The sequence below is a fragment of the Drosophila biarmipes genome, chromosome 3R, assembly GCF_025231255.1.
Source record: "Drosophila biarmipes strain raj3 chromosome 3R, RU_DBia_V1.1, whole genome shotgun sequence".
Lineage (NCBI taxonomy): Eukaryota > Metazoa > Arthropoda > Insecta > Diptera > Drosophilidae > Drosophila > Drosophila biarmipes.
Window position 1 is genome coordinate 30,557,115 of NC_066616.1, and position 70,140 is coordinate 30,627,254.

General features: G+C 44.1%; 7 protein-coding genes across 9 annotated transcripts in view; 3 read left to right on the forward strand and 4 right to left on the reverse strand.

Annotated features, from left to right (window-relative positions):
* Window positions 1–9,651: 9,651 nt before the first annotated feature.
* LOC108025393 (uncharacterized) lies at window positions 9,652–14,217 on the reverse strand. The gene has a single exon (XM_017095869.3). It carries the CDS (start codon window positions 13,759–13,761, stop codon window positions 11,332–11,334), a length of 2,430 nt encoding a protein of 809 aa, XP_016951358.1. The 5' UTR covers window positions 13,762–14,217; the 3' UTR covers window positions 9,652–11,331.
* Window positions 14,218–15,061: 844 nt separating this feature from the next.
* Window positions 15,062–47,135, reverse strand: LOC122818980 (uncharacterized). 2 transcript variants are annotated; one of them, XM_050888751.1, is made up of 3 exons: window positions 31,081–31,203; window positions 30,399–30,504; window positions 15,062–15,265 (listed from the first exon to the last, which is right to left on the reverse strand). In XM_050888751.1, exons 1-3 carry the CDS (start codon window positions 31,189–31,191, stop codon window positions 15,165–15,167), a joined length of 318 nt encoding a protein of 105 aa, XP_050744708.1. In that variant the 5' UTR covers window positions 31,192–31,203; the 3' UTR covers window positions 15,062–15,164. The 2 variants fall into 2 exon arrangements, 1 of the variants encoding a protein (XP_050744708.1); XR_006368438.2 differs by lacking the exons at window positions 15,062–15,265; window positions 31,081–31,203 and adding an exon at window positions 46,712–47,135 and having other exon boundaries at window positions 30,405–30,504.
* A 6,885-nt stretch (window positions 47,136–54,020) lies between these two features.
* LOC108025146 (seminase) lies at window positions 54,021–55,003 on the forward strand. Its single transcript, XM_017095422.3, has one exon. It carries the CDS (start codon window positions 54,022–54,024, stop codon window positions 54,976–54,978), a length of 957 nt encoding a protein of 318 aa, XP_016950911.1. The 5' UTR covers window position 54,021; the 3' UTR covers window positions 54,979–55,003.
* A 321-nt stretch (window positions 55,004–55,324) lies between these two features.
* Window positions 55,325–56,360, forward strand: LOC108025150 (seminase). Its single transcript, XM_017095425.3, has one exon. It carries the CDS (start codon window positions 55,368–55,370, stop codon window positions 56,259–56,261), a length of 894 nt encoding a protein of 297 aa, XP_016950914.1. The 5' UTR covers window positions 55,325–55,367; the 3' UTR covers window positions 56,262–56,360.
* Window positions 56,361–56,612: 252 nt separating this feature from the next.
* On the forward strand, window positions 56,613–58,186 carry LOC108025354 (protein HGH1 homolog). The gene is made up of 5 exons (XM_017095813.3): window positions 56,613–56,774; window positions 56,889–57,076; window positions 57,135–57,638; window positions 57,694–57,911; window positions 57,973–58,186. Exons 1-5 carry the CDS (start codon window positions 56,690–56,692, stop codon window positions 58,085–58,087), a joined length of 1,110 nt encoding a protein of 369 aa, XP_016951302.1. The 5' UTR covers window positions 56,613–56,689; the 3' UTR covers window positions 58,088–58,186.
* Window positions 58,187–59,170: 984 nt separating this feature from the next.
* LOC108025355 (uncharacterized) lies at window positions 59,171–60,724 on the reverse strand. Its single transcript, XM_017095814.3, has 2 exons — window positions 59,736–60,724; window positions 59,171–59,678 (listed from the first exon to the last, which is right to left on the reverse strand). The coding sequence occupies exons 1-2, from the start codon at window positions 59,740–59,742 to the stop codon at window positions 59,239–59,241; spliced, it is 447 nt and encodes a 148-aa protein (XP_016951303.1). The 5' UTR covers window positions 59,743–60,724; the 3' UTR covers window positions 59,171–59,238.
* The window catches only part of LOC108025356 (uncharacterized), a 16,331-nt gene continuing 6,381 nt past the window's right edge, over window positions 60,191–70,140 (reverse strand). For both annotated transcript variants that reach the window (XM_044094580.2, XM_017095816.3), the window contains 4 exons: window positions 61,722–61,894; window positions 61,423–61,599; window positions 61,251–61,365; window positions 60,191–60,929 (listed from right to left, as the gene is read on the reverse strand). In XM_044094580.2, the coding sequence (XP_043950515.1) occupies window positions 60,785–60,929; window positions 61,251–61,365; window positions 61,423–61,599; window positions 61,722–61,794 (510 nt within the window). In that variant the 5' untranslated portion in view covers window positions 61,795–61,894 and the 3' untranslated portion in view covers window positions 60,191–60,784. The remainder of the gene's footprint in view (window positions 60,930–61,250; window positions 61,366–61,422; window positions 61,600–61,721; window positions 61,895–70,140) is intronic.

A 70,140-nucleotide genomic window follows, 5' to 3' on the forward strand; every position in this document is an offset into this window, starting at 1 on the left:
GAAATATTATTAAATAATACTAAAATAAAATTAAAAACATTTGGAGAGTCTAGCCCCTAAGTATTCTTTAAGAAACAAAAATATAAAAGCTGTCATCAATCTAAAAGAAAGTTATGATTTGGATTAAAAACAAATGAATTCTACCCACTGCAGTAGCAATTCACATCAGCGCGTTTTCCAAATGTTGGCCATTCAGCACACTACAACATTTTATTGGTAGTACCTATACTCTTCAAATGGTATGGTACTCTTGAAATACTTAATTAATACAAGTAATTGGACAGAATCAATGATGAATTAATAATACTTTCTCCAGTATCCGCTTTCGAGTAAAATATATCATTTTAATAGCAACTGTACGAATTGGTATAAAAAATATAAATAAAATCCTTTTTTTTTAATTCTAATAAATGGTAGAAAACCATACAAATTATAAAAAAAATTTAATTTCCATTAAAAAGTCTTCAACTTAAAATCTTCCATTAGAGTGTGTCCAAACTCGTTCTTCGAAAAATCCCCACCACATCGGCATTTCTAGCATACCAAAATAAGATGAAAAATAAAAAATCCCAAGCCAAAAGCCTGAGCATAAACAAAACGCAGCGTCAATTGGAAATACCCAAAAAAAGGCCAACAACAATCGGCTTTTCGGCTGTGAACTTTGCGTAAATAAAGCAGGCGCTCTTTAAATACGTGGAAAAACTCCAATGACTGGCGGCCGCAAAAGGTATACCAAATGTTTGGCAATTGGCCGAATATTTTCGGACCAAGAGTTAAGTGTCAGTCAATGAGTATCAGGAGGCTGACAGCTTTATGGAAAAAGTGCCATTAGGGAAATATCCAGCGGAAACCTCTGTCGGCAATTTGTCAGAATGCGGCCGGAGGAGATCGCCCATACGCCCCGTTGGACCGCCGGCGAGCATGAGCAACATGCATGGGCAACAAATGCGAGCACGTGTCGTGCGCTTGACCACAAAATGTTGCATGTTTTCCAGCTGCATCAGTAAATTCAATTGCTGCCACATGACAATGCAATAAAACAACGGCCTCCGACTCAAATGCAACCGCACGCAAACAGCTGCCAAAGTTGCCCGGGGTCCGACCTTGACTTTGCCTGGCACTCGCCCATTTTCCACACTGGCCGGAAAATTTCGGTTAAAAGATTAGGAGGGTTCATGGGAAAAATAAATACAAGATTGTATTTGTTGTTAATATGTTGATTAATAAATAATAAATATTTATAACTTTATAAAAATATATAGAAAAAATGAAGAATTACTGTATATAAACCTTCTTTATAAAACATTATTAAATAGTTAAGTCACCCATTCTATTCCACCTTTCTCTCAATGTACTTGCTTGAATTCATCAGTAGGTCTGTGGCACGTTATTGTTACCACTCCCACCCCCGGGAAATGGCCAAAAATAATAAGTCGAAAGCAGAACCGCAGCTGCACTTCCGTATCGATTGCAGTCGCTCTGCGGCCGGGGGTGTCACTTCGATTTCGATTTCGCTTTCAATCACAGGTGCACGCTCGCACAGTTGCCAACTCGCTGGTGGTCGGTGGAACCATTTTAAAAACAATATTCCATCGCCACCGCTTCGCCGCACCCACTGTGCTGGCAAGTGGGTGGTGAGAAGTGGGTTGTGGGTTGTGGGAAACGGGAGCCTGGCGACCCGCAAGGAGATGGAGAGCGCCGTTGCATAATCGTTGTCGGTTTTCATTTCCCCACGACGCCACGCAGCTGCGGATGGCAGAAGGAAAACTGTCAACACTTTGAAATTTTCGCCTCCTTCGATGGAAACGCTTGGCCGTGCAGAGACTCCGTGTATTTTGTGATAAATAGCTGGCTAGAAATGACTTACATGGCAAATAAAAATGATGTAAAAGTACACACCAAGAAATACCCTTGCAAATATATTGTATTACTAATAACCCATATTTATCCTCCTAATTAGTTTAGACACTCTAATTTTTCAGCTTCCGGAAGTACATATTTTGAAGGTCTTGATTCTAAGGCCTACTAATGACTCGATAGAACGCTAAATATTTACCCACAAACAAGTTAATACAAGGAACGGAGTCTCCATGAATCATATAATAATAGTTAGCTTCAATTATGAACGGCTTTTAAATATATTTTTGATGTAGCTACTATAGTAGGTATGCCAGAATCTAATATCTGGGAAACTAATTAAATCCGAGCAGCACTTTAGTGAGGCCTATTGCCTCGCTGGAATTCCTCTCGCCCCAGAGCAAACTATTTCAATTACAATTTAGCTGGGCAAAATACTTGGGCTCCTCTGAGGAATACTCGCTATGTAGCAGTTTGGCAAACAGCTCTTCACCTAATCACAGTGGAGCAGCGCAGTTTAGTCACTCCTTGAGTTTTCCCCATTTTCGCCGATGAAGTTGACGCTGACGATGCCTGGCATTCTGGCATTTCTGGGCAGGATGGCAAACAAGCTGGCAGGATGGAAAAGTGGCATGCAGGCAGCAGGCAGGCAAAAACGACATGAAGCATAAAGCAATGGCAAAGAACATTCTGGGCGAGAGTGTTTTGGGCCAAAGTGGGAGGTTCGGGGGGTTCTGTGGGTTCTGGTGGTTCGGGCTACCCCACCCCCTCGGCTGGCGGTTAACCCTAAGTGTTGTCACACCACTGCACTCCATGCCGCACCAGCCTGCAACACCAACACCACTGCCACTTTCCGGTTTTCCGGCGTGAACGGCAAAAACCCAGTAATTTTCAATAGCAAGGACGTCAGCTGCCGGGCTCGAAATGTTTAATAGTGTGCTTGGCATGCGAAAAGGATAGGGTGGGGCAAAGTAGGTTCCTTTGTGCTTTTTTATAGGTATATATGGAAAAGTACACCTATTTTCTTAGAGGAAAATTACCCTTGTGCGCTAAAAATATTCATTTTACTTTGAGAAATATTTGTATTAAATTTCTAATTTAAATGAAAATAGAATGAAAATTCAAAAAATATATCTACTCCCTTGGAAAACTAAATTGAATACATAAAAACAAAATGACGAGTTAAGGTAATACATGAAAATCCAATTAAATTTAACTTTAAAAAAAGGAAGTACTATTTATTTATAACATAATTTCGTAAGCCAAGAAGCCAATACTTTAAGTCTACATTTCAGCCACAAAATCTTGCATTTTTTAGGCCACATCTCCGCTCTTCTGGGTGCCGCAAATCGAGTTCGTTTCAGTCGACACTCTTGTGCAACTTTAATAAACAATTCAGCCCGTTGTTGCCCCAATAGACTCGGAATTGCATGTAAATGCAAGTTCATCCGGGCGCCACTTCCATTGTTTTTCGCCTTTTCTCGTTGTTTCCCCCTGTGGCCCCAAGAAGGCATACAAAATTCACGATTTGCTGCGCTTGGCTCGGGAAATGAAGTCAGCAAACAAATATGAGGAAAACTGAATTACGAGCAGGGGAAAATGTCAGTCAATATTTTAGCTGCAGGCTGGGCGAGCAACTACAGTTTAGATGTCATGACTTTATTGATCCATTTAGGGCATATCCCAATATGCTAGGGTTACGTTCTTTCTGCTTTATTCTCAAGCACTTTAAGTGCATAAAAGTAAAGCGCCGCGCAATCCACTCGCCTTAGGTTTCCCTCGCAGTGAGATTGAGATACAATCAGTGGTGGCGCATTACGTATACGCCACCTGTGCCACGGCAGCTAGGCACGTACCGCCAATGTGTATTTCCATTTATTTTAAATCAGTTGCGCCACAAACTTTCTTCAATGAAAATCCGCCCTGTGGCTCCCGTTCTGCTGTGTGTACTTTCCCTAACTCTACTTACAAAGCCGTCGAAGTGGCGCCCCAAAAAGTAGCAGGGTGGCGAAAAAAATGAATACAAACTTTCAGCAACTTGTATAAATAAAAATGTTTTGCTCTGCGAGTGATAATATGTTTTCTATGGCTGCTGCCGATGCTGGCCAAGTTCGCTAGCTGGCTGAGCTGCTCTGAGCCGGGCTAATATTTGCTTAGCTGTGTTCAAGTTTGGTTCGACTCGGCTCGCTTTTGTGCAAACAGGCAAATCAAACAGCGGTTTGAGAGCCACTGTCATGATACCAGTATTCTGGCCATGTTTCGGGCAAGTCTTCTTTCAGCCTTTATTACTTCTAACTACAGTTTTTGGCCATTTGCCAAAGTGCATGGATGAGTGCAGTCAACTGCTGCGCCATAAGCCATTGGCGACTAAACTGACACAAATCAAATATTATTGCCCAACCGTTTTTCTGCCCGCTGGCAACTGTTTATTTAACCATAAACCTTTTTGTGCGACCCCCTTGTTAATAAATATTTAAGCGGCAGCACAGGCTGCAGATACAGCCATGCGGAAATGAATTTATTTGCGAACACGGGGGTGCCGCAGCTGTGCTCTTTGGTTTGGCAAAATCTAATTCTAGCATGGGAACCCGTGTGCATCGCCTAGAAAATGGCTCGACGTCTTCTCGGGTGCGACTCTTTGTCTCCGCTTACTCATAGACGGGTTCGCAATTTGGCAGCAAAATGAAAACGAGACACATGCCAGCGCCCATCGGCACGCCCCCGCGAAATCGCCTGTCGATGCAGACATAAATTTAATTTAATTGAAAAATTGTACACACTGTATGGCGACAATTGCCGAGCATGCACGGCTTATTAGAGATGAATTTATTATGGCGCATCTCGTCAACGCTCGACAATCGCTTTTTTGGCCGCGTGTTTTCGTACTCAGATTTACAGCTGTGCTTACAATAGTGATGTGCAAACAACAACAGCTCTGAAAAATCAGATATTGTTGGTTTCATGATGAACAGAATATTTGTTTTCGAAATGCTGCTGCTTAAAAATAGTTATTTGTAATAAATATTATTGCCAGAGCGGGTTGTTTTTGCTGATATTCATTCATTTTATGCTTGTAAATATACTTCAATTGTTTTGCCCAAAGTACGGTGGAATATGAATACCTTAATTTTATGGCAAAAACCCAATATTTTTCATTGACCTTTTTTGGTAAAACTTTGTCAAAAATGATCCGAAACTTAAAACATGCACCTTTTTGAACAGCTGACAGCTGGATAATTGATCGCAGCCATTTTCTGTCTGATAAAGGAAACTTAAAATTTTTGCTAATTTTTAAGTTTTTGCAAGGGGTAGCATCGAATTTTTTTTTCGAAAATTGATCAAAAATAAACATTTTTAGGTGTGAATGCCAATAGATCGGAAATGTTATTACGAGTTTAACAAGGTATGACATTCCCTTTTTGGACTCCTACTTTTATTGTTTCGGTTAAAATACTGAATTTTGTTGGGCGAAATATAAAGACTAATATTTTGTCGAAAAATCTCAATTTTCCTTTGACTTTTTTTGTTGTAATTTGGTCAAAAATGGTCCGACACTTAAAACGGGCACAGTTTTGGACAGCTAACAAGCTAAATTTTAAATCACATTCGGTTTTTGGCTGATTGTAAAAAATAAAAAATTTGAACATTTTGACATTTTTTGCAAGGGGTAGCATTGTCTTTTTTTGCGAAAATTGGTAAAAAAAAAAATTTTTAGTTGTGAATGCTAATAGATTGGGAATTTTATTACGAGTTCAACAAGGTATGACACTCCAATTTGTGACCACTACTTTTATTGTTTCGGATAATTAATGTAAAAATAATACAATAATAATATGCTCCCACAGGGACGACTTGCAAGGCTTCGGTATACCGAAGCTTGCTTCCTTTTTGGTTCTTCATAGGAACGAATTTATTTGCACCACATTGTGTTTATATATATGTACATATTTATATTTTCCAGGAACAGAAAATCTATGTCATTCAATCGGAATCCCCAAATGTAGGGCCAGACCTTTTCACTTTATCCTCTGCCTCGCTCACATAGTTCAACCGGCTGACGAATAGCACGTCAATAAAATACCTCTTCAGATTGCTGGCCAACGTTTCCCGGAATCATTTGGCATCGCCTCCTTGGAATCGCAAATAATATCAAAAGCATAGTATAATACTTAGTGAGTGTCAGCTGGATGCTCCTGCTTGAACACGAACCCACACTTGACAGCTTCTGCGAAACGCAATAAAGTAGTCCCCATTTCCCTTTCCTTGGCCTTGGCGCTCACTAATAAATTCATTTTTGTCAGTCCCCCGAAATGCACTTGGTCACTTATTTCCCCGTACTTAGTTGCACGTGCCAAAATAGAGCTAAAAATAGTTGAAATGCAAATGGCAGAGACCGAAGAGGTGGCCAGAAATTGTTGGTTAAGTGTGGAAATTAATGTGAATTCTGTTCTTTTACAGAACAGAAGAACTGCCAGGCGAGGCGCCTGATAAGCTGCAGTAAAATATAAAACTTACAAACAACTAAGGGGAGGACAGCTCCAAGATTTCTGCTTGCCTCGCGACAATATTTGAATCGTGTCATGGAATATTCCATGAATCTGTGCCGAGAACTTGGCTGAATGTTGACGGGCCCGGGCCACAATAACAGCCCCGGCGACACATCCCTTGGCCCCGGCTCCGTGTGAGTTCAAATATTCCGGGGGGCCGGAGGGATATATATACATTCGATGTGCCTACATATGTTTCTATTACCGTTGTGACGTCACCCCGGCAGAGGGACTGCGAATCGGTGAATCGTGAGTCGAGAATGGGGAGCCCAGAGTCGCGAGCGGGTTAACTGTCAGCGATAAGTCGGAGGCAAAAACAGAGACAGCCAGCCCGACGGCATATTTATGGGCCCATTTCCCCAAACAAACCCCGGCCGGAATATATATAATATGCCTACAGAAGATAAAACCGGTGTAAGCTGCGTGAGAAAGAGATTCTTGGCCTAGGACTGCGCCAAAAACTTGACTCCACTTTCGAACTCGCAGCTGGAAATTCGAGAAAAACCCATCTCGTGTGTTTCTATGTGCCGTGCTCGGGCAAGTATATTAAATCATTTTGATTATGCTGTTAGATGTTCTAGTGCCCCATCAGCGATAACAAAAAAAATGGACTGATAAGGCCCCTCGTATATTTGCATATTATACGAGTAACATGGGCTGACTTTGCCATAAGTCTGCAGATTGAAATCAGGCAGTAGTTTCGTGAAAAACAAAGCACTCAGACTGCAGCTGTCATAAATACACGCCGGAAAGGTCGATTCCCAAAAAATATATAAATTGAACATAACATAAATCCACAGCCGTATCTCAGAATCAGATACCCGTGTTGATTTTTCTACCCGCTCAAGGGTGTGCAGCCCAGAGTCAATGCACTCGAGCGATTCAAGTTCACATGCAAATTGGATAAATCCAAAATCGTTTAGATTTATGGGCGTATTGGTATTTAATTCTTGGCGAGCACCTGTGATAGATTAAGCCGAGACTTCCTCGGGGTTCGTTGACATCCCAGCGCTTAGATTATCTCCGCTGAGTCGTTAGTTTTCCACTCTTTGACATCTTGTGTGTCATATCTGGCGGATCGTCTATGTGTCGCAGACGAAAAGTTTATTTCCTCTTGCCTAATCGACAAATTTGCCTAAGATGACAGCGGCTTGTCCACCCACACGGACTTCTCTGCTCCTCACCTGACTTTCGACAGTTTTTAGCATTTAAATCCAATTTATTCGGTTCTCGTTTGCGTAGAGAATGACACAAGAACATACATATATCGAAATCTGTGCCTCTGTGCCAACTGCCAAAAATCTGTTCTAATGACATTTGGCATTCTTTTCCTCTTCGTCTGGTTACTCAGCGGGTTTACAAAAATGGTTTTTTAATGTTGTTTAAGTTTTGTTTAATTATACAGCTATTCAAATTAATATTTTTATGGCTTCACACCACGGAAGCAAGTTGACATTTTGGGCAATGTTTGAGGGGTTTAGCCATATCGGAAGAAATTAGTTGATTTTACGAGTGAGCTTTATTTTTAGCACACAAAAGGAAAATTGGTTTTTAATTTATGCAATTTTATTTTGTAGAGCTTTGTAATTACACAAGTATGGCCACTGAGCGTTGGTGTTGCTGCGTTTGAGTGCTTCGATGGCTCTTCTACGCGCTTCTCATCAATCCAAGTCAAGGGCCATTCTCGGCGCTTCTCAATTATTTTAGTTAAGCGACTAGTTTATGTTTCGCCTGTTTTCAAACTCGTGTAAACGGTTCAGGTTTCATGTTTCACACAAGAAAGACCGTGTACCTAATTAAACAAAAGCTAATATAAATGCTAATTTAATCTGCGATATTTTAGTCAATTTGTTCACACCGCCTGCCATGTTCGAAACTGGAAATTCTATTTTCAGACCACAATTGGCGAACAAGAGAACTCTTTTTTACGCCGACTGATGGGTAGAAATGTCAGAGGCCTCACCGAGGCATATTAAACGCACCATAGAGCGAGACGCGCAGTGAATCATAAAATAAATAAATAAGTGCGACGCTCTCGTTGACCGATTTGTTGAGGGACAGCAACGCATCCGCTAGATACTCACTGGGGGTGTCCGAGAGTTTGGTCTCTGTGCCTCTGTTCCGAATACCTACTGCTCGCTTTTGATTTTGTTTATGTGCCGCATTTTTCTGTTGAAAGACCAAACAGAGACGTTCCGTTGTCACCGCATTGCTGCAAAAATTAGCGTGTCTATAGGGGGTATCAGTCGTACTTATCACGTTTCTTGACTTGCACTTACCCAGGGCGGCAGGGTGAGTCAGGTGTTGAGGTAAGCCATGGCTCTTTGATATTTTGCCCGTGTCCAAATGATTAGTCTCTGCACCGCCCATGTGCCCCTTCTCTAATCCGCTAATACCCTAATACCCCAGAATTCGATTGGTTTGACCAAGTGTGTTTGATCTCCGTGGTCGGGTTCTAAGTAGCAAACCCGTACTCGTACCAATCACCGACTCCCATATACAGAAGACATCTTGACAACTCTTTCCCCTTTCCCCCTTTCCCGGAATGTGACAATCAAATGGGTTGTTCGCTTTGCGGAGCGGATACATAGAGAAAAAAGCAGAACGATTTACTTATATCTTGTATAGTCTAGGGTGAAATAAATAAATACTGGCAATTAAGTAGGGTGTCCAGAAAAAAGAAATCAACTTTTTTTTTGCTTGCATAACCTTAAAAAATAAATATAAAGATAAGTAAGTAAGAAAAACTCAAATCAATATTGAAAATTAAGTAGGGTGTCCAAAAATTATTATTCAATGATTTTTATTTTTGATTGTATTATATTTAAATATAAATAAAAGTACATTTTCTTCTCGTGTACCGTTCATTTCCATTCTGAAGTGAAACACGCGTTTGTCACAATCAGAAAAGGAAAAATATAAAGAATTAAATATTTATTGTGCCGTTTCTTTTTGGTTTATGAATCAATTAATACTGGCATGGGTGAATGCTGAAATGCTGAATGAAATGGTTAAGTGTTTGTTCGTGCTGTAGAGCTCTTGTCGGCGGAGTTGCGAGCAGGTTGGATCGAAAAGTTGGCTTGAATCGCCTGGGTCTCCTCTAATTGGCGGGTTCTCCATGCCTCTGTCTCAGAACTCTTGGAACCAACCTCTGGACCTGCAGATCTAAAGCCCCATCTGCGTGGGCAAGTTTGAACCGCTTTTGAAGCCCCCAATTGAACTGCCCCCAGTGAAAAAGTCATGATAATTAATTCTTTTAAGACACATAATCTTTTATTTGAATAGTTTCTTGCTCTTTTGTGGTTTGGTATGGTTTGCTGTGTTTCAATTTCGTTTGGTTTTAATTTATTAGCAGCTTGGCTGGAAAATACCGGATTAGACTTGCATCAGCCACCAATTGTTGCTGGGTTAATTCATTTTCTTTTCGGATTAAAAGCTAATTTGTCACATTGAACTTTTCGTTTTACACTTGCGTTTTTGCTTACATCGAATGGTTTAGCGAATGACAGTTGAATAAATTTGAAAAAATATCACTATTTAGTAAAGGTATGTATACACACACATAAGCTTGTATATGGTATAACTATTAATACATGTTTTAAGTTATTTTCAATGCATTTCGAAATTACATTCTTGGTTGCCCCCTTGCTCAACATCACAATAATTGGTTTTGAAATATTTTCTTTGTCCGACACACATGCATGAATATTTATAGATTTCTCCTATGCACACACTCTATATAAAATATAAACTTTAGAAATATAAATTCGAGGTTGTTTAGTGTTGTGTGTGCCTGGGTTTCTCTTTGTGTGCAGCCGAGGGAAATCAAGGCGGGAGAACTTAAGGTATAAAGCTTTCTGGCCTGGAGCGGACTGACAAAGGCCAGGGCCATCGGGCATTCACCATGCACTCTTCGATGGCTCCGACCTTTGACCTACTGCCGCCGTCCATCTCGCACTTCAAAACTAAAACTAATGAGGTATTTAGCTGCACGCAATGCCCGCGGTGTTCTAGAAAAAGCAAATTGACTTAATGGCTCGATAGCCGGTTGGCTAACCAAGGGTTAACTAACTGCTGGCTGACACCCCGGCCGACTGGAAGGCCAGCTGTGCACCGGCCAAAAGGCATTTTCAATATGAAAATGCCGCCTGCCCAGCCGGCCAATCACTCCAGTGGGCCGTGGGTGGGGAAAAAGCACTGCTCGGCACTAGGTGCTCGGTCTAAGACTACTCGGCTCTACAACTTAGGCTCTAGAATACACATATGCTTTGCACATTGACTTAACTAACTTATGAATCGAATGTTTGCGTCTCTTCTTGTTTTAGCCAGAATGTCGTTTGGAGTTAAAGCTTTGCGGTGTGGATGTCTAATAAATATTCACAATCGTTACAATTATACAATAAATAATAAATTAGTAGAGGGAGCTCGAAAGAACTGTGCTGTCTTTGCTATTTCGGTTTTTCGTTTGTGCTTTCGTTTGAGTAAAAACATTAAATGTTCATATGCTTGTTGCTTAGGTACATTGATTACGATCTCGACTTGGCTTGGCTTGGTTCCACTTTTCAGTTTGATATCCACCCTAAGATTATAACTCCTGTTCACCCTAACTCTGGTAATTTGACTTGTACACAGTTTTTGTGGTATTTTTTAAAGGTACTTTGTTGTTTGTGTATTACTTTAAAGCATCTCAAACTCTCTAGTTTGACTTTCTTTGTGTGGTTTTGTTTAGGTTTTTTTTGGCATGAGAAGCTTCTAGGACAGCATGATCTGGTCTTAAAACTCAAATTCAAACAGTTGTCTTTGCTAATTGCTAAACTTACAAATTACGAATACTGTTTTTAGAATTCTTCAGCAAGCGCGAGTTTAGTGTTTGTCTAAGGTCTACAATCTAAAGTATATCGTACATATAGTTAAGAACCCCTGGTGCTTAGACCTCTGTGGGCAAACTCTGGCTCTGGCAGCCCGCCTGCAGCTTCTTGGAGCTGCGGAAGAACATGTCGAAGAGTCTGGCCCCGCGATTCTGGAACTTTTGCGGGGTGGTGGGTGTGATAGCTATGTGCTCCACGATGGTGATGCCCCGCTGCAGCTTGGGGCGCAGTGGGCGGGCGACGGGCGGCGGTGCGGTCACCGCAGGTGGCGATAGCTCCGGCGGTGGATCGTCGGACTCGGCCGAGCCCCTGGCTCCTCCAAAGTTGATGATGGTGCTGCAACTGCTGTTGGGCCTCAGGGTCAGGGTCGTGTGCACGGGCACCTGGCTGACCAGCGAGGTCTGCGGCGTCAAGTAGCGGCAGCTGTTGCTGCTGTACTGCGACAACTTGCTGCTGTTGCGCTGCAACTGGGCGCCCGACGCTCCTCCTGTGGGGCCATTGGTGCCGTTGGTCTTCACACTGCTGCTGCAGTGGCGCTGCAGGCCTCCCGAGGGCTCCAGGCCGAACAGACGCTTTACACCGCGTCGCACCCTCTTGTTGCGGTAGGCGAAGATGAAGGGCGAGCTCAGGTTGGCCAGCAGGATCATGAAGATGGCCAGCTGCGAGGAGCCACCGAAGTTGGCAGCCGACAGGCGCGACTGCAGGAGAACCAGCAGCCCGAAGGGCAGGTACGAGACCACAAACATCACCACCACCAGGATGCTGATCCGGGCAGCTCGCGACTCCTCGCGGTACTTGAACAGCGAGCTGGCGTTGCTCAGCCGGTGGCGCAGGGAGCTCATGTAGCTCAGGGCCTTGGGGGAGGCGTGGATGGCGGGTATCTGCAGGGCGTGGCCGTGCTGCTGCTGGTGGCGCGGCGAGCTGAAGTGCGGGTGGTGTTGCTGGTGGTGATGCTGCAGCTGCTGCTGCTGGTGTTGCAGGTGCAACTGCTGCGACTGCTGCTGCTGCTGCCGCTGGGCGTGGCCCAGCAGGTGGGGTGAGCCGCACTCCTCGCTCAGGGAATCCTGGCGCAGCTCCGTGTACTTGTGGAGATTGGGGGAGCTGTGCACCTGGCGTATGCCCTGCAGGCCGTGGGCTTCCCTCAGATCCTGCGAAGAAGTGCCCAGCAGTGGCAACTGCCTGGCGGAGTAGTTCCTCTTGATCTCGCCACTGGCTGTTTGCAGGGTCAGCATTATGTTCTGATTCCTGTCGGAGAGGGAGTGCTCCTGCACGGGCATTAGTTGCACACCAGCTCCACTCTCTGCATCCGCATCGGAGCCACCATCATCGGAAATGGTGGGCAGCAGGACCTTGGCCGCCGAATCCCTGCGCAGACAGCTGGGTGAGCTCCTGGGCTGGGACCTCTGGTCGATTTGCATCTGCAGGCCACCCAGGCCCATTCCCAGACTGCTATTTCCGCCATGCGAACTGGCAGAGGATATGGAATGCCTGTGGACGCACAGGCTGTTGGAGAACTGGTTCGCCTGGGCCGCCTGCTGGCCAGCCGTCAGGTTGAGGGCGCTCTGGAGGAGCGGCGACGAGCCATTCTGGCGCATGCGCAGCCCGTTTCCGCGTGCCTCGCTGAAGATCCTCCAGTACATGCCGCACACGAAGCCAAAGGGCAGCAGGATGATCACTATGAAGTAGACACTGGCGTAGATCACCCCGAAAATACTGTTCGTGCTGCCGATATTGAAGTAGGTGACTGCCAGTCTCCGCTGTCTGCTGAACAAGGCATCCGCATCGAAGTCCAGAACTCGGAAGGCGGAGAGGGCTCCGAAAAGAATGCCCACCACCCAGGTGAGGGCGATGAAGATCCAGGTTTTCACGCCCGAAATGCGGCTGTGATAGCGCAGGGGGTCTGTGACGGCGCACCAGGTATCCCCCACCACCAGGAGAACAGCCAGAGCTCCCAGGGCAGCGGTCATGTCGATGGACCAGCACCTCAGTTGAACTGGCGGCGGGATGGGTGCCTCCGTGGGGGCACTCTCGAAGGCCGAGAGGTTCTCCTCGTGCGTCTCCGTCTCCGTGATGACGAAGCCGCCATCGCCGCGCTCGTCGATGGTCAACTCGCGACAGTAGGTAGCATTGCACTTGAAGAAGGTCTCCACCAGGTCGCCGTTTTCGCTGATGTTCTTGCGCAGCACCACGCCGTCCTGTTCCACCAGCTGGCCATTGCGCCGCAGGATCACCTGATGGTTTCCGGGCTTCGAGAAGAACTCGAGGGTCTCTCCGGCGGAGGAGGCTAGCTCCGCAGACTTGCCCGGCAGACCCAGGAAGAGGGTGGGGGCCAGGATGCAGCAGCCAATCAGATTGATGGCCAGCAGATTGATCGTGAAGCGATTGGCGGTGGTCCTCAGGCCCGGCGTTATCCAGAAGGCACACAGCGCCAGCAGGTTGATCAGGAACGAGACGAGCAGCAGGGCCAGGATGAGGAGGTCTATGGCCATTCTTTATGCTGTTTTTCGATTACCACACATCACTTTACAGTTTCACAGTCACTTCCTATGGCCACTGCTTTTATTTTGTTTGGCTTGTTCGGTCTTCAGTTTTGGCTTTGCTTATGACACAAATTTCACTCGGTTTATCCGCTGTCTCTCGTCTCTTGAACAATTTTTTCGGATTTTTTGTTTAATATCTTTCGGGTTTCTTTGCAATGTTATGTGTTTTTTCATGTGCGGCTTGTTTCTTGCGAACGCTTGCTAATTTACGTGCGAGATTTGGGGTAAAAAACAATTTCAGTTGATTTTTTTTTCACTTGTGTTTTTATTTTTCGTGACTTGTGTCAATTGTTTGGGATTTCTTTTATTTTCGCCGTGTATTTCATGCACGCGCACCGATCGGACGAGCACGGTCTTCACTCCGAAGCGTTCCAAGCACAACTGTCGTGAGCGGTCGCCGCAACGCCTCCAAATATACGCGACCGCTCGCCAGTGGGTGCGAGCGAGAGGCGGCCGCTGGCCGGGAGCGGGACGGAGCAACGCCGGCGGAGAACGGCGAGCGGCAGGAGCGATGCAGAGAGCCCCGAGAGCGCCGATGTTGCTGCCGTGCTGCGATGATTGTTGCTGCTGCTGCTGCTGCTGCCGTTGCCTCCGTCGTGATTTGCGATTCCCACGCTCCGACTTTGAAATATGCTGCTGCAAGTGGCCGCTGTTGCTGTTGCCAGCCGGTCTTTATCAGCAGTTGTTGTTGCTGCTGTAGCTGCTGCAGTTGTTGCTGTTGCCGCTGCAAGTGTTGCTGTTGTTGCTCCCTCGGTTGTTGCTGCTGCTGCTACAGTTGTTGATATCGCTGCTGCTGTTGCTGCTACAGTTGTTGATATCGCTGCTGCTGTTGCTGCTACAGTTGTTGTTGTTGCTGTTGCTGATGTTGCTCCTACAGTTGCTGGTGTTGCTGCTGCTGTTGCTGCTACAGTTGTTGTTGTTGCTGTTGCTGATGTTGCTCCTACAGTTGTTGGTGTTGCTGCTGCTGTTGCTGCTACAGTTGTTGTTGTTGCTGTTGCTGATGTTGCTCCTACAGTTGTTGGTGTTGCTGCTGCTGTTGCTGCTACAGTTGTTGTTGTTGCTGTTGCTGATGTTGCTCCTACAGTTGCTGGTGTTGCTGCTGCCACAGACGTTGCTGCTGCTGCCGCTGCCGCCTCGAGTGTTGCTGCTGTTGTCCTAGTTCGCTCCAGCAGCAACACAAATTGTATAATCTGTTTCTTTTTTGCAATGCCAATTGCCGCTTCACTTTTGCTCTGTATTACATCACTCGCCCAATGTTATTGCTGCTGAGGCTCAGGCTTTCCATTTTCCAAGACACATTTTCCTCTGGCTCCTGCACAATTTCCAATGTGCAACCCAACGGCGGCCGCGCTCTATTTTCTTAGCCATAAAAATTGCATTTTTATTAGGCCGCCTGCCGCAGTTGCCGCTGTAAACAACAACAGCTGATGAAATTCCCACCGGCGGGCGCCAGCTGCAAGGGAGAGAGAAAGAGAGGGGGAATCAGAATAGGAGCGAGACGGCGCGCATGAGATATGTCCGTGAGATAAGGAGCCTTTATTATTTTCTCTGTTTTGATTGTGAAATTAAAAGCAAATACAAATACTTGCTGGACCAAGATGAGACAGCAGTTTCGCGAGGCCCCCAAAACCCGCTCCGCAGTGACTCAGGCATGATATTTCCACTTCAATTACTCGAAAAGACGGCACGCTCCCATTATGCACACATGAAATTACTTATCGGTAGTGGCCTGATAAGACATTAAGCCAGATATTCGCCAGGGGAACTGTCCAGAAGTCCGTCACAGATACTTGTGGTCAATTACCCAAAACCCAATCCCTCACGCTCGCCCCACATGAACCCCTTGATTACAGGTAACTGTGTTTTCTCTATAACTACGCATTATATCCCCGAAGTCGGTACACAAATCGGACGATCAGCCGCTTACAACATGACCGTAGAATCGACTTTAATGAGCTCATCGCAAATTCTCTTCGGTTCCCAGTAGTCATAAAAAGTTGAGGCATCCAGCCAAAAGTCACTGCCACTTTGGGAAAAATTCGTTGATTTTGGGAGGTTTTCTAGGAAAATACAATGTAGTATCTTGGAAATGCATAGATATTTTGAACTATAAAATGAAATATTCGTATAATATTCGTTGATTTTGGGAGGCTTTCTAGGGAAATACAATGTTGTATCTTGGAAATACATAGATATTTTGAACTATAAAATGAAATATTCGTTTTATTTTACATAGTAACGTTCATTTCTAACATATCTAGGAAATGTATCAAAGATACCTTCGAAAACTCTTTAGATATTTGGTATATAGTACCATGACTTATTTTTAGCGGTGCATTTCGTCATCTCTACAGTTCTTTGGAGCGCACGAGCCGAACGAATATTTTTTCTATGAACACGCGACCGGAGACTGTGAAAAATCAACAGAAAAGCATTTTCTTCTGGGCAATTTTTTCGGTGTCAGGTCTGAGCGGCGTTTGCATGCCCTACTTAATTTCCGAGATATATATTTATTAATAGCTGCGATGCCCGCCAACGAGTCGTGAAAATGCCAGAAGATGCGAAATGAATGATTGCCGATAAAGATGGCTCATTTAATTGCTGATTTGCCCACAGAACCGACTGGGGGTGAATTGTGGCGATTGTCACGAGAAGATTTATGGAATTGAATTATGCAATGACTTTATTAAAATTTAATTATAGATTGCGGGCTTTGTCTGGATTGCATATTTGCTTGCATTATTTAAAGTGCTTTTGAAGATTAAAACAAATTTATTCAGAACATAATGGTTAATTAAACACCTCTGAGAGACGGCAAGCAATAAATTATGGGTTACGGAGATTACTGTTTGGATTAAAGTGCTATTTTAATATTCATGGGATTTGCTTTTAAAAGAGGTAACTTTTTTTCTATAACTTCAAAGAATTTTATCGCCGACTAATCCCCTGCAAACTCAAACATCCGCCCCCGACACAAGTCTTATCAATTTGGGACTCGATCAACGTCCACTAGCCATCGATCATATGGCAACAGTCCCGAACATTGACGTTCAACTAAAAGCCATCCGAGCGGAACATCCATCCATCTGCGGCGTGTGACGCTGAGTCAATAGGGCCCCGACTAATTCATATTTACTTTGGGCCGATCTAAAGATCTCTCTGTGGACATTATCTACGGCATTTTAAAGTGTGAAAGCGATCTTTTAGCGGCATTTTAGGGGTGTGAATTTAACGCTCGTTTAAGCGCTTCGCCGTAGGTTGATAGAGCGGGCAGGGGGCAAATCAAATTCAAATTACTATCAAGGTGGAGCTCCCATTTTCCGAGCGGTTATCTAAGGAAGCACCGCTTTCACAGTCTCTGATTATTTGTTGATAGTGGAACACAAAAGGCAATTTGCCTTGATCAAATACGACGGCCAGAGCTGATAATACCCATATAGACAGTGAATGTTTGCTCTTCTGAAAGGGAAACGCAGTAGAATTCACTTTGTTCTCAAATTGAGAGTTTCCGCACGCGTACAGATTCCAAGAATACGGATTTATTTTATGTGGGGTAGATAATATTGCTGAGTTAAGATCAAAGTCGCAAAGCCGGGGGTTCCTGAGTTTAATTGTCGTTTTGAATGTGCATGTCTACTGCAATTTATGGTATTCGCTGAATTTATTATCTTGACAAGCCTAATATTAATTGTGCCTGATGGAAGTGCAACTATGACAAGTTAGCGAAATCTAAAGTAATTAGAAGTGCACCAAAGCGCTCTATTTAAATTGCTTATAATAGCGGTTCTCGCTTTAAATAACCCGGCCCTATAAACAGGAATTTTTCATTCAATTGCATCGAGATTTTTCCAGACAGGTGTTTGCATTCCGTCTGGGGGAGTGTGTACCTATGCATTTCTATCTATACTCGGTATCTGATGATCGGTTTAAGAACTTGCACCGGCTGGATACTGTGGATATGCGCTCATTTGCATGACTCGGCGGAAAGATACTCTCAAGGCGTGAGTAAACGGGGTGTTAGCGAACAATCCCGGGAACAAAGTGCCAGCGGCATTTATATGCTAATGTCCCCTCGAGCTTGCTCACTCTGCTGACCAACTGCGGAGGCTGGTCCATCGACCATCGACCACCGCCGGGGGACTCACAGGGCACGTGATCTGGATTAATCGTACAGCATGAATAACGCCGGCGATAAGGCCAAAACAGAGTGATTCCCAGCCAGCACAAAGAGCCGATCGGACTGAGCCAAGCCAGTCTATGTTCAAGCCGGTTTTACACCGCTTTTGTCTCCCCATCGGACTTTAATTTACCTGACTTGCATGTGACGTCACTCCTGACGCTGGCTCTCGAGTGCCTTAGCCTCTGAGAATACACACTGAAGTTGAGTTTTTGCACTCCACTTGCGGAAACAATGCACGTGTGTATCGGTGAAATTAAAGCACTTAAGCCCCATAAGACCGTAAAAATTCATATAAACGATATTTAACCCATATTTGTGGGCGCGTCGATAATGTCCACTCCAAATTGGGTGCGATTTCCTATAGGTGCAAGGCACGGAGAATTATTTCTTGTACAACCAATCGCTTTTACTATACAACTTCCAGCAGGGCTTGGTGTCGATTTGTCAACTTAACAAAATTGTGAATACTTAATCACAAAATGAATACAAATTGCGATGTGCATTTTGAGCTCCACTTATGAGCCCAAAGCTATCGTTTCTTTCGGTGTGGCGCCCACACGTGTGTGCATTCCCCCCAGTTCCAAAAATGGAAGACCTACTCGATAGGGACGGGCCCTGGGTGAGGTGAAGTCATTAATTTGCCGGACCATATGCAGTCGAGCCGAATGCTTTTGGTCATCACGAGGCCGAATGTCCTTGAGCTGGTTAAAGGCCCATCAGGTCCGGCTGGTAATGAGTTGCCAAGTTGCCGGGCCCATCGAGTCATTTGATTGCATTGCCCGAATGGGGAAATTATCTCGAACCAATTTCGGTTGAGCTATGGGGCTTTGGGCGAGGCGAAGACCTGATAAGAACTCTGGGCCAAAGTCAGCAGCGTTTTAGGCTCACTTTCGGTGCTTTAAGGGGAGTGCAATGGCAGCAATGCAGCTAAGGCTGCCCTATACTTTGTCATAATGACTGATACCGGACTTCCTTATCAAAAACTACTTGAGCTTGTCTGAGACCTGAAAATACTGAGGTTTTCTGGGTACAAAAGTTCCTTAAAAGTTCTTTTACTTTGCCAGATATGTTTTCCCAAATTCCTGATGTCTGACTCAACCAACTTCCTATATTTTTCCCTGCTTACACAATCCGCTGATCGCCTTTCTGGCATATTGAAAAAACATTAGCTATTTTTACACTCATATATTTATTTTGTGGGCAGAGTGATTTCCGCCAAGGCGCTAATTTGTTTCACACTTAGCCAAAGTTATGAGTGCCTGCCAGTTGCCCTAAGTAGACGGTTCTATAATAATTTTTAGCCCTGGTAAATCTGCTAATTGACGGCCGCCCTTTGAGAAGGCGGACAGGTGGGCCAGCCGCATGACGAATCCCCCTTCAAACCGTGCCATATTATTTATTGTATAAGCCAGAAGTATTGACAGTTTCCGTTACCCGATAAGATTACGTGCGGGGCAAACAGTTTTAATAGACAATCAGGGAGCCGAAGCCCGGCTTCGGTAAATCCAATTCAATTAGCTTTGACCAGATCCTGATTTGCCTCGTCCTGATGCGATTATGCCAATGTGGGAATACACGCTGTACACAGATATTCGCCCCCTTTTATCCGCTTATAATTGAATCAAATGCGGCCAAAGGGAAAGGCTTTGGCGAGAGCGAGGGCAAAAAAGCAAATATTGGCAGAACTTTTTATCCGGGGGATGTACTGAGTTTTCCCCCAGCTTTTCCACTCCGCCGGGGCTTTAGCCTTAGCCAGAGTATCAATGCCTATAAGCACGATAAACTTTCCGCCGCAAAAACACACAGTTTCCATAACAAACTGAAGTAGCGCTCAAAGCTGGAAACTTTTGCATGTATCTCGCCGGTCATAGTACAGATATATTGTTTTTTGCGGTTGGCGAAATGCAAATGAAAGAAGAATCCGATTTAATTGTGAACATGACCAGCGCAAAAAATGGGAAAAAAACAGAAGGCAAACAAACAAACCATTATGGCCAACCCAGTCGCTCTCTTCGCAGGTTCTAGTAGGAAACTTTTCCATTAACTCGTTAACTCTCCGTGTAACAACAATAGGCCGGTGGCGAAACAAGTTAGCATCGTTTTCTCCGCCGCTGTCGATGTCGTCTGGCTGTCATCAATTCCGCACCCGCAGTCTGGTGACGTTTCCCCGAGTGGAAAAAATCCGATAGCCCCAGCCAAAGTCCGCCTGAATTAGCTATGCAAATGCCGAGGTGGTCGCGTGTGATTAATTCAAGACGACTCCATATACGCGAATTATAGGTAATAACTGCGCAGCGTAACGGTTTGGATGCTCGGCTAGTCCTGACCTCGAATCGAAAGCGCTTGGCCGATGTCAAATCGAGTGCAGAATTCAATCAGTATCGATTTCCCAGCAGCAGCAGCAGCAGCATCGGCAGCCAGAACAAAGCGCAGACAAATTGCGTTGAATTCAATTAAAAACTTGTGGATTGGAGGACGCTCATCGCCACAGCGTGTTGTGGAAAGCCAGCGAAGGTTCTCCCCCGAAAACCCTTTCCCCGGATGACCTCCAACTAACGCAATCAATTACCAAGTTGAGCCAGCAGACAGCCTAATTAGTTAACTCGGTGGATAGCTCGTCTCCATTACAGCTTATAAACTTCAACTCCGGCAACTCATCTTGCGACAGGTGGAAGCTGCAGTCGGGCCAACAAAAGCTGGCCAATCTGTCGGCATAAATAATCTGAATAATCGAGATACCCGCCCCGAACGAGCTTCCTTTGCCCCCGATTATAATTATTTGTGGGCTGCCCTGGCCGTTCCGATAATTCCGATGTGGTAATGCCCCTGCATGGGACTCGGATTTATGCAAAAGCTGGGGCAGTTCAATGCACTTGGCGCCCTGTCGTCACATTTCAGATTCACAGCCCCCAAACATCAAATTACCCGGCGAACAGTTCATCATAACAGGAGCACAGTGGAGGCTCGCTACAGGGAACTAGCAGGGTGGGTTAAAAAAAATTTGAAGGAATTTTATTATGACTATAATAACAATAACTATGATAGTAAATGATCTATTATAAGCTAACCAGTTAAAGAAATATTAAAATATTGTATCTTTTAAATGAACCTTATAAAGTAGGTATTCTTAACCTTAAATGGTTTTAAGATATTTTACAGTCCTTAAAACATTTTGAGCTATATTTTCTTTTTCCAGAAAGCACTGCGAGTCCAAAAAGCCACTGGATTCAGCTCGTGTACAGAACCCACAGCTATGCCCACCATTAACCATCTATAGTATATCCCCACATAGATAGAGCTCTCGGCTCGCTTTCGTTTCGTCCTGGCTGTTGACATTTTAGTGGTCCTCGAACTTAAATTGAGTTTTGAGGTTTGCCTTTGTCACACAAGTTAATGGATGACGGGTCCCAACTAATTGGCAGTTTTATTTGTCTTATCATGACCCAATTCTTTTCCGAAGGCGAGGTCGCCTTTCATTCAGAATGAGGCCTACGATGGAAAACATCGCACTGACATGGCCTTTTTCCCAGCGGACTGGGAAAAGTATTCGGGTCTGGTTGATAATTTATTGAGAGACATGTGGGAAATTCAACTCGAAACACATAGTTTCCCTCGAATTTTCGTGTTTGGCCTTAGCCAAGACCCGCGACCATGTCAAGAAATCGCCATGATTGACACCTTTTGCGTATTGAACGCAAACAAGGGGCGGAAAAATGCCATGTAGTTTTGAGGCAAATGTGTCGAGATCGAAAAGAGTTATTGAACGTTAATTATAAATTCCAATACCATCGATATGTGCGGAAACTAACGAAAGACGATCCGACCTTGCCCATCTGCAGAGGCGGTTCACCTTAGATAAGACGGGTTCCTCGGTTCACGTGGCTGTTATCGTACCGAAATTTCCATAAGCTAGTTAAAGTTTTGATTGATGAATATAGTGTGCCAAAATTATGCAGAAATTCGAAATTTTACTGCCTTCCAAAAAATCCTCTAATGCTAAGTGGTTGATATATACTTGACTTTTGTGATTAATGGTTCAAAGAACTTTTCTGGAAGTCGGTGTGTGGCAATGTAGCAATCTGGTGAAATCTTGTAAGCCTTTTCTGCCGCAAAAGAGTATTTCAAAAGTGTTATCTCTTAATTATCGCTTTTGCATCTTGTCACGCAGCCGATAAGAATCTCTTTCTATGTGCGAGCATCTTGCCAATGATATCACCCCTGTTTTTACATAAATTTCTGAGCCCAGGTTGGGTAGATAATGGAATATTTTTATCAAAATCAGTGCAAGCGATTTTATAATTTTATATCGTTGGCAACCATTTGGTTTATGGCCCTCTTACGATGAAAGTGTTTTCTGGCTGATGCCTGAGTTTGCCGGTGACTTTCCACCATAAAGCAATAAAGTGTTTAAGGCCCCATTATAACCCACAAACCCGAATATTGTCAGTCACCTTGGATCATTCAGGAACTGGTACCCAAAACGCTGGCAGTAATTTGGCGTTCGGTGCATTTGACTTGTCGGCTGGCTTTATCTAGATACAAATACCAGCGATTCAAGACCTTATCAGCCGAGTGATAAAGTCAGGCAAAGGGCTAGACACTCGGACTGTAGAATTATGAACTTTAGGCAAATATTTGCCGGGCTACTTGTCTAGTCGGAGGCTTTGGCTCCGCCCTTCACCAAGTCCACATCCACAAAATGACCTAGATGTCTGGCGCTAAATCGGGCGGAGATTACCATTTGGTTCATGCTTTTATCGGGCAGCATGTAGAACTGACGACTTATTCCTGGAGGGGGCCTATCTGAGTGGAGGGCGTGGCGGGCCAGTCATTAATTAAACTCACAATCGTTGCACTCAAAGTGAGCCCCTTTCGATCGGGGAGGGGGCAAGTGTCCCTGGAATTGGCTGTGCGGTCTTTTCTTAATTAAAACTCATTTACATTAACGAGTGTGTTAGGCTAACCGAACCGTTTAGTTTTATTGGCCTAAATAATATCGTTCAGTTTAACGCACAGGCGGCACGCTAGGCCGTCCACTTGCCCAGGCCCCTGATTTAATACACATGCTTACAGTAGGGCGCACAGCTGGCAGCCAGGGGCCTTTTGTTCGAGAAACTTCGTACAAAACGGTGCACGGAGAGAAAACTATATAAATAATTAAGTGTTCTGGCTCCACACCAAAAAAATAATATCTTAATCGATCTAACATAATAATTATCATACATTTCCCACCAAACCTTCTATTAAACTTTAATTTTATTTTAACAAAGGTTTCATGATTGAGTATCTAAAACCACTAAACCCCAACCACTAAACCACTTTCTTTTGTGTATTCTCCCTAAATAATAATTAATACTAAAATAATATTTTATTTTGTATCTTATTATATTTTTTTCAAGTTTAATTCGCAAGAATGAAGTCAGAAAATAACCCTCAACCCTTTATCACATTTCCAGCGGTGTAGGTAAGTAAATACATCTGTTTAAACAGACTTAAATCGGGCTGGCTAAAACAGTTGGGCCAAAAGTATGTCTATAGCTTATGTTTTTGTAATTGCCCGGCTGCAGTTGGTGCGACCTCTTGGCGGTTTTACCTCCGCTATTAATAGTCGCCCTCTCTCGATTCCGCCGAGCGATGGCTGAAAAAAAAGTAAAAACCAGCACCACCTCAAGGCCATCGAGTGGCGTAAATCTTGCATGGAAATCGTGTAAAAGAAAAGTTCCAGCCAGATAAGCAGGTTAATGCTCTACCGGAGCTTGTCGTTCCTAGAAATCATTACAGCATTACACTTGCAAATCGGTGGCGTAACAACCAGCTCGCTCTGATATCAACTTCGCATATGGATTAACACTCCAAGTTCCCCTGTTGGCCAGTTGGCTAGGAACGGCAATTGGAATATGAATTGCACTTTGTTAATGAACACTAATTGCAACCAAGTCAATAAAAACTTGTCATTGCACCAAAGCCAAACGTTCTGGCCGTGGGCAACAACCTATTGGCCAAGAAATGGCCTGTCACTTGCATGTTCATGGGTTGATATAGATTTTTCTGAAATTGAAGGACATGCAGAGAGCTGGAATACCTCATTAAAATTGTTTGCGCTGCACCAGCAGTCTATTTTATTTTATCAATTTGTAGAACAAACAAATATTATTTGAAACTGTCATCCCATTTTTATTAGTTTCTAAAACCCCTAGAATATTGAATTGAAGCGCATTCCCCAGGTGAACCCCACCGCTTGTATGTTTTCAATGCAAATGCACAGAATAAATCCATTAAGCTGCCCACCAGCTGCATAAAACCGAAAATAGAAGTTGAACTTGTAAGTCGTTAGTGAGTTGAACTTGTTTACAGGTAGTTAACTCGTTGTACTTGCTGTTATTTATAGTTTTGGGGTATCGTTAAGCCAAAGTTTGTTATTTACACGTGCGGTCTTGCACTCCGTTTGCATTGACTACAAAAACTTTAGTTTCTTGGCGGCAAAGCCAAAGTACTTGGGTGCCATGGTGTTGCAAAAAATCGAACCCAATAATTGCCTTAATTATGGGCAGTGGTTAATATAATCGCTTTTTGCGGTTGCCAGCGCTTCTAACGAAAGTGGAGGGTTCATTGAACCGCGTTCTAAGCGAACTGGTTGCCAGTTTGGCTTCGGGTTGCCCACCTGGCGACCCCTTTTCCCCGCCTCCTTAAATTGCCATTGTTGCGGTCGCAAAATGCAATCGTGTTGAAAATTGCAAGGTTGCAAAAAGCTAAACAAAAATAATACCCACTGGCAGCGACTGAAACGCCATAGAAAACAATGTGCTCAACGAAATTATCTTAAAGTGCTTGAATAAAGTGCAGACTTTGACCCGTGACGTAGGTAGCAGCTTTTAATAGTGCCTCCGGTTCAAGTATAATCGCCTCAGATAGATGCATATTCATATGCGCTCCGCGGTTCTAGGTAATGGACCCTAATGGGTGCTATTTGCACCGGATATTGGCAGACCAGAACATTCCAAATTGAACCCATGATTAGGTATCTATCAACCTGCCTCTATAAAGGGGGAACAACCATGGAAAATGGAGTGCCAAGCTGAGAACAAGGCTAAGTAAATAGTTTGTTTATGCGGATTACACAATTCTAGAGGCCTCAAGACGATAACTAGCCTGGTATTTATGGCTTTTATTAAGAGCTTTAGATACATTTCCGACTGAAAGCCAGGGAAATCCCTGACTAGCAAATACAATTTATTGTGGCTCTGAAAGTTGTGAAATTCCCTTAAAGAAATCAAATTTGTAACGCATTAGTCCCTATCCCCGACTTTAAGTCTCCAATTACTCGAACACAACCGAATTATACACTTCAGTTGTTTTCGATACTTTGTTTTCGCTCATTTATTTATTTTCCTTTTCTTTTTGCTTGTTGGGCCAGTGGTACGTGCCAAAGCATATCGCAGGGGAATTTATATTTCATATTTTTCAATGAAAAACAAATTATATAAAACGTTTCAAACGGCGGCCAACCGAAGAGCGATGAATATCAAATGGCTTTTCATTCCGGCGAACAAGTGTTTGCATTGTAAATGAACAGAATACGCTGACCAGCGGGCCCGATAAAGTTAACACCTTTAAGCCAAAAGGCGAAAACCAAAACCAGCAAGAAGGAAAAGTACATGAAAAAGTAAAAAGCACCAGGGAAAAAATTGACAAAAAACAATTCGCAGACAAGATAATCGAACAATTTCGCGAACACGAGTTCCGTCAGTCAACTGACACTTTTTCGTGTCCAATTCGAAGGGGGGAAAAGAACCTCAGAGGAAGGTTGGTATGGGGCATGTGGCCTGGTGAAAATCGATATGACATCAAGGAGTGAAGTGCCAGGGACAGTTGCTTGCCCCACAGACATCCGCATTCGTGATAGATGAGGCCAACTTTGACACGGGCGAAGACCCAAAGGTAGTGCCAAATCACTTGGCCGTGATTAGAAAGTGGCCAGTGGCCAGTGGCCACTGGCTTATCGAGCCACAAAGTAATCTAAGCAAACTCGTGATAAGTGTTCCTTCCCGCTTCGCTGGCCATTTGGCAGGCAGCCACGAACGCGAAAAACCCAATTTATTCTTTCTAATGAATGAATTTGTACAATGGCCGCGAGTATGTGAATGAATTCTCTCTGGCAAAGAGGAAATATGGCCTACGCACAGCGTGAGTTAATATGCGGACGTACCGCACGGCGTATACGTAATTTGCGTATTGAAAAAATTGCGTTCCCACACACCCACAAGTTCATTCATTTATTTGCCGTAAATCAAGGGCTAAGAATAGCCGAAGAGTGACGTCTTCATCTAGCAAAGAAAATAAATAAAAAAGGCTATAAATATAATATTTAAATTTACGCTTCTTAAAGAAAAGCATCTTTTCCCTTACCCAAAGAAAAGTGAAATAAAATCCTGGGCATGTACTTGCGAGTACCTAGAAAGAAATTCCGCCACATTTCCCAAAATTGAATTTGTGCTTTAAGAAACGGGAGAACACGCTGCTGGAACTTTATGGTGAAAAATGATTTTCCCACTCCCGTTGACCTATTTTCCCGCTCGTATTTCCGCTTTTCCCCCTTTTTTTAAAAGCGAGTGTGTTGGCCTAACCATAAAGCAAAATATGGCAAAAGAATATCGCCCATATAGCGCACATTGTGTGTGCGTACTAAAACCTCTCTATAGCCACAACATTTTGTTTATCGAACAAACACATAACGTCATTTGGCCCCTTCCTCGAGGAAGAACCGAGCAGAACTGAATGGCTGACTTTGTGTGCTCCTCCTCGCATGATTAGCAATTTCAAAAGTTGACACTTAGCTGACGCATGAGGCGCCTCCTTCCCCCGGTTTTTCCCCATAACCGGGGTCCAGAGGCGAAGTAGTCAATGCTGCTGATTGGAAAAGCAATTACAGCTGAAGCCATTCGGGGGGCCACTGCAAATGCAAAGAGCCAGCGCGATTAAAGGGGAAGATTTATGGCCCGGCCAGCTTGACCATCCAAATTTATGGCAATGAAAATAAACAATTTTCGCTATCGAGCAGAAATAAAGGGGGGAAGTGTTAAGTAGCATATAACTAAGCGTTTAATATATGTTTGGCATGTGGATCCCGAGATGGATCCCCTCCACCGAGCCCGAATGCACCGCAATCGAGTGGCTGGTGTGGCTTCAAGTGGCTCCGCTTTATGGCACCTCTTGGCTGGCGCATTAATATATCATCATAAACAGGGTCCGGCTAGGAAATGTGAGCCATTGGCGTCTCCAGTTCTGAGCTGAGTTGCGACGGAGCCCAACCAAAGTGCAGGGAGCGTGAGTCGCCATAAAATGTGCAAGCTGAGCGAAAAGATTGCACTTCAAAGGCACTGCAATTGTTATTTTGACATTTATGAGCAGCGAATGGCGAACGGCGAGCGGCGAGGGACCATCAAGCGCGGAGCGTCTATCTGCGGACTATTATCTGGGGTAAAACTGTTGGCCTTTGATAAGCTGCGGGCGTTACTCATCTTGGAAGACGCAAGCGTTCGTATAGCGTTTGGCCCACTGCGGAAGAGTGGTTGGGAAACTCAACACGCAGCTGGATTTTATTTTATCTTCTAGTGGTTTTCATAAGTCACACATCTTGAGAAACCAAGGAACTTATTAGAAAAGAGGTAAACAAGGATTAATAAATATTAAAGTATACATATAACAACAAAATGATATATATTTTTAGATTTTATATAGATTTAGATAAAGTATACATATACCAAACAAAATTATATATATTTTTAAATTTTATATAGATTTAAATACAACTTAAGCCGAACGGAAAACATTTTAATTGTTCTTAACTGTTTACTAAATTTAATTTTGGCTTGCCATGCTCACCAGATGTTTAGGAATACATTTAATTCAGAAGATACTTTCTAGGAAATGGGTTCCGGACGTAAACAGTTTTCAACAAATGTTTAGAAGTCTGTTATTTTTTCTACTTACTTTTTTACAACATATATTTATAAGTAAAATTGTTCCTATTAAGTTTTTTGAAAATTTGTTTTTATTCTTTTATTTTTCTTTTAAAAATATGTTGTATTCACAAAAAAAAAGGAAAAATTCCAAAAGCTTTAAGAACGCACATCTTTATCTATAAAATCTTTCGGGAATTCCCCGTGGCCAATGAATAAAATGAATCCAGACATATTTCTTTATTAGCTGTGCGACCTCCACCGCCTCAGTCCGCCAAGAGCACTCTTGGCAATTACTTAGCGATGTAGTTCCTCAGACCCTCAACTGGCCAGTCCGCCTGGCAACACTAGCGAAAATCGCACGGAAAACGCTCGACTTGCGGAAAAACTTCAGATCAGAGACTCCCGGAATGTTTAGCCATTTAAACCGAAGACACGCAGTCAATAGGCGCCACTCGACAAAAGAGCCTGTTCGAGGGGCGAGGGGCTCAATAAATAAGCTCGAGTGCTCGATGGCATCTCCAGAGTCTGGCAGGCCAGTAATAATAGTGCCCGCACAAGGGAACCCTTCAATCACTCAATAATATGTATTTATGTAAGCCCCACAATGCCAGGCTCGCCGCCTCTCCCGCCCCACAAATCGCATAAACACACACAGGCCCAGACTTGATTATTACATCAGAGTGCTAATCAAAAGTTGCAATTCCAGCCGAAACAATGAGGCTTTATGTAACTTTTTCGGATTCAGCTGTCAGGAGAAATTCATAAAATTTCGAAGGCAAAAGGATGTGAGTGGAGGGTGTGTGCCAGCACGTGCCCCCAAAAAATAACTATGATTTTCGACGGCAACTCGCACAAACAAACGGTCCAATATTGTGGGCCAGCACATGTGTGAGGAAAACTGATTGAAATTTCGGGCAGAACAAAGCTGGAAGCTGTTATTCTAGCACTGAAGGGTGGAAACATCCGCCAAGCCCCCAAATAAATACTCTTCAGGAAGTAAGGATAGTAAGAAATAGCAACGTCAAAGGAGAATATCGGATTTAAGCCAAAATACTCAGGTCTTCATTGTCCACCCAAAAAAAAGAGTATTTTGAGCAAAAAAAAAGGAATTAAAGGTCTAAAAATGAAATGTCATGCCTTGTTGAACTCGTAATAAAATTTACAATCAAATGACACTCACACCTAGAAAATTTTATTTTTCACAAATTTTTGCAAAAAAAGACGATGCTACCCCTTGCAAAAATGACAAAATTTGCGAAATTTTTTACTTTTCAGAATCAGCCAGAAAATTACTGCGATCAATCAAATAGCTTGTTAGCAATTTAAAACTGTGCCTCTTTAAGGTTTCGTACAATTTTTGACCGATTTACACAAAAAAAAGTCATAGGAAAAGATCGATTTTTTAACCAAAATTTAAAGTCTTCATTTTCCACCCAAAAATATCTGTATTTTGGGCTTAACAATGAAAGTAGTGGTCAAAAAATTAAATGTCATACCTTGTTGAACTCGTAATAAAATTTCCAATCAAATGGCATTCTCACCTAAAAAATTTTATTTTGGACCAATTTTCACAAAAAAATACGATGCTACCCCTTGAAAAAAATTTCAAAATTTACGAAAATTTTTATTTTTAGGAATCAGCCAGAAAATGACTGCGATCAATAAACCAGCTTGTAAGCTGTCCAAAAAGGTGCGGCTTTTAGATTTCGGACCATTTTTGTCCAAGTTACACCAAAAAGGTTAGGTAAAAATATCGGTTTTACGCCAAAAAACAAAGGTCTTAATTCTATACTAAAAAAAACTGTATTTTGAGCTTAACAAAAAAAGTAATAACTTCAAAATGGAATGCCATACCTTGTTGAGCTCGTAATAAAATTTCCAATCAACTGGCATTCACACCTAAAAACTTTAATTTTTGACCAATTTTCGCAAAAAAAAAATTATTGCAAAAAATTGGAAAATTGTTGAAAATTTTTGTTCAAAAATATACATTCCTTGGGTTTCGGATAATTTTTGACCAAGTTATACCAAAAAATGTCTAGTGAAAATATTTGTTTTTGGGGAAAAATAATGTTCTTTTTTGGAATCGGTATTAGATATAGTTATCTTTTAAAATAAGAGTATACAAAAACATGTGAATTATTCACCAGAACTAATACCAAAGTATTGCCATATTGGCTTTTATTGGCCATGATTTACCTTGCTCAGCCTTCAATGGGATTAAAATTCATTTATTCCATTCTTTTGATTATGGAAATGCACTCAAGGATGCTCCTAGCACAATAGCCTAAAGTAAAACCGAGTGGATTAAATAACAGATGTGGATCTCAAATTTAAACTGAGCACTTCTCGGCCTGAATTAGAGTATCCATTGGCCTATTGCCCCTTTGCGATATTCTATAGCCACTATTTTCGTGCACTGGGAATTGTTGGCAATTGCTTACCCTTCTGGCCTCGTTTGCCCCCAGTGAAATTAGCTTTGGCCGAGTGGATGTGGATGTGGAGGGCAACGACAATGCGACAACGTCCTTGACATTGCGGGCAGGAAAACTGCAAAATAAACAGGGGAAATAACTATTTAATATGCAGCAGGCCGGGGGAAAATATGGAAAATACGGGGCGGCATCGGCATCGGCATCGGCATCGTCTTGTGCCTGGTCTTGACTTATTAACATTTTATGCGTGCCGGGCAGACAATGGGGAACAGCAACAAACAATCGTTTTGCTAAATAGTTGTGTCAATAAAATGGGGGAAAATATTTTCCTGTCTGCCCACACGCAAACAATAATAATGGCTTTATTGTCAGTTGCAGCTTAAGCGTAGATGTATATTTTGGGGCGTGTCTCGGTTGGACCTAACTCAATATTCCGTACTCTGTTGGCATAATGAAGGTCGAAAGGTGGGCTCCAGTGACAAAGAAGTTGGCCAAAGTCACAAGGGTTGCCGGTCATAAATCAATGATTCTCGACCTGAAAAGGACACTGATTACTCGACCTTTGGGGCGAACGAGGGGCCGGAGGTCAAGTTATGTCAGCTAATATTCAACAATCGAACCGTTGAACCCCGTGAATTATCGGTTTCTCCCTTATTTGTCAATGGCAAATTGTGAAGCTCGAATTTCTTACCTGTCCCGGGCTTTTGAGAAAGCGTTTCGAGTGCCTCCATTTAAGTCGATTAGTGAAATTGTTTGTTGCCCTTTGGCAGCTGACTGACTCTCTGGCTGTGTCTGTCTGCATCAGATGGCAACTCGAATCAATTGAGGCAAACTTCGACGATGCCAAAGTTCAAAAAGTGCCACTCAAAGTGGATGCCCTGACCCCTGCCCTCCGGCCCCCGGGCTATTCAACGTTGCCAAAATATTTTCAGTCGCCTGACTCTTGCCAGCTTGTGTGCAGAATGAAGATTGACAGCTTAATGTATTTTCGCGCTTATAAGATCTCAAACACAGCCGCCGAGCGTTCGTTGGGCTTTTGTTGACTAATTTCCCGTCGCAGGCACGCAAATTTCGCATTTCTCGGCCTTAAGTGCAACAATTAGCAAATTAAATAACAACTTTCGCAGCTCGCCGCTCGCCGCTCGCACTCTCTAAACTTTCTGCGCCGCCGCTGACATTGAAAGTCAATTAAGAAAACTTGCTTCTGTCCAAGGGCCACTTGGGGTCCGAAAAGAACTCACGAGTGAGAAAGTACTGAAGTGCTGAATTTAATTCCGATCTCCGAAATATAATTGCGTTTTTTTCCAGCCATTTAAAGGCACTGAATCGATTGGCATTACTTAATGGCTAAACTTTTCCATGACAACCTCTGTTACCCTTCTTGCAGAGTGGCAAATCAAATCGACTGATATAATTCTTAATTGAGCTCAGTTAAGGCCTTTCGTTCCATTGATTTACTATTGTCACAGGCCTGTCGCCAGCTCAGAGGTTGCCATAAATTTCAAGTAAGTCAATTGGGAAATTCAGCGGCGGTCAGTCGATTGCGAAATTGATTAAATTTCGGGATGTTCTGGAATCGCTCTTATGGCCACGCCGCAGCAGCATGACTTAAAAGTTCAACACGAGCTCAAACCCCAGTCACGCATGTCAAATGATGTTTATATTTCTTGGCTTTACGATGTGCGAAACTTTGAGCTCCAATAAAAGTGACGCCAGAGTGAAATCACTCGGGTTTTTGCTTATAGTACTCTAAGTACAGACAAGTCTGAAGGGTTTACCCCCCAAGTTGGATAAGATTAAATATAATCTATAAAATTTAAGGGGGTCATATCTAGCATGGTGGCCCAGTAAAAAGACACATATTTATTTTATTTATTGTCATACAAATTTTAATTAAAATGTTTTAACAAATATGGTTTCCAGTTGTTATACGGGCATATCTTTCGTGCGTCATTGCTAATATGGAAGACCAACTTAAGCTGTTTGCACAGTATAGTGTGTTTGCAATATCCAATCCAATTTTATGAAAGCCTTCATTAGCAAATTGATAACTACTCATATACAACATACCATGCCTTCACGCTATCTGGTGGCTTATTAAAGAGCAGTGTGGCTATGATACTTTCAGGAAGTTCGCTGATTAGCCACATAGATTGGCCAAGAGAAATTTTAGTTTAAGTTAAAAATAGGTAAAGTATTTGTGCCGCAAATAGCCAGCAAAGTGTGATTGACGTTCGAGCACTTACTAAACGCCAATATTGCTTTGGGAACATGACATGTTTGACAGTTTCAAACATTTTAAATTACAAATTTTCCATTCCGTCAACAAGTTGCAAGGTAACAGGCTGACAATAGGTAATTAAAAGGAAGAAAATTATTTTTTGACACCTACGTTAGTTTTAAGTTAATTTGAAGGTCTTCAAAAAGTGATGCACATTAAATGACGTACTCTAAAAATACCTTACATCTTATGCAGTATTATAAAATATCCACCATAAAGTGACTTCATAGAGAGCTAAATATCATTTTATTGGGTAAGCCAAACAAACAGCCCATCTAAAATTTAATAAAAATTCTCCTAAGCCATAATGCAAATAAGAAACAATCAAGAGCCAGGGCCATGTCGTCCTTCCATCTGAGCAGCTGAGCAACTTATAGCCTTTTTGCGAAAGCAAAGCACCCATATTTCCATAAGCCCAAATCACCCTGCTCAAGAAACCCAAGAAAACAAAATAGCCATAAAAACGAAACCAAGTCAAAAGGCCGGCGAATCGAGGAGTGTCGGGGGCCAGGGGGCCAGGGGGGCCCAGATGACTGGAGGTGTTAATGGCCTTAATAGCCAAACGTGATGAGCGTCAAGTGGACAAACAAGCCGCACAGTGTGAGCCGGCCAAATAAATCAGCCCGAAGAGCCGCAAAAAAAACAGGCCTCATCGATATTTACTGGCGATCGAGGAGGGCGGAGAGGGCCGAGGGGCCAAAGGATGCTGGCACGTGGCTAAAAGGAACTTAATACCTCAAGGCGATCTCCGCCGAGGATGCTGGCCAGCAAAGGATTGAATTACTGGGCCGGCAGGTCAGCGGTGGGTTAATGTCCTGGCGTACTTTGACCTCAGCCCGAACAAGTTTCGCACCCTCGGCCCTTGCCAAAAGAACTGGGTTAGTGGCACAAAACTATTGAGATTTGGTTGCCAGAGCCTCCTTTGTCTATCGATCACTGTGGCCGCTGCTCTTCCTTCTTTTTCTGTGTGCCCCGACACATTATTGATTATAAATCCAATTATGCACTCTTCGTGCATCCATCATACGCCGCGTTGGCCGGCCAAAATTGTATGCACACAAGGTTGGCTGATTGATTGCCCAGCGGCCAAAAAGGCAGCTGCATTCTGACCTTAAAAGCATTTAAAATGCAATTATTGGCCGGCGCCAAATTCAATTGATGCGTAGCCACTCATTTACATATTACATTAACTTTTGCTGCTGGGAAATTGCATTTATTTCGGCTCGCTTAATTTACTTTTGTGAAAAAAAAATCGAAAAATAAGAAAACTGTGCACACAGTTTGCAGGGTAAACAGCGAGAGCTCTCCGACTATTTGCCTCACTGCCAAAGAGGAAATCAGGGGTTAAGTGTGCAGTTCATTAAACTCGTGCAAATAAATAATATGCAAATAGCGTTCATAATATATGCACTTTAAAATCTTGCAAATATCACGCCAAGAACTGCACTCTCTTTGCAGTTGAATTTCGCTGTGTTTACTGGAGCCGCCGGTGCATTGGCTTTTGGGACTTTCGGGTGAAGGGCGCTCCCTCGAGTTCGGATATGATTTTCTTCTCCTTCCACCGACTTTCCTTTCCCCGGGCTTGTTTATGTCTGGCGACAATGGACGGCGGGTTCAAGGTGCACATGCCAATGAAAAAGCCGGCGGAGAGTCATATTCACCGACATGTGGGGAGATAATATTATAATATGCCAGAATGATTGGCAGTCGAAGTAAAGCGAGGAGGAATTCATTGAAAATTTTTTAAATATTCATTTCGCCTGTTCGACAGCATTACTACATCTTGGTAAGCATTTTATTTACCATAACTTACCATTAACGGGTGCAAACACTTGCCGCCAAAGTACTAATTTGTGGTAACCACTTTGCCTAAGACCCTCTAGAAAAATCAACATTTGCCCTGGCTCAACACTCCAGAGAGTCTGCGTACAGTTGCCGGCAAAGGTGTTAACTTCAAGGTGATTTTGGCTGCCAGGCTAATGCCCCACATATAAATCCAGCAAAACACAAGCCCAACCCAACTCGACTCCAGCCACGCGTCCAAGTTTGCCTTATTGGTGAAAAAGCGCGCAAAATAATTAAATAGGCTACGAGTTGTATACTCGGACATGTGATTATTGTGACCGCAGCTTTATAACCAATATTGGCGATAAATATTAATAAAGGCCAAGAAAACAGGCAGCGCGGCTATAAAAATGTTTACCCAGCCATTTAGCAGGGCAGCATTTTTTTATTGTCGTCACCACGCATGTTGCCACATTTTGAGCTACTCTCTCTGCGGGCTTTGGGTGTGAGAAATATGGCAGTATTTTGTATTGTTTGGCTGCGGGCCAAAAATAGAATGCGTCAATTAAATGTGTAAATAGCTTTTTACGCCACCCCCACACTGATTTAATTGCAGGAGCACGAGATAGGTTCGATTGGCTGGCCGTTAGCCGCCATCTAGGCTACTGTAAGCCCTGCAAAGTGATAAATAATATACATTTTCCCTAAAAAATAGCCAGGAAAAGCGCCTTTTCTTTGATTGACGGCTCTGGCCTTGGAATAAAATGCGTATCCGCAGTGTTGCGCGCACAAACAGCTCAATTTTATTGCTTAGCTGCGGCGTCGGCCAATTGATTCGTCCACCTGGCACTTTCCATTTTGTATATCCTGCTGTGGGGCATTTCCTGATATCCTGATATCCGGAACAGTGAGTGGCTCTCGGCCTTGAGCCATTTGCATTTTGTTTGCCTTTGGCCGACACTCGGAAATGCTGGCGGTATTTTCAGATGAGCTTTTCCGTGGCCAATGCGAATGTCAGGAGGTGAGCCCACATCCAGGCCAAATGTGACATTTGCACTGGCCATCCGATAGGCTAATGCCACTGCGAAATTTCAAATGTGCACATTTTCATATTTGATTAGCCCGGCTCGCTGGGGCGGCAAATCTGATTTACGGGCCACTTTTAATATGACAATTTCCCCGGCGAAAAGCCAATCAAGGGGAGCCACCAACAATGGCTGCCGCCGACGTCGCATCAACTGGAAACTGCGAAAAGGGCTGACATGAAGCCGCAGGACTCGGTGATGCGATTATACGGGGGCTGGGTTGGGGTCTGGAAATGGGGGATCGGGGACCGGGGACCGGGGACTGGGAAAGCTTTCGACTTTCGCCTTGGGCATCCTGACACCGCACAGTCGACTGACAACAGAGTTGTCCGGCACAGAGGAAAAATGTCACCGAATGTGGTAACCAGTTGAGTTCAAATGGTTTGCTTTGAGGTCAAGGTATTTGAGATACAAATTTTAAACTTTTGGTTGGCTGCACATATTTTGGAATTTTGTATTCTGGTTTATTCGATATAAGATATTATATTTTGAATGTTTGGAATTCATTTTTCATAGCTTCGAAAATTATATATAAATATTGAATTATTAACCAAACAATCTTTAATTTTTTAAGAACAATTTAAAATGTTAAAATATATGTATAAATAAAGAACAACTGCATTTTAATATAATATTTAGTAAAACAACTTAAGGTAATCAGCCAAATTAAGACTGGAAATTACAAATAATAATTATTAAAATCCTAAACTCTGAGCTCAGTTCCTTGGATAATTAATTTAATTTGTAGAAAATAGCACAATACATTATTACAATTGGTTTATTAGTAGTAAAAATGTTATTTCCCTGGTTGATGGTGCATAAAATCATGGCTTTTTGCTGTGTCACAATGTGTTCGTCTGGAGCCGTTGATGACAAATGCCAGGCTTCGGCCCGGGGGCAAACAAAGAATGCAGCACAATTGGGCATCAATCATGCGCAAAATTGATTAGTTCAACTTTTATCGCCCCGACCCAATCTGCTGCTCTGCGAAATATTTGTGCGCATTCGACACGCTCCATCGCTATTAACGATCCGAAGAATACCAATGCAGCTGGAGTGTTGGCTGTCAAAGCGAATCGAAGAAGCTGGGCTTTAAGTTTCTGTTTCAATAGGTTGAATCTGGCATTCTGTCAACTCAAATCTGTAGCATACACTTGAGCGCCCTCGGCCAATTCATCGAAGACAGAGGAAAGCCGGGCACTGAGTGCCATTTCCGCTGCGATTCCGATTCCGATTCAGTAGAAACGACAGTTTTCATCGCGCTCACGGCTGTTCGTTATATTTTTCGAAGCGGAAATGCACTTGAAAGTGCGCACGGATTTCCGGCCTGCAACTACGGCTTAATGATTAAGGAGCAGGCGTGTTGAGCGGCGGAAGCTGCATTTCCTTTCGCCACGGCAAATGAATGCAATTAGGATGGGAATTTTCCCCTCGAGATGCTTCTCCTTATTTTACGGCTTTGTTTACGTGGGGGTTAAGGAGGAGGAGGAGCCGCAGGATGACAGGCTGCTGCCAGTTGGCCATATAATTTATGGGCCCACAATCTGCGGTTCCTGCAACCTCTGGCCAAAAATTACTCAGCAAAGTGTGCGTTAAAGTTTTATGTGTCACTCATACGCCAAGCTGCACTTCCGATGCCATCCGCAGGCGGCAGAGAACATTTTCCCAAAGTATTTTCCTCATTTTTTAACATTTCTGGGAAATATGTTTGGCAAAAGTCGACAGGGAATGCGCATATCAGGAAACAAACTTTGGCCTCGTTGTTGGCCTTTGTTAATTTAGTGGAAAATAGCTTTTTGGCATAGACAACTGAGCAGGAGCAATCTGTGAGATAAGTTTGGCTTGTGCCTCGAAACTGATTAAAATGTCACAGCGCGGGATAAAGTGTGCTTGTAATTACATTATTGTGGCGGGGCTAACACAGTTACAAGCACTCCGAAAACCATGCTCAGGCCAAGTCTTACACGAATTAGCCTTAATTAAAGCTAATGGGAGCAGCTCTCACCGGTGTCTAGACTTGGAAATTGTTCTGTTCAGGTGTGTTTGCATATTACCGGGCTGGCATAAACACCTCGTTATTTGTCTTGCCAATAGCGCTGAGCGCGGGAGTGATAAAGGTACAATATTAAACCATTAACCTGGGAATGTAAGGGTAAATAAAGGGGTTACAGAGCGATAGTAAAAAACTATAGAAACCCTTAGAAAAAAAGCAAAAAATAAGATCAGTTACATTTTCTTACTTAAGAATAGTTTACAACCAACTACACCTTACAAAAACTAGCACAAAGCAGGAACAGATTTGATTCCTTAAAAATAAATTTGTGGTTTTTAGCTGATTTATATTTTTAACTAGCCAAGGGCTGCAGATTATCCTATAAGTAGTGTTTATATTCGAAGACTTCCGAGATCAAGTTCAGATGCGTGACATACAAAACTAATCGCATAGGCAATCACAGATATAACGTGATCGGAAATGATATAAGATCGTTTCGGTTATAAAAGCTGCACTAATTGCCCGCTGGAGGCAGAGATGACTGAAATTAGGTACCTAGCCGCCCGATGCTCATCACTTTGCCTCCCCGGCCTGTTATTATTTGTAGCACACTGTAAATTATAACACCCATACGCCGCGTGGTCCCTGCTATCTGTCACTGACAGTCAGCCCCCAGTAGAACGACCCCCGACGATTAGTTAGCACGTGCGGAGCCCGGTTCTTAAACTCTGACGAGCGTTTTCCATGTGATTATGCAGCTGCCTGCGGCTCGGTGGAAAACCCATCCACGTGTCCCGGCTCCCTCGCATTTTTTACGGGCTTTTAAAAAGCGCTACCCCCAAACACGTGAGATGGAATATCACGCTTAGCGCCGTTGACGTAAGTACTTGCAAATAAATTGTTTATATACTTGCGTTTCGGCCGACACGGTAGGAGAATGAGTATTGCGAAAAAAAGCGCACAGGCAATGAAAATTAATGTGCATATTTTCATGACAGCCAACAATTTGCATATCAAGTGCCATCGGCAGTCGGCTAGTACTACATAAAAAGGAAAAATGTGGCAGCGAGTGCGTTCTCATTTTACACAAAATAAATGCAAAATGTTTTATTGCTTTTCATATGCATGCGAATGCTGATTGAGATTCTTCGGGCTGGCGACAAACTTTTCCTCTTGGCCGGCAAACAAGCTCTCCAATCGCGTTGTGAATGGAAAATAAATAGCGCATAAATTAAATATGATTGTGAGCCCTCCTTTTTGGAGTTCTCATCGTGCGGGGCAGAGACCGAAAAAGCCAAAAGGCAGAGGAAAACACAACAGTTTCCTGTGGAAACACAAAACAGTTAAAAACAAAAATAAGGCCCGCAGTCATGCAAAAATTGTATTGCCTTTGTGCTAAGTGGGGTGGCCGAGTTAGGGCCCCCAAAGAGGCCACTTTTCAGCGGGGCACTTTGTTTATTCGGCATCGGGCAAGAGCAACAAACAAGCCAAGTTCGCCATAACAAGGAGCTCTGGCTTTTGGCCGAAAAGAGCGCAAAAGAACAGCCAGAGCTCACCGCATCCTGTCCAGATTTTAGTTTTGCATTTCTGTGGAATCGCTTGCTGTTCTCTCGCTTGACAGAGCACAAACTCCGAAAATTCCAGCGCTGCCGGCACTCAAAAAATAATAAAAGTGTAGTACACTTCGCCCTAAAGTGGCCACGTCCTCGAACAGGAACGAGACAAGCATTTTATTTAAGTAATTATGCATAGATAAAATGTGAGTCCTGGGAAAACAAGACACGGAAATGTGTTTCGCCCGACAGCTCGTGTGTGTGAGCAGGTGTTTATGAATGTGTGGGTAAGAGGTTTTTAAGTGTTTGTTTGTTGGCTCACAGTGCTGCGGCCTTGGCTGTTTTCAGCAGGACCTCGCGGCGGAAAGGATATGCCATTATATCACCATTAAGTAAGAGAGTTGAGTTGAATATTCGGGAGACAGCTGGTTAGAACTATAGACAATAAACGAATAATTTAAAAATATTTTACAGTCCTTAAAGCCAGGCAATAGTGATTCTAATTTACTATCCATTGCATTATTAATGTTTACTCATTGAATATTTAGAAACCTCTTTTAAATGTCACTTTAAATACGAGTAAAAACCTCTTAGCCCCTTGTTACATAGCAAAACACTTTCCAAGTCTCTTTATGGGGGAGCCACCTTTTTATTTTAATAAAAAAATATAGTTACCACCCAGTTGATAGTGCTTCATTTTTTATGCGCAAATAAAGCCGGCAGTGACCCCGGGGACTGCCAAGAAGCACGTATTCGCACAAATTCAGATTCAAATAGAGGGACCAGCTCCCACATGCCTGCATTTATTTGCCTTTTGTGCAGTGCAGCGTGGAAAGCGTGGCCAAAAAGAAGGGTAAAAGCATTTACCACCGACAAAGTGTCTGTGTAATGCTGTTAGAAGCCGGCCTTTCTCCTCCCGCCCTTCCTTTGAGTGACCCACCTTGCAGCTGTCACCTTCTGGCACTCGAAGTCCCAACCCCATCCCCAACCCCAACGCCAACCCCATCCCCAGAAACCTTCAGAGTTCGCCCCCAACGCACTTGTTTCTGTTTTTCTGCTTCAGTTTCCATTCTGCTGCCATCTTTGTGCAGGGACAAAAGCGTTTTGGTCGAGTGTGACAGTGGCGTGTTCTTGCCTTCGCCATCATCACCCTGAATCGCCCGAGCTGGGATATTGGGGGGAAAAGCGGAAAAGTGGAAAGCCAGAGGTCCGCCCGTAGGTATCCTTCGCCGGAATGCAGGCGCTGCCACAAATGCCAGACGTGTCCGAGCTGAGCGCCCGGAATCCTTTCCTTTCGGCTTTAAGGATAGGGCACCTGGCTAAGCATAAGCCGGCCATAATTCCCTCACTTTCACACCTGCCTTGTAATTAAAGTTTATTTATTTATTTATAATTTTCCGGCCTGCAGTTGTGACTGTTTAGAAGTGGGCAAGGAAATTAAAGTTAACCACGTGACATCATAAAAAACTAAGGTTTTAGCAAAGCTTTTGAGAAATTAGAAAATTACATCATTTCATAGGGTGGATTCTGAATATTAAAATTTATATTTTGTTTAAAAAACTTCTTATGGGATTTTAAAGAAATAAAAGGATTAAAAGTATTGTTAAATTCTCTTACATATTTATTTTTATATTTTTTAAAAAGAGAATAATTAATGTTGAGTTTGAGACTGAGAAAAAAGAATTAAAATCCAGGAATTTTATGTTATTTTATGTTTTTCTATGTCGTTAATATTTCAAGGGTTTTTCTCTAATTATTGGTTGTTTTCGAGGACACAGGAAAACTTTTGAGTAATTCCCTGCGACCGTTTTAATGGAAAAAGCATTATTCGCAAGTAGATGAGCCCTTGGCGACTACTTCCCCGCACTTTGGCGAATCTTTGGCTATGCAAATCCGGCTGATGGACCGAGGACGACTCGCCTTGCGTGAGTAATAAACAATTTGCCGGCGAGGTCTAATGCAATTTCTTATGGCATTGGGCGGGTGTTTGGCGGGTGTCATGAGCTTGCACATAATTGCATTTCATTGCGAGGCGAGGCGAGGCAAGGCGAGTTGAGTCTCGCCGGGTCCCATTCCCAGCCTTGGGCAACTGTAGCTTGGGAGCTGCACCTCCGCCCAGGCCATCCCATACCCTGCCAGCCCGTGCACTTAATCAAATTGAGCGCTTTGCTCCACTCCGACAAATGTCAGTGAACCTTGAGGAGCTGTTGGACTGCCGGAGTGCTGGCCCTGCAATTATTTGCCACAGTTGTCCGCACAGTTGGCACAATCGCAATCACAAGGTTCAAGAGCAGCAGCTCGGCATGAACTTGGCGATTGTCAGGACATTCGCCTGGGCTGAGCTGAGCTGTGCTGCGCCATGCAAGGGAAGTGGAAGGGCCGAGGAAAAACAGAGGGAAAACCAACAGGACAACAGCACGTACCGAGTGCAAACTAGTTTAGTTTTCAAAATTGCATGCCCCTCCGGGCACTGCACCCGCAGATCTTCGGCTAAGCCGGAGTTCCGGATCAGGTGTACCTGTGGCACACATAGGGCGCTCCATCCCCGGCCGAGGTGCTCGTGTCCGCGCTGAAATTTACATTTCCTGTGCCGCTGGCCCAGACCATAAAGTAATTTGTTTAATTCCATTAGTGCGCCCGACTACGTGCCCGGCATTAAAATACCGCACAGCGGCCAATGCCCGTGGGGTGGGGTTTTTTTCTGTTTCTTCTCAGTACTTTTTTTTGCATTCGGCGGGTGGCGTCGAGCACAGTGCCCTCCACCCACCACACACCGCCCACTGACCGTGGACAGGGCCTGATCACGCAGGCGGCACGGGGCGCATTGGAAATTTGTGCCAATTAGAGGCGCCTTGTTTCTGGTCTACAGGCTCCGCGGGGCGTCGTGACATCGCCAGACGCCGGAGCGCTCAGTAAATCAAATGTTTTGTTTCCTCGGACACTTTTTTCCAGCCCGGATATTGTGCACTCGAAAAAAGGGGGGCAATTCGAAAATCAAACACCAAAGATCGGCTAAAAATAAAGGTTCTTCCTTACAAAAATTAAGTAGAAACTCTGGAAGTAGAAAATATGTAAAATCTTAAAAAAATCATAGAACTTCTTTGTATTACTTTTAAAAATCTGATAGTTTGTAATCAGATTTAACTAAATATGTGAGTTCTTTGTATTTATTATATATTTTATTTTAAACATATTCTCTTTATTATTGGGAAATATATATATTTCATTAGATTTTCTTGTATTTTGTTCGGTTTCATTTTTCTTTTCCGTGTACTTATTGGATGTTGGGGGCCCAGCGTACGTATACATCTAATGAATTTTTAATGCACTCTCGCCTTGCACTTTCCAACGCAGCGCACTGTGTTTGCTTGGTTGTCGCGTTCGATTGATGTTCGCCGAGGTGGCTGGCTTTCAGGGGTTAAGGGTTAGGGGTTAGGGGCTATGGGGTATGGTGTTGAGGGGCGCAGGGCGACGGGGTTAAGCGAGGGGTCGCCGTGATAGGGTTGTTGTGTAAGCCAAAGTGACACAATTGGAATGCGCGTGGACATGTCGCAGGTGCTGCCAGGATTAGCATTGAAAAATAACTCTGCTGTCAGTGCGAAAAAGGGATAAGCTGGCAGGAATTGATTGCATAGAAGGGATAACGAAAGGCCAACAAAGGGACGTAAGCCAATCGCTTGTAATAAGTACAAATAACAAGCAGGTTGAGCAACTTATGACGCAGTTCTACAGAAGGTAAATCGCCTTTCAAGTCATAAGTTACCAAATAAAAGGTGTAATATCCTTGGATATTTTCTTTGCTAAATATATTCATACTATTATGAATTTCTCTTTTGCCCACCCATAATATTAACGCATTTCAGACAATACAACTTAATTGATGGGCCAGTGTAGGAGCGGGTAGTTGGCAATTTGTTTCGCACGGCGCATGAACATCTGATCTATGCGAGCACTTTCATTAGCCATTCCCTGGCGACACATTAGCCGGCATTATTCATGCCCGATGACTGAGCGAAATCAACAGCCCGGCCTGGCTGAGTTATGGCCATAAATACAGCTCGTGCGCCGGCTCCAAGGACCTCAATACCAGAGACTTTAGTTTCTGCGTGCCAGCTAATCGTAGGAAATGGTCGGGTTGGTTTCCTTAATCCTCCTGCACTTGCTCCGGGTCTCAATTTCCGCATAGGATGCGCCGGTTATATCATCCCCGCGGGCTAAATTTACCCACTTGGCACACGGGTATAATATCAATAATAATACGTGCAGCTGGCCATACCCCGTTTTCTAAATGCGGATACTTCCCCGGTATCCTGCGAATCCTCAAGGCGACTCTGGCCTGGCCCGTGCTTGTGTGTTTGATAACTATAAAAATTGAATAAAACTGGGTGGAGTCCCGGCGCACAAACATACGTATATAGTTATATGCTTCACCTGCATTCTTGGCCAGTTGGCTATTCACGCCTTCAGCTCCTGTGACTCGGGTATCGATTTTCCAGTTAAACCGCCGCCATTTTTAATGGCTTTCATTACGCGCGCTTGTCTTGTCCTGTCCCCTTTCCTTAACGCCACGCCCCCATTTCCGTTTCCGCTTTTGTTATCCCTCGCTGTTGCCTTTTGCTGCGTGAGTTGATTGAGCAATAGCCGCCATCTATGTACTTTTCGCGACCTTCATTCATCACCCAATTTAATTACGCGCCTCATAATAAGGTTAATAAATGTGTCACGTTCACATGCACCGACTAATGGAGTTTCGGGGGGGCTGGCCGATGGGGAAATTACCGGACAAAGGCGGGTTAATAATGCATGCTGGCCATTTGGCCGTTTGGCTGGCAGGGAAGTAAAACTCAGACATTACGCATACGCCGCATGTAACGTTAAACCGCTAACGGGCCACAAAAGACCCGGTAGAACCACAGCAGCCATTGCCCCGTGCGCCAGATACACTGGGAAAAATTCAGACTATTTTGAAGTATTACCAGAATGGTTAAAATTCATTTGAATTTTTTATTTATATCCTTAGAAGAAGGTTCCCAAAGTAAATGCGCTCATTAAACCTTCCTAAATAAAACATTTTCTAAAATATTATACCTTCGTGCCTCCAATTAAAACCTAGAAACACTTCAAAATGTCAAAGAATAAAGAAAACCTCAAGTTCACAAGTAATGACAATAGGAAATTCAATACTTCCAATGCCTAAAGGGTAATTAATAGAGAGCCCGAGCAGTAAAGAGTTTTTCGCCGTGCACATATGTGGCACAAGATGTACCGATGTGTAGAACATTTCCGGCTAGAACCGCCGCAGCCTAGGGCAAAGGGCAACCACTGAGAAGCGTCGCTGAAATCTGACTATGGAACAGAGGGCATTCATCATTAAATATTTACACTTTCATAAATGTGTGAGTGCATTCAGAGGTCCTTAAATATTTTATGGCCCAAACGCAACCGGTGAAGGTGAAGGCCTCGAAACAAGGCGCACACGAAGGTGGAAGTCGGGAGGGCAGAAGGGCCCAAAAAAAGCCATACAAGCGTGAAAATCGCAGCACCAACAACCAATGCAATGTTTGTCCAGGCGGCTTTGGGCCATCATCTCTGTGTTTCTTTTTCATATTTTTGGCTCATTAAAAGGCAGACCGAGATCCAAAAAAAGGTACAAAGAAGTTCACAGTCGTAATTGTGGCGAAGTGACAGTTTGACACAAAGCCAGAAGACTGAAAGCCCTCAAATTTGAGCTGGGGTCTCCGGATTTGGGTCTGAGTTATTATTCACAAGTTCATCTGGTTTTTTTGTCGACTTTCGAATTATTTCAGGCAGCAGAATATTTAAATGTAATTATGCGGGAAACAAAACAAACAGCTGGGCAAAATGAATATATGTGATACAACACGAACTCGATTTACCAATCAAAGAGCCAATGATTTAATTGATGAATGGCCTTTCACCCACTTTCTAGATAATCATTTAATTGCCCGAATCCGAGCTGCCATTGTGCTTTGCGGCTGATGTAATGGTTATATTTGCATACCGCCCCTAGAAGCGAAGCGAATGCGCAACTTTTAGGGCCATTAACTGCAGTTTTAATTACTATTATTGCATCGCAGGCAGGCTTATCACCTTCTCGGTTGGCCAATTTCCCTGTTTATAACGCGCTCGCTTTCTGCCATTAAATGGCACCGAGTAATGGGCCAATAAAAATACATGCGACAGTTTTCGACTAATGTCGGGCGTAAAAACGAGGCGAAGGAAAGCAAACAGCAGCCGAGAAACAAACAGATGGGTGTATTTTCTCAGGCGCTAATTAAAATATACAAGCCGAGCACGCAGAAAAACAGCAGCCACAATGCGTCAAATGCGGCGTATACGTAATGTGCAATTAGATGAGTATGTAGCGAAAAGGAGGGAAAAAGGACCTTGTACATCCTGCGGGGATTCCCCGTGCTCGCCGTTCGTGCAAACGCCTAATTGAATGTAAGCAACGTGGAGGACAATAAAGAGGCGTCCGGCCTTGCTGATCCTGGCAGCCAGGATCCCATCCTGGCAAATCAGTATAAAATTGCAATGGCCTCACTTTCAGTTCGATGCCGCGGCACGTAGCGCGTTGATGTCTCCTGATGTTTGTTCGTCCTTTGGCCCAAACACAAGGGGAGCGGAATGCGTAGAAGGTAGTAAGTTAAATTAAAATTTCATGCAGTCACTTTCATCTCATTGGCTGTTTCTGCTCTTTGGTAATCAAATCAGCGACAGTTTCGCACGCAAAGGGAGTGCCACGGAATCCGGCGAATAAATCTGCTTAAGCAGATTGTCGGCTCTCCCCGGTTTTCCCTGGCTTTTCCAGGCAGGTAGATCGGATTATCAGGCGGGCAAATTTGCCACCTTGGTAATTGAACTCATTTAAATTTTATTGCAGGCATTTCACTTGCGTAAAATAAATACTATCGCGGAAAAAGCATTAGCTAAGCCAAGGGAATTCGTTGGTTTGATGAATTATTGATGAGTGGCAGAGGTAAAAAGTCAAATTGCCAGGGCAAATAAAAAACGTTTACTTATTGCCGTTTTATATTCCAGTGACATTGAATGAGAGTTTTTAATAAAGAGCAGGCTTTTATTTGGAACATTTTAAATAATGGTGATTTGTTAAGCTTGGAGAAAATCTGATTATTTCAAATGGATTATAATAAACCTGTTCCCATTAAAAAAAGTCTCACAATCACTTTAATGAAAGCAGCAAACCACTATCGATCGATTCACTTTGAAACAGATGAAATAAACTAAAAATAACAACTTAATTCCTTCAAAAAGCGCCATAATCACATTAAAAAAGTATTTAACCACTATCGAACCAGGAGTATTAAAATGCAATGCAGTACTTTTTCAGCTCACTTTCAAACAGAATCACTAAGCCCATATTAATTAACTAGCAGCAGCAAATCCCCGCTGCTTGGCACGCATAGTTAACTCTTCACAAATTAAACTTGACACAAAAGTATGAATTTTGGCAATGCCCCTGGCGACCAAGTGGCACAGTTTTCAAAACTGAATTAGAGTTTCCCGCGGCAAAAAGTTTTCACAAAATTCCAACAAAGTTTTCTGGGGCTAACAGGTAAAAAGGAAAATGAAGCTCTACTCACTCAGCTATTAAGGTGCTTTTTTTTCGTTACTGGGGAATATCACTTTGTGGCGATACCGCGACACTTCCTAATTGATCGTTAGTGTAATTGAGGTGTTCGTGCTGCCTTGACCGACAACTGGCGCACTGATCGATTGGTATGCAAATGACCCAACAAGTCGGCGGCAACTGAGGCGAGTCCTGGCCAGCGGAACTTCAAAACTCTGGTCGCAGCGAGTGCAGCGCCTCGAAAGCCGAAACCCCAACCGAAACCGAACCGAAAGCGCAGCCGAATCGCATCGGATCGACACGAAGCGAGGGACGAGGTCCTGGAACGAGGACACCATCCCCACTCTCCGGCCGTCCTTCTGGCCTGGTTGCCATATCGACGACGCCTCGGGACTCAGAACTCAGAACGCAGAACTCGAGAATGGAGAATCGGGACTTGGGACTTGGTCTTAAGACTCGGGGCCCCGGGCTCCTGGCTTTCAGCTCTGCCTCTGCTCGTCTGCTGCCTTCAGAGTTCGTTGCGAAACTGAACCGTCTCGTTTGGGCCACTTTTTTTGGCCCCCTGGCCTGGCCAACTTCCTGCAAACACGTTCGAGTTGCAAGCTCCTTCCGCTGGGCCCCCAGTTGGGTGGTAAACACAACATAACTGCCTGGCTTTTGGGCACTTTCCCTCGGCCGTGTGATGTAAGTTCTCGACACTTGTTGTTTGTATCCCAGCCGGAGATGGCCAACTTTTGCCGACCGGAACGGGCTAATGAAAGTGCAAACTTGCACCAAGGACTTTTTGGCAGGGAAAACTTCTAAAACTTGGGCCACAACGCATTGATTTCTTGGCCGGATTCTTTGAAATGATAAATCCGTGCTTCCAGGAATCTCTATGCCATTCAATGCCCAACCCGTTCTCGTATTTCATTTACACGTGTAAGAGACTACCGCAACAATAAAGCAAAACACAACCCCTAGAAACCCGTAGCCCGCCCCAAAAAAGTCCCTTGACGACAGGTTCGAGTTGGCCCGCAACTGGGCTCGATGTTGCAACTACATGTAAGCCACTTGGCCGGGAGTATTTGGGTAGTAGAAGTAGGACGACGGGTCCTCGGGGGCCTGTGGGTTAGGTAACGCAGGGCTTAATTGGGTTGGCGGGGCCCTGGAAGTGCAACTCGGTTTGTGGCACAATCGCCTGCTATCGCCTGTCAGAGTTCAGGGCGGTCATTAGCATCGGGGTTTTAGAGACCCCAAAAAGGTCAGTTGGTCAGACCCACACTCGCTGGCAGCAGCATCGGGATCCCATAAAAGTCTCGATTTCAGCCGGTGCTTCCCCCACATAAAAGTTCCCCAGTTTTTATCCTAACGAAGCTGGGTCAAGCACCTCTCTGCGAGAGATGAAAGTATCGAGTTACCCAGCAGCCGGGGGAGTTGAGTGATTAACCCACAGGAAACTGATTAGTTTTGATAGCTGAATCTTAGAGCAGACAATAAAGCAGCTCGGGGTGTAAGGAAATTAAATGCTAAAAGAATTTAAGCCAGAACGGAAGAGAACAGCCCCTCTGTACACTGAAACTCAAGATGGAAGGAAGATCATTACACTGACCAATGAACCCAGAGTCCCGTCCCCGATTCCGGATCCAGACATCAACGTCATCTCTGCTTCCGATCTGTCTGCCTGCCAGGGATCCCTGGATGGCCGGTTTTTTTGGCTTCCTGAGGCGTCAATTACACAGCGTATCTGCTGTATCTCCCGAGAGCAACAGATGTGCCCTGGAAGATCACTAACCAGCTCGGGTTTCCCCAGACAGAGTTCCTCTGCTTTTTTCGCCCCTTTTTTCTCCCTGCTCCCCGTGGGTGCTGCGTTTTGTGACACGAAACTGCAGAGCAATCCGCAAGGATATCAAATGGAACACATCCTCGCCACCCCATTTGCAACTTCCCCCCGAGATAAGCAAGAATTATTGCTGGCTTTGCTGCAGGGCAAAAGTCCCTCTCATTGTTGTTGATGCCACTGGCAAAAGGTAACATTCTATTTCCTTGGAAATGATTTAAAATGCGATAGTTTTCGGTTTCGGCTTCAACAGAAACTATGGTCGTTTGCAATGGCAATCCCGCTTTAAGAAGGAAGTTGTTGCCAATTGAAATCGAATCGAACAGTGAGAGCTTATGTCTTGTACAAAATAACAAGCCATTTGTATGCAGACTGCACAGCGATTTTTGGCTGAGATTTTAACACTATAAAAACGAAGCTGGGTTTTATAAAAGCAAATTTATAGGTATAATAAAAAGCCTTTTAAGATCACATATTTGCTAGCACCCAGGTTCATTTTAGTGTGCCAATTAATAGCTAATCATAGTAATGAAGCAATTAAAATGGTTTCCTAGAAGGCGGTCTCAATGTTCTCTTATAAGTTAGGAATTTATAGCCAATCAATTCTGCGAACAATGCATAACTAGCATTTAATAAACGTTAAGTGGACTGATGTTTCTAATTGACCACCTTTCCTAATGAGAATATTATTTGATTTCTTATAATTGACTAAATGGCCTGTATCTTACGATTTTACGTAAACAATAAATTGTTAAAAAACATTTTGTAAGCTTTAGCAATATATATTTATAATACAACCTATTAAGTAAGTATTTTTTAATTAAAAACCTTTTTAAATTATACGATTTTGCTTGCATTAGAGTATAGATAGCTATCTTATAGGAATGTTTTAAAGGCATTTTTAAAGATCTACCTGATCCCCCGGGCTTTCGAGGGTTATAGTGTTGACTTGGCCAAATAGGCGAGTGGATAAGTAGGCGATAACGTCAGAAGCGGGCCGCGCACGCGCTTTGGCCTCATTTGGCATGCGCACCAGATACCTCGGCAAGCCATTATGTTTATGAGGGTACCAGGCGAGTATGTGACTAAGTCGCTGGATCTGGGCGTGCGAACCGCTCCGCCTTATGAGGGGCATTACAATCGCTCCGGTGGGTGCGCACTTTCGGCGGCAGCTTCGTGGTCGGGTTGCCAATTCTCGAGAGTCTGGTCTCGGCTCCCGGGGGAGACCCTCTGTCCCGGGGCCTACGTGATCCGGCGGGCATTCACCATTAGCCGGAAGAGGAAGAGCCCGCCGCCCAGGCCCAGCCCGAGCCCTACGATCAGGAAGTCCGCCGGTCGACGTCGTCGACCGGGTTCAGTGTCCGGTTTTTGTACTTGAAACCCAAATTACGCAGTTCCCGAAATAACACCACCCAGCCTCCCCCAGTGGGCGGTTTTTGGGTTGCTTTTGGGTTATTTTGGGGTTCGGGCGAAAGTACCGCTAGGCGGTCTTACGGCAAGTGCGCAAGGGGGCCGAAAATCCCGAAAACCCGCCCGTGATGTCACTGCCCGTCCAGCTGGTTTTCATTTGAACAGTGAGAAATTATATATCAAGTTCAAGGTTTTGATATAAAATTTCAAATAGGATTTCGAAAATAAGTTGATTTTGTAGGTTCCTCAGTGTCTGTCAAAATATGTAGCATAGTTAATAAAAAGTGTTCGATCATATTTTCATATAGTTCGTTTTAAAGCAAAATATTATTCTTCAAGTGCACTTCAGTTGATTTTCGGGTAGCCCCTTGAAATCTGGTGATTAACACTGAGAGTTCATACTTCGAAGTGCTCACGTCAAGAGGTGTTACATAAGACCACGTCGACTGACCTTTCTGACCGATTAGCCGCAGTGGTTTTACGAGTCTGTACAGATTTTGGCTAAGTTTTAGACATGTGCCGATACGGTAATAAAGTCATCAACAGCCGCAGACTGTGTTTTAACTCAGTCTCATTGTTTATGGTTTATAAAAAATACACATATTTAGAGCCCTTTTAAATGCAGTCGTATTTTGCGCACCTTTTTTAAAAAATATACCCACAAAATAATATTATATATAAATATTTATTTTAGGAAACTGACCACATTTCGAATAATATTTATAAATAAATATTTATATCTTTTAATCGCATTTAAATAACTGAAATATTATTAGGCTCCGCTGACCTTACATATTTACGAAAATTGATCAGTAAACCAATTCCAAGTAAGGCCCAGCTGCCCGCGGAAAGTTCCCAGAGGATAAAGACCTGTGGTTAACCGAACCAGTCTCGTTTAAATTATGCTCGTTAATCATCTTCGATCAGCATTTAAAAAGCAAGAAGGCCCGCAATTTACTGTGCTAAAACACGATTCCGCAGGAGACAATGACTGCCCCTCCGAATGACATCACGCCGCATCTCTGACTTACTTTAGGCACTTACGCACTCGATCGTCTGAGGGGCTTGAGCCTAAAAATAATACGAGCATTACAGTTTTGGGATGAGCCGGTTTTCCCTCTGTTTGCTTAAAATATCAGATCAATCAAGAGTACGGGACTTGATGAGTGTCAAATATAGTTGGAGTGTGTTGGAATTCTATACTTAAATTGCTTTCTCAAGGCATTCTGAAAACCTTAAAAGGTATGTTTTTTATTTATAAGGTATTAAATAAGGTTACTTTAATTTCCTAGTCACTATAGTATGTATTATAATATTTACAGATTTATTTAAAATACTTTTAACTACTAGATCCCTTTCTCCCACTCCTTCTCTTTAATTTCCCTTGGCTGTTCCTGTATTTTCGAACGAGTATCCTTCGCTTTTTAGTCTTCCAGCCTGATCGCCTGACCAGCTTCTCGCTTGCAATCTGCGACTCCACCTCCTCTATGTACTTGGTCACCTTGCTGATGTTCGTGTAGATCCCCGGCTGCTTGGGGTACTTGCAAAGGGGCCCGACGGAGGCCACGCCGCACAGCTCGTTGCCGTAGGTGAGCGGGGCTCCCGCGTCGTAGCGGCACTTGCTGGGGTCACTGGGATGGGTCACACAGAAGGAGGTGCTTGAGAGCCGGATTTTGCTACTCTTAAACTTCTCAAAGCACGAGTTGATGTCCTCGACGGGAACAGAACCATTCTTTGTATCCAGGCCCAAGTTGCTCTCCATGTTGTCGAAGCCCCAGCCGTAGGAGGTCATCCGCATTCCCGGCTTGATGGACGTGTTGCAGAGCTTTATGAACTCGGCCAATTTGCCCCTGATGGGATCAAACAGCCGGATTACGGCCACGTCCATGTACAGCTTGCCGGCTATGAACCGATCGTGGGTGTACACTGTGTCGATCATTCCCTCCAGGGTTTCGTGGTTGTAGGTGGGCATGACGGAGCTCGAGTCCAAGTCATAGCGAAACGGGCTGATGCAGTTGCCCGAGGCAATCAGCAGGAGTGGACTGTAGTAGGATGCTCCGCAGATCATCCCTGCCCGCGCGTGGGATATGTAGAACAGCCAGCCACCGAAATTATCCCCGGTGTTCGACCCCTTGCCCTCCCACCAACGCCTCCACTTGGGGGTCAGTCGCGTGATGTGGTGTTTGTAGGTCTTGCTCCGCGATGGGAGCGGCCACAAATCAACAACTAAAAGTGCCCAAAGAAATACCCTCTTCATGGCTCTTTTACTCCGAACTGGTAGCTCTTTTCGTTCCAGTTCGGCCTGGCGAAGCGCAGAGAATTCCCATGACCAACTACTTAGTTCTGCCGCAGTTTCTAGTTTAGAAAAGAGCCTAGTCCCACACCGCATATCTCGGAAACTATCAACGATAGGGAATGGGAATTTTAGATTTAGATTCCTTACAAAGCTAAGCAGAGCAAGTTTACTACGCGATCATGCCACGCCCATTCCGACGCCCAAAAACCGCAGAAAGCTGTGGGTCCTACAGTTTAAGTGCTAGAAAAAAATGTTAACTGAGATGTATGGGCCTTGTCAATACCTATCAGTTAACCTTAAAATGAGTTTGCAGGGACTAATATTACGCCCAGAACGCTTAAAACACAATTTATATTGAAATCGCCGGTAGGTGGCGCTTTACAAGCTCGCTCAGCTGCCATCTCCCTCTGGCCCCCTTTAACTGAGTAATAGAAATGTGATAGTCTAGGCACTTGGCTTCCCAGATTTTCAATTTATTGATTATGTTTTTTTTTTTTTAACCCCCTTTTTTTTGTCACCTTCTTAGGGTTTTTGTTTTTGTACTCCCTGTACCACCGCGGTCCCTTGTTGTTCCCCTTGCTCTCCCTGGTAAGATGTTTTTCCTTGATCTGCTGTGCGATGTCCTCAATGAACTTGGCCACCTTGTTGATGTTCGTGTAGATCCCCGGCTGGTTGTAGTACTTGCAGAGTGGCCCGTAGGAGGCCACGCCGCAGAGTTCGGTGCCGTAGGTGAGCGGGGCTCCGCCGTCGTAGCGGCACTGTTTGGGATCCCTGGGATGCGTTACGCAGAAGTTTGTGGACGTGAGTTTAATGCTGGTGCTAGCGAACTTCTTTCGGCACTTCTCCGTGTTCTCGACGGGGACGACGAAACTCTTTGTGTTCGTACTCACGAGGCCCGCGGACTCGAAGCCCCAGCCGTAGGAGTTCATCTTCATATTGTCCGTGATGGTCCTGTTGCAGAGCTTAATGAACTCGGTCGTCCTGCCCGAAACGATCTCCATCAGCCGGACCACCGCCACATCCTCGAAGGTTTGGTAGTGCCTGAAGCCGGGCGGGGTGTAAATGGTGTCCACCTCGACGTCGATCTCCTCGGAGGTGAACGTGGGTTGGACAATCGCGCCGTCTAGACTATAGCGGTGCGCCTGGATGCAGTTCGCGGAGGTGATCATCACGTAGGGCGCGTAGTAGGACGCTCCGCAAATGGGCCCGTAGCTCCCGTGGTGAATGCGGAACAGCCAGCCGCCGAAGTTATTTCCAGTGCTGTACTTGGGACCCTTCCACCACCGCCTCGCGGGCGGCGTGAGCTCGTTGATGAGGCGCGGGTACTGAAAGCCCCACGCTTGGAGGAGCCACAGCTCCCCAGCCAACAGCACAAGAAGAACGCTCTTCATCATCATTTCTCAAGAACTAAGACCTTTTCTGGCTGAAAAGGCTGCATAAGCTGGTTTTTTTACGCCCCATACTCGCATTCTTACTAAACGAAACAAAATCAATGTATCTGTCTGGGAGATTATACAATTTTGAAAGCCCCTGAAATACCCTTTAAAAGCAAGTTTTTAGTGTTAGTTAAAATAAGTTCCCAGTGGGCACTATTAGTAAGTAAAAGTAGATATTCATTTTTTTAGCTAGTAATAATTATTTTAGGAATTTAATAATTGGTTTTAAAAGAGTATATGAATGTCGGTTCAGGGTCCAAAAGAAAGATACAAATTTTCCATGCTGATTATGCATTTTCCGCACAAGTTTTGTAGAGGACTTTTAACTAACCACAAAGGTCCCCTTCATTCACTGCAAAAGTATGGGATGGCCGAAGAGCTGGCTCTGGCTGGGCCTTCTGCTGGGGCTGTCTACCCCAGAGGCCCAGGGAAAGATCTACCCGAGGGACATTTACCAAAAGATACCCAAGTTTCGGCGCGTCTGGGGAGGAGTGGAGTCGAACACAGGACCCAACTTTGGAGGCTGGCTGCTGCGCATCGTGAACAGTAATGGCCACTTTGCCTGCGGGGGAGCCTACTACGCCCCGCTGCTCGTGATCACCTCGGCGAACTGCATATATCCCTATAGGAACAGCATAGAAGGGGTCACGGTGGAGGGCACCGCGTACTCCAAGTGCGACAAGGAGAACGTTGCCGAGATCGACACCATCCAGTTTCCCGAGCGGTTCATCTACCACAAGCTCTACATGGACGTGGCCCTGATCCGGCTGAAGGACCCCATCAAGGGCCGCCTCACCGAGTTCATCAGGCTGTGCACGGTGAAGGTGCAGCCGGGCATGAAGATGGTGGTCTTCGGCTGGGGCCACGACAGCCCCGTGGTGCAGAAGCCCTCCTCGGACCCGCGCAACTCGTCAGTCTCGGTCATAAGCGTCAAGGAGTGCCGGCGGAAGTTCAAAAAGGTCCTGAGGCTATCGAGCACCTCGGTCTGCGTGAGGCAGCCCAAGAACCCGAGGCAGTGCCTCTACGACGGCGGCAGTCCCATGATCTACAACAGGGAGCTCTGCGGCGTGGTGTCCTGGGGATCCAACTGCCAGGACACCTCCAAGCCGGGCATGTACACCAACATCAGACGGGTGAAGCGGTTCATAAAGGAAACCGAGGAGGGCATCAATGCCGGCTACATCTTCAGGTCGCCCAAGCACGAGGAAAAAGAACGTCCGAAGCCCAAGGGAAACGCGACCACAGAGGTGAAGGTTAGCAAGGCGAAAGCGGTACCCAAGACAACCACGGTGGATCCCTTGGAGGCGATGGTATGCTGAATAAAGGACTTTCAATTAAAAAATATTTTCTTTTACTTTATTTAACTCACTTGTTTTATATAAGGCATGGTAGGCACACCGAGGGGTGATAATTATATTTTAAAATTATTGTAAAAAGTATTCTTACACAGTAAAAAAACCTCTCCAATATTTTTTTATTACAAAAAATGTAAAAACTCTTTGTTTCAAAATGTAATTTAGAAGAGCAAACCTCCTTCTCCGTTCATACTTTTCAAAACATTAAAGTTACAAATTGTTAAAAAACACCTGAAATTACATTTACCTGGTCTATGGAGTGTGAAATTCAATTTGCGATACTTGGTTCATTTTATGATCTTTAAAAACCATATCTAGTAAGTCTGGAACACCGGGTAGAACCAGTTGCTGTGATGAATTTTCTTAAGGAAATCCTTTGGATACCCATTCTCCTCGCCAACATAGAGCTAGTCACCTCCAGTTGGTGGAATTCCTCAGCCCACTACTTGCATGCAAGGCCTCCGGTGAAAACGGTGAATAACAATGGCTTGAGGACGACGGAGGGTGGCCATGTGGGCTCCTGGCTGCTGAGGATCATGGACGGCGATAAGTTCGTCTGCGGCGCCTCCTACTACAGTGCTCTCTACGCCCTGAGCTCGGCGAACTGCCTGCACAGCCAGAGGTCGAGGCTGCCATCACTCAGTGTGGAGTTCCTCACGCCGGACCTCCAGCAGGAGGATCAGGAGGACTCGGATGCCCGCTCCTTCGCGCTCATCCGCAAGGTTGTCACATCGAACGAATGGCGCTGGCCGGAAACCTTCATGGATGTGGCTGTGGTCAAGCTGAGCCACCGCCTGCGTGGCAATCTGAAAGATTTCGTGAAGCTCTGCACCAAGCCGCTGAGTTCGTACCATGTCCTCTCAGTGGTCTCCTGTGGAGCAGGACTCACGGAAGACGTGAAAACTGAAGGAGTCACCGTGCTCAACCGCCTGGACTGCGAGTCCCAGTACGGCAGTGTGATCCTGGGCGAAACTGTGGCCTGTGCCAAGGAATCCAAGACCATGCCCGGTTGCATGTTTAGCCCCGGATGTCCGGTGACCGCTGGAGATGAGCTCTGTGGGATCGTGGCCTGGGGTCCTGCCTGCAAGAGACGCGGAATGCCGGGGATCTTCACCGATGTCCACCAGGTTCAAGGGTTTATCTCGAGGGCGATCACTGGAAGGGGCAGGGTCAGTGGTAGTGGCCACCGGAAAGTCGAGTCAAATGATGTTCCAGCGTGGCACTCGGGCTTCTGGATAAGCCGATAAAGTAAATTTGAAAATATTTTCTTTTCTTTCACAAAACGTAAGAATTTGTATGATTCAAATAAATCAAGTAATCGTGTATAGACCACGTTGAATATTTTAGCTCAAATGTGTTCTAAAAAATATTTATTTCTTAATTTATTTAAATAAAACAAACGTTTTTGAAATGTAACGGACTATTTATTCAGCAAATTTGTTTGCTGGGTTACTTTCGCGCTCTTAGCTAAGACAACCTCCTAGCCTAGCGGAGGCACCCTCCATCTAGTCGGTACACACTCCTGATACATGGAATAATTTTAATATTTTTGGTATATTAGAAAGAGCCGGGAGGTATAATTAAAATACCACTCTGCGGTCACACTGAACATAAAAGAAAACAAAACTCCGCACTTTGATTTTAATTGTAAATAAAACAATTGAATACAATTAAAATGGAGACTGTCAAAGAACTGGTGCAATTCATGCAGCCCAATCAGCGCCTGGACTTGAAGGCAGTGGCCCTGACCCACGTTTTGGGTGAGTTTCCAGAAGAAACAAATTCACCTGCTCGCACGTGCGTTTGTTGTGGGCAACTGTGACGTCACGCGGTCTCTCATTTTATTATTTACTTACAATTTTTCAACTTCTTAGGTTTAACCGGCAGCTCAGAGGGCAAATCAGCCATTCTTTCGCTGGACGACATGCTAATGGCCATCTTCGGACTGACCTTCGATGAAAATCAAACGGTGGCCAAGGATGCGGTGCTGAGTTTAATTAACTTAACTGCCGAGGAAGAGGCGGCTATTAAGGTTTTCCAACTGGCCAAGCAATTGCAACCCGTAAGTTGGTTGTCATAATGCCCATAATGTGTCCATAATTCAAGTAAATGCTTCCCAGACCTTTGCCATCGTGGAGGTGGCCGCCAAGCACATAACCGACGAGCAATCCGACCTGGCTGATCCCTGGAGCATGGTCCTGAGTAACCTAACGCGTGTGGAGTCGCTGGTCCATGAGATCCTGGACACTCTGGAAAGGGACGAGCAGACACTGCCCCGCCTGGCCAAAGCCTTCGCCCAGCTGGACTACAACAAGAAGAAGGCCAAGCTCCACTACCTGGCGCCCATCTTCTGCAATCTGACCCAGGTGCCACGCGGCCGGGAGCTGTGCTGCCACAGAAAATACCAGCTGCTGGAGAAACTGCTGCCCTTCGCCTCCTTCGAGGGCAGTGTGGTGAGGCGTGGCGGCACCATTGGAATCCTCAAGAACGTCTGCTTCGACACTGTCTACCACGAGGTGATCCTCAACGACCAGAGCAACATTCTGGTGGCCATCCTGCAGCCGCTGTGCGGTCCAGAGGAGTTCAGCGACGAGGACAACGAACTGCTGCCCATCGAACTGCAGGTGGGGTCTATACTTTATACATAGCAAAACCTTTATTAATTCCCGCTTTTTGTAGTACCTCCCTGAAAGCAAAACGCGGGAAGAGGATCCAGATCTGCGGAAAATGCTGCTGGAGTGCCTGCTGCAACTGTGCTCCACGCGTCGCAGCCGCGAGATCCTCCGCTCAAGAGGAGTCTACGAGATCCTCAGGGAGTACCACAAGTGGGAGGCCAAGGTGGCCAAGGACAGCGACTGCCTGCTGGCCTGCGAGAACGTGGTGGACATCCTGATCAAGTGAGTGACAAGATGAGCCATAAGATTATCGCTCTGTTATCCAAATATCCTCCCATTTCAGAAAAGAGGAGGAGATCGGCCTGGACAACTACAAAACCGAAGTGGAGGTGCCCTCCGAGCAGGCCGAGAAGTTCGTCCAGGAAGACGCCGCCTACGTGAAGAGTTTGCTGGATTGAATCAATCGAATTCCCCGCTTCTTGTAAATATGTGTAGTGTTAGTGAAACTCAAAGACGACAGCGAACTTTCAATATATGTTATGCAGTTTTTTATTCAGAAATGCTGATAGTTTAGTTGGTAATGCTTCGGTTGCCCAAAAATGTTGCTCTAGAAAAAGTTGTACGCACGCATTCAAATGCAGGGGAAACAATTTCGATTTCGGTTTTCAATTCAATTTGATTAGTTCGAGTAGCGTCGTTATCTAGTTTATCTAATTATCGTTAATCCGCCTCGCTGCCGCCCCAATTGTATATGTATAAAGTTCTCCTTAAGTGCTAGATACATTTGCATTCAAAAATGTCTGGCCATTGCCTGCCATGAAACGTTTGATGTACTCTTGTGTTATTTTTACAAACTTTGCTTGGTCGTTCATTGTGTGTGAGTTGGAGATTCGAAGGATTCGAGGGCTCCCCGTGGAGCCCCAATAGCCAATAAGGTGCGTGGAGTGATTGCTTTTGATTAGTTTGCGTTTAGTTGCGTGGCAAGCAAGCGTTTCAGCAGAGAGAAAAATGCGGATTATCTGAGTTTGATGTGTTGCCTGACTGCCCATCCACTTGTTTATACATAGTTTTTGATTTTTCGTTTGCGGAAACCATTGCAAGCTCGCTTAGTCCGAAAAATTAAGTACCAACTATAGGAAAAACGAACAATTCCAACTGAAAATCAATGCAACTTCAAGTAGTTCGCAATTGCATATAGTGTTTGTTTCACTTAGTTTGGTCCTATTGGTCTCGTATCCGTATGAAATTTAGTTTTAGGCTAGCGTAACTTAGAGACTTTTCAACTTAGTTGTTAATGAGTGGCTTAACCTTGATAATATTGGGTTTTGTTAACTCAGAACTTTTCCTGCATAGGAGGGCGAAGGGCGAAAACTGCGAGCTTCAGAGGCAAGGCTAAGAACGGCCCTAGAAACCTAATAATTTTAAAAATATTATAACTACTAGAGAACTTATTTTTCAGGCCATCGACAGCAGTAATGATTAAAAATAACCCGTGAGATAAGGAAGTTTTATGGCCAGCTAGAAACAGATTACAGGCCACGGGCGTCTACAAAAGGTGTGGAATTTATTTGTGATTAACAGGCAATAAGTGGAGCGGAAAGTGGAGCACCTATCTGGCCTCCATGCGACGGGACAGCACCTCGTAGGCGAAGATCTTGACCTCCTCGGAGTCGTAGGGGATGTACAGGCAGCCGTGCGAGGGGTGCACCTTGCCCACGGTCAGGCTGCCGGCATGGTAGCCCCTGCCGGCGTACAGGGTCTCGCCATCCACATTCTGGCCCACCTTCACGGCGCCGGGCGGCACCTCTCCGTTGTCGGCCGGCAGCCACTCGTAGTTGGAGCCGCTCAGCACCTCGTAGTTCTCCAGCTCCACCTCCTGGTTGGCGTAGGCCACGTAGGCCTTGCCCTTGTTGGGGATGATCTTGGCCGGCAGCATGTCGTTGCAGTAGAAGGCGCGGCCGATGAAGATGGTGTCGCCGTCGGAGTCGTGGCCAGCCACCACGGCTTCCTGGGGGATTGCTCCGTGGCTGAAGTGAAGCCAGTTGTGACCTGCAAGGCGTCGTTAGCGGAGGATCCATTGGGAAAGCGGTTTGTGCCCGTTCTTACCGTCCATTTCGATTGAGCTGCTAGAATGTACTAACCAGCTCTAATCGAAGGCGGTCCCAATATCTAGAGTCCCACTTCTTATCCGGCGTGATAACCAATCTTCCGGTGAATCAACCCCACTAGACTGGCGGTAAATGCCCGAAATTGGTGTCTACGTACAGAAGTCCATATAGCAACGAATTGTGTCATTTATGACCGAGGTTTATGGCTTGATTTAAGGCCTGGACAGGGTCGAGCTGGCTGGATGTTTGAAATGAATAATGTTTCTCGGGAAAACAGCTACCAGTAGACCGCAAACACTTCAGAAATAGTCTAGCCCTTTTCTAAGAAATCTATTTCTTAGTTGATAGTGACTAAAAACAAAAAATAATGCTGATGTTAACTGAAAATCAAATCATGTGTAACCCTATCCTCCCAGCTCGCAGTCTTCGTAGCTCGTTCTACCCACTAATTAATTTACAATAATTACTTTTAATTTGCCTAAAATTCAGCACTCGTTTAACAAATAGTTAATTTCTGTTCGTATATGTACAATGCTCATCTAGAGGTGAAAAATACTTATTTACGCCGGGGTAAAACACATCGTATATAAATCGTAAATTATTCCTGCCTCCGCTAATCATATTGTTCCGTAGAAACTTAGTTTAGTTTGCCTTCTTAGGAGCTAAAAATAATTGCAATTAGAGTTGAATTTGGGTTGCAGTGTTTCCTTTGATTTGCGCCACTCGAATGCTTAGCATCTAAATAGTTTCGTTCGAGTTCATCAATTATTGTTTGCTAGTTGTTAAGTATTCGCTTATAAATCACATAATTGCTTGATGAATTCCATAATGTTGTTGGGTGTAAGAGTGTGGTGTGTGTTCTGCAGCTGCTCGAGTGCGTTTACATTTGGGTGCGATCCTAGACACAGAGAGATTCGAATTCGAAGGAAAAGAAAAGCATTGCCACGCGCAGCCCGTCCTCCGGCTGCCTCACTTCGTTTCCCGCGATGCTTCCGCCTCCCGGTGCTTCTCCTGCTCCGGATGCCTCAGTTACAGGCACGGATGCTGCTACCTGGTGGCAGCCAGCAGGAACACCACCAGGCTGAGCAGGTGCCTCAGCAGGGCCTCCAGGTCCGCGGGACTCGCTCCCTGCCTCCTGGCGGAGTTGCAGGCATCCGCGTCGCTGCAGCTCTGCAGACAGCCGTGCACGTACCTGCCAAGGTGTCACAGGAAAATGGATTAGGTGATGTCGAGCTATGGGTATCCACAGAGAAAAATATCTTATAAATCATTAGACTATATTTTAAACGAATTTTAAGTGATTTCTTGTAATTATAAGTAAGTGAAGATCATCTTAACAATTTCTTTTCCCCTTTAAAATCATATTTTAAGATCATAATAATTTATCCTATCTTTTTTAAGATCATAAGGTATTTAAAATTTTTATGATTGATTATTTTCAAGATTTTTATCATAAAAGAAATGACTTCTTAGAATTTTTATTTTATATAATGTAATCCCCCGAAACCCTTACTTGTCATCGTAGTAGAACTTTCCGCAGTGCGACATTCTTATGATCTCGGTGTCGGTGGTCAGGGTGCCGCTGTCCAGGGCGCAGCCTCTCACCGTTATCGTCTCCCCCGTGTCATCTTCAAATGGGAAATGCAAATGAGAGTCCATCATAGGGCCAGAGGGCATTCACTCACCGTAGTAGCCGGCGATCTTGATGCAGGCGGTGGCCGGAAACAGGCCGTCACGCCCCTTCCGCCCGCCCATGCAGGGCGACTCCAAGATGGCCGTCGAGTAGTTGTTGTGGAACGGATCGTCGCAGGCTTTGTTGGCTCCGTTGTAGGAGACGCACTTGAAACAGTCTATGCAGTAGCCTAAAATGGGTAATAATATAGGATTTTAAAATGATATATCATTAAATTCCCTTTGTTCTTTAATATGTTGATTAAGCCCAAAACTAATTAACCTTTCATCCACTCCCTCGCATATCACTTACCACTTCGAATGAAAAGGCCAAGCAGCAGGGCCAAAATGGCGACGGTTTCCATAATTGAACTGGACACCGCCATCTTCGGAGCTCTCAGGACTCACACGGGACTCGCAGGACTCACAGGTTGACCAGCTGCGGACATTCCTGGGGATTCATTTCACTACCGACGACTACTGGCTCTGCAAGAGGAGAGGCGAGACATCCAAAGGGATTAAAATTAACAAGCGAATTGAAGGCTCTTAAAAACTTTTTCGATTTTCCGCTGAAATCTCTGGATCAGCGCTCGAGAAGTCATAAAAAGTTGAAACGCAGGCAATGGTCATAAAAATTATTATCCACAATCCGCAGAAATGCAATTTCCTTCGCGGGCGAAAGACGGACAGGCAAGAAAAATTAAAGGTAATAAATTGCACAACGCATTTTTGACACAATGCCGCCCCCTGTCTCTGCCACTTTTGTTTTCTGTTCCATATTTTTATTGCCGAAGTGTAAATAATTGCTTTTCAGTCGATTTTCGTGTCGAGTGCTGGTCCCAGAATGTATTTTCGGATCCCCACTTTGTTTTTTTTGGCTGCCTGTTTGCTGCTGCCACTTTTAATGGCCACTTCGATGGCCCAAGGTGTTGTTGGGTCAACTTTGGGGGCCTGTGTTTTCTTGGCTTTTTGCTTTGTCTCGCTATCCCTCGAATTATGACAAATGATTCCGACTTACGGGCTGAAACTGTAGCTAAGCTCGGGAAGCACAATTTATGGGGCTTGCGAAGAGCGTGTGGCTTAAAGCGATTTGGGGGCGTGACTTTAAAGCATACAAAGTGGGAAGGACCCCCGGCAGCCACCCCACTCGGGTACTTCTACATTTTTCTCTTCCGCTGGCTGGCAATCAATTCAGGCGAATCTGTCAGCGTGACAGATAAATATTATGATTGCATGCTGGCCAGGCCAAATAGATATAGCCATCTGTCAGCCGGCAGCTCTGGGGGGCAGAGGTCATGTGTCTGTGGATCAATATTTATTGCAAATTATGGCTCGGCCACCGCACTTTCCGTGTGGCCCACGGGGCGTATGTGCAACATTCCAGTTGGCCGCAAGTGCTGGGCATTAATTATGCCATTCCGAGTGTTTCTGCACTGGATGCCTGTGTGATTTGCGGTCCAGCCTGTCGAACTCGAGTGCCCCGGCTAATGTAATTAGGTTTCCTGATTAAACGGCAAGAAAAGCACAATGGGGCCGGGTAAGGTAAGCAAGATGGAGGTGAAGAAATTTATAATTAAATCCCATGGGCTCCAATCGACACATCGAGAGCTCTGCTGCCAGAGCTATAATTGTGCGCCGCATTTTCATCTATTTGCAAATTAGCCACTAAGCAGTCGAACGAGCTGCCAAACACATTTTCCCAGCCCATTCGCCATCCACCGACCAATTTTGCTCTGGCTGGAAGCCAAGTTGGCCGGAAACGGCATTGTGTGCCAGTGTTGACGGAAACGGATGCTGCTCCCCAGCCCCCCTGCTCCTACTTTTCCCCCTCTTCTTGTCTTGGCCAAATGAAGTTTACCTTTTGTTCATTGTGTTTGCCAGCTTTCAATATGCATCACTATTCTGCCGCTCGGCGCCCCATAAATACGGCTACACTGGGAGAAGATGGCCAGCAATTTGACTTTTTAGTTTCTCTAATAATAACCATAATAACAAATATTACTGAGCTCTAAATAGGAAGTCAAGCTTCGAAATAATACAGATGAAATTCTTATGACCTGTACTTTACAACTAGATAATCTTACAACTCCAAAATTTCTGATGGAGGACAGTGCTTTGAAATATGAAAGATCGATTTAACTATAATGTAGTGATGATTATTATTAAATATATGTAGCTGTTGTTGCTGCCATTATTTTAGCATAATCTGATATAACAGCGAATTATCGTCTGTAGCTCATTGTAATGACGGGTACATCATAAAAAATAACTGGGTATTCCTCTTTCTTTTATTGTTTTCCGTGCAGATAGAGCAGAGTCGCTCACTTCCAGCCAGGAGTCGAAGTGGCCATTGTGCCCGTTTAACGACCATCGGCTGTGGGAGGAGGTGGCAACAGAATCAGTACCAGGAGCAGCCTTTGTGGCCTCTCCTCTTTGGCCGTACTTACTTAATTTCGTCGCTTCGACTGGGCCACAATCGAATCAGCCACGAAGGCAGCCGGGCGGACAGCCCGTCAACTTCCGGTGCCAGCTGCTGCCACAAAACTTTTATGACACTGCCAGGGGCGGCCAATGAAGAGCTATGCCCGAGCAATTAAAAGCCTTCAACGTGGCCATTCCGCCAGGCAGGACATTAAATTAGTCCTGGCCGGCGCATTGCTCTCCCCGAAAAAGCGGCGAATTGTCGGGGAATTTTTTAATAAAGTTTGTGCAAGCTAATCGCGTATTCATGGACCCAACTTGGCCCGTGGCGGGCATTAAAAATGAAAAATGAAGGCAAAGTTATCCCCGAAATCTTCTCCCTTGACAAAGTAGCCCGCTCAATTGTAGGCCATTAATTTCATAATCTGCCTGTAAATGGCAACCCAAGGCGAGTGCTGGACCTGGAATGGGCAGCTCATTAGGCTCTCTGGGTCAGCTTTGATTGAGCGACGAACACCTAGGGGTGAATTTCAGCAGGGGGCTGAAAAACACCCTCCACTTATGGTCCGTTTTTTGTCTCAACTCGAAGTGATTTATTATGATTTCGGCTGTGAGTAAGAGCTAGCCATTTGCGATTAGGCCATAATCAATCGATGTAGGGCCGCCCACTGAACCTGATGAGGGTGCTGAATTTATGCAGATTTTTTCGGCTTTCGGTGATTTAATATTTTGCAGATAATGTCATGTCATTAAATGGGGGAAGCCAAGTCATGCCCTTTTTTGGGGGCAGCAATCCATCTTTCAATATGGTTTTATTAGGTTTTTTTGGCATTTAAATGGTACATTTTATATTAAAAATACAGCTGCAAGGATTCCTAGAAAGAATACCCCTACTATTCAAAATTCCCATGACTTAAATTTCCCCGCAAATTCCCCTTTCCACTTCCGCTGCAATGTCAGTCTGAAATTTTCATTTCCGCGGAATAGTCTTTGTATTGCTGTTGCATACTTTAGGGCGCCCCCTGACCCACACACACACACCGAGCTAAAAGGTGGCTTACCTTAAATTTGCTTGCACCTGGTTCTCTCGTGGGAGAAATTAATTTCACGCATGTGAGACTACACACACACAGTCTCATTTGCGTTGAATTTGCATAACAGCAGCGCTAGAGCAATTTTCGCGGGAATGGAAAACTGCGAATCGCATTTACAATTCGCAACTGCAGTTAGCTGAAATTGTGCACTCGTAACCATAACTATAGGGATATGCTTTCACCTAGATAAAAAAAATAAAAACCTAATCAACTATAAAATAAAATAAAATATTTCGTACTAAGCTCAGTGCTGAATTTTCGGGTGAAACTCATCGCATCATAATTTGTATGTTGCTTCCCAGAAAATCTCATCAACATTTGTTGACTTGTTTACTCCCCGGCATTTCTGGCTTTATAATAGCCCTGGCCAAAAACCACTCAACATGCAAATTGAATCAATTAAGAGGGGCAAATATTTGTGAGCGCTGACCAAGATGATGGCAGCGTTTAAGTTTTATGCAGCTTGTAACTCATAGTTCCAGGGAACGTGCCTTCAAGGCCAATTAACTCCTAACGACCTTCACTATTTATGGGCCACACTCTCTCCCTATTTTTGAAAGAACCTTTTAACAAAGCGGCCAAAATGTCCTGAGAGCACGCAAAGCGATGGGAAATTGGTCACCGGAATGAAGGTCGATTTATGTCCGGGTCAAAGAGGGCTTACCATGATATGGGTCCCACATGCGTGACAGAGAGTGTGGGCATTTCCCGATGCTGAGACATTTGTAGTGGGGCTTATTGCCGTGTTTAAGCATTTCTCTGCTTTTAAGCTTTTCAATCAATGGCATTCCGGGCAGCCCCGGCCAATTTAAATATTTTTTGCTGCGCCAGTTTCGGGGCATTAAATCGTGTAATCCTGTTACACGTGAGCATGAGCACCACATATATGAAATGCACGGCAGGAAGTCGGAATGTGGAACCGCAAATGCGGAGCGAATCAATTGCCTAGGGGATGTCAGCAATCAACTCTATCGAAATGATTTTATTTGGGCAACGCTTTTAATAGCCAGGGTTTGATGTTTGTCAATGAAAGATTTTGAATCAAAATCAATCTAAGAATTTAATTACAATTTAAATTTGCTTTTGAAATCAGCTTTATTTTAAAAAAGAGCAAAAGGGTGTCAAAAATTATGCAACAAAATATTATAAATCATCCTAAAATACTACCGCATACTTTTCCATAAAACAATTTCAAATTTAACTAAATTCATTTTTTAAATAGAATTTTTTTTCAATTAATTAGAATAAAAATTTAATTTAATTTAATTCGGGTGTCCCAAAGTATGCAACAAAATACTTTAAATCATCCTAAAAGACCACTATACTTTTTATACCATTTAAGCGAGACTTGGCCTCGTTTTAAGATGTTCAAGCCTCTGTCTTGAGGCCAATGGCCAATGGAGAAAAGCTTGAGAAAGGGTGAAAAGGCCACCGACTGCATATTGAAGAGGCCTTCTTAGATTGCCAGCTTTTGGAATTCCATGCAAAACAGCTGAGCTCTGTGCCAATATTGTGCACACCTCTCCTCTTCTGTTTTTCCTGGGAAAATTGTGAATGTGATGCTGTTGTCATACAAAATGTGTGCCACCTTCAAAGTCGTTGACATCGATTTGAGGAATATATAGTCCTGTGGTGAAAGGTGTGTGTCTGTGCAGTGTTCAATGACTTTCGACCGCAATTGATTGAGCAGCCACACGGATGCTCCTCCTATCCTCTGTTATCTGACACTTTTTTGTTGGCTCTCGATGATGCCGATGCTCACACGCTCCAGTGGTCAAAGGGAGCAGTCAACAGGTGCAAATCCCATCCAGTTGGTTGAGGCTACTGGGAAGCTAGCTTGGATGACCTTTTCGCAGTTAATTGTTGGATATCAAGGGTGGTTTGCCTGGTTTCAGGAAGCTTTATTTAGGAATTTTCAAACTCAAAATTACAATGCAATTCAGCTTTTCAATTGACCACCCATAATCCCCTTAAAGTCGAAACAAAAAGCGGAATCTGAGTTTATAAGTTGCCAGGCAATCTAAATTTTTAAGCAATTCCATGAATAACAAAATAGCAATCAACACATTGTGCAAAGGGAAAACTTCCCTATTTGTATCTTCTGCTCTTCGGTTTTTCATGAAAACTTGTGCTCGAGGAACTCAATTTAAAGTTGGGCGTGTGTTTGTGCTGGCATGACTGAATGACATATTGAATAGCTGAGTGAGCTGTCTCACGGAGCCCGACGAAAGCGAAAACTTTTAGAGCGAAAAACAGAAAGTAATTCGTGCCAGCCAGCCAGGCAATTCATTTTGTGCAGACACCTCTGGGTTTTTTAGATATTCCCAATGGGATATGCCCACATACCATCGCGCTAAGTTCGGTTAATTAATGCGCCCTTAACCGGAGAAAACAATTCTGCAAATGGGTAAATTTAAACTTTCTAGTCAACGGGGCACTTAAATTGGCTTGTGGGCTGCCCATTCTTGTGGCTTTTGGTTTAAAGTAAATGGCTATTATACTAGTATATTTTGGGTCTTAAACCGCAAAGCTTTCGAGGTTCTTTTAATTTATAAAAACTATAATTAACAACAATTGCAATTTTATTCCTCAGAATATCACTTATCACTTGTAAAATTTCCATAAAATTGCTTAACTTTCTGTAAATACCGGACACCAATTTAAAGCCTTTTAAAAAAGATATAAATGACAAATAAGGGAATTTCAGTTGAAGATGAAGTTAGCAATTTATGACAAAGGTACACTTATATTGCATTTAAGGCATTCAGTAGCCACAATAAATGGACAAAGCCAATTTGGCCGAGATTTTGTGGCCAACATGGCAATTCCAGGTATATCTCAAATTGTCTTTTCTGACAAGCAATTTACCCAAGCTATTTTCATTGAAAATGATTGCAAATTACTACTGCCACTCTTAAACCTTTGCTTACTGACCAAATGCATTTATTTTTATTTGGGTAAAGTTGCACTTTCGTGCGATGATGCCTAGTAAGTTCTGCAATTGCCCATGTTTAATTCATGAATTTAAGAAGGGATACAAGCTAATGTGCCTTGAAGGGGAAACGTAACTATCGTGTAACAGGCTTTCTCATCAGACAAAGTGCATTCAGTGCAACTAACAACTGCAAACATTTTGTGGCAACGAGTTTGAGGAGAAGAAGAAACGGCAAAACCACAAACTAAGCCGCAAAGTTTTTTATTTTTGTTGTTCTCAGGTCTTTTTCCATTTTATTTGAATGCATATTTATTTTAATTTGAACCAGGCCAAGCGGCACAACAAATTCCTTATACTTTTCTCTACTTTTTTCAAAAAAGAAAACTTTAAAGAATGCCGCAAAGTATGCAACAGAAACTGTGAATAGTTGGGAGTTCTCTTCATCAAAGGGGAAATACTTCGCTTTGGAGTTGCCTTTTGAACTTATGGAGTCTGAATCGGATAGTCTTATTATTTGATTTGATTACTTATATTTCCTTTTCTAAAAATAATACCCAATTACAAATATTGAAAAATTCCCATCATGAAAGTATACCATTAATTAACATTCGTTATTCAAACCTTTGGCTATCAGACTCAAAAGGGTAAGCAACTGGAGAGCCTTGGTGCTGAATAAAGTCATAATGACTTGGAAGCAAGAAAAAACACAATTCAATTTGACTTCGTGCGAAAATGCAAAAATAATTAAGACATGCTCCCTACAAATAATTAACAGCATTTTTCCTTTTCTCAAGAAAGACAAGGTGAAAACAGCATGCAATTACGAAACGCCGCTGAAAATGCAAAAAGTTGTTGCCATTTAAGAAGAAGTTTTGACTTAAGAACTTGTTCCAGCGATGATGGGGCAAAGTTTTTCAATAAGCGGTCTTGCCGAAAACAAGCCAAAGTGGGTTCAGTCGAACAAGTGGAAAAACTACACAAATGCGCCCAGCTTAGGAGGGGGAAAATATAAAAAATAAGTACATATAGAGCTCCCTCAAGCAAGTAATCAAGAAAAATGGCTGCCCCGCCATACATTATAACTTAAGTCAATAAAAATAATTGAAAATCAACAGCAGCGGAACTTGGAGTAATGAACCCGGCCAAGTCAACGTCCTTTTCCCGATGGAAGTGAAAGGCAGTGCCTGTGCAAAATCGAAATAAAATCGAAGTCACCACAAACAAAAGGTATGAGCTGGAGTTTATTGACGGGATTGACGGCACGCAATAAAAACCGGGTCGAGGCATAAAAAAATCAACGGAAACGCAAAAGGAAAACCGGAAGTTGTCGGTGGCGGAAACTTGAGGCCTGCGGCTGAGCGAAAGGTTTGAAATAAATAAAACATCCGATGGCGTTGTCAGCTCTGCGGCTAAGATAAAAAGTAAGTATAGTGCAGGCGATTGATGTTTTGACTTTCGATACTTAGGCGTTACGACTCCAAATTTGTTTTCTGAGTGTCGATGGTATGGGCCTCTGTCAGCCCTATAAACACACCCCTGTTTAAAGACCCATGCCAGTACTACAACTGAAGCAAGTATTGATTGTCAGGCAGAAATTAACCACATTACGAGCGATTTAATGCAAACAACAAAGTATTTCAGCCGCATCATCAAAAATGTGTTAAATTAATAAATTCCATATAATTTGCATACACAAAGCTGTTTGCATATAATTTTAATATTCTGCTCATACATAAAAAGCGAGTCGAACAAAAAGCTGGATACTTTTTTTCCTCTTTTGTGTCCGTGCATTATGCAAAACCCATCAGAGGCGAGACGCATACTTTAGTTAATAAAAGCCACCACACGGATATTTAATTTTCGTTATGCGGAGTGCACAAAAGCCATCGGATGTTTGGCATTGTTGTTAAGCGTTTCCATAAAAATGTGGCTTTAATCGATGCGAAGTGGCCATCTCGCTTTGCCCGGAAGTCGACCTGACCTGCTGATTCTGCACCTTTCGGCCTTTGGAAGGATAGTCCTGCGAAAGGCAACTTGTGGCAGAAGTTCGTGCCCATCGCAAAGCGTTAGACTTTTTTGTTTTGATTCTCGGAAAAGTTAGCAAGAGAAGCTCAAACTGCAAACTGCAGATTTGAGACAGGTAGGAAATTGGGCTTGTTTTGGCCCAGAGGAACCTGAAATATGAACCAAACAGGTAAAATCTGCTGCGTGTTTACAGAGCCCATTCATTGGCTTAAATCATGGAACATGGATTATGTTGACTACAATACAATAAATAATTC

Coding starts and splice junctions, on each gene's coding strand:
- LOC122818980 (XM_050888751.1), bottom strand. CDS start 31,191: ATGCAGACAGACACAGCCAGAGAGTCAGTCAGCTGCCAAAGGGCAACA. Junction 30,505..31,080: donor TTCTCAAAAGCCCGGGACAG/GTAAGAAATTCG, acceptor TTTATTTTGCAG/TTTTCCTGCCCGCAATGTCA. Junction 15,266..30,398: donor GGGCAAACGAGGCCAGAAGG/GTAAGCAATTGC, acceptor TCTCCCTTGCAG/CTGGCGCCCGCCGGTGGGAA.
- LOC108025354 (XM_017095813.3), top strand. CDS start 56,690: ATGGAGACTGTCAAAGAACTGGTGCAATTCATGCAGCCCAATCAGCGC. Junction 57,639..57,693: donor TGCTGCCCATCGAACTGCAG/GTGGGGTCTATA, acceptor CGCTTTTTGTAG/TACCTCCCTGAAAGCAAAAC. Junction 57,912..57,972: donor GTGGTGGACATCCTGATCAA/GTGAGTGACAAG, acceptor CTCCCATTTCAG/AAAAGAGGAGGAGATCGGCC.
- LOC108025146 (XM_017095422.3), top strand. CDS start 54,022: ATGGGATGGCCGAAGAGCTGGCTCTGGCTGGGCCTTCTGCTGGGGCTG.
- LOC108025150 (XM_017095425.3), top strand. CDS start 55,368: ATGAATTTTCTTAAGGAAATCCTTTGGATACCCATTCTCCTCGCCAAC.
- LOC108025393 (XM_017095869.3), bottom strand. CDS start 13,761: ATGGCCATAGACCTCCTCATCCTGGCCCTGCTGCTCGTCTCGTTCCTG.